At 41.7% G+C, this 54836-nt stretch overlaps 5 protein-coding genes and 1 pseudogene across 8 annotated transcripts; 1 reads left to right on the top strand and 5 right to left on the bottom strand.

Annotated features, from left to right (window-relative positions):
* The first annotated feature begins 3298 nt into the window (after positions 1-3298).
* Positions 3299-5994, top strand: ccdc97 (coiled-coil domain containing 97). Its single transcript, XM_070847629.1, has 7 exons — positions 3299-3700; positions 3787-3951; positions 4255-4414; positions 4669-4757; positions 4879-5062; positions 5236-5359; positions 5731-5994. Exons 1-7 carry the CDS (start codon positions 3545-3547, stop codon positions 5852-5854), a joined length of 1002 nt encoding a protein of 333 aa, XP_070703730.1. The 5' UTR covers positions 3299-3544; the 3' UTR covers positions 5855-5994.
* Positions 5995-6615: 621 nt separating this feature from the next.
* Positions 6616-13317, bottom strand: LOC139216495 (ABC transporter F family member 4-like). Of its 3 annotated transcripts, none has more exons than XM_070847626.1 (13): positions 13289-13317; positions 11541-11761; positions 11278-11361; positions 11030-11163; positions 10880-10933; positions 10766-10802; positions 10340-10588; positions 10135-10220; positions 8625-8670; positions 8169-8477; positions 7815-8075; positions 7610-7715; positions 6616-7524 (listed from the first exon to the last, which is right to left on the bottom strand). In XM_070847626.1, the coding sequence occupies exons 2-13, from the start codon at positions 11749-11751 to the stop codon at positions 7332-7334; spliced, it is 1770 nt and encodes a 589-aa protein (XP_070703727.1). In that variant the 5' UTR covers positions 11752-11761; positions 13289-13317; the 3' UTR covers positions 6616-7331. The 3 variants fall into 3 exon arrangements, with proteins under 3 accessions (XP_070703727.1, XP_070703728.1, XP_070703729.1); XM_070847627.1 differs by having other exon boundaries at positions 11278-11340; XM_070847628.1 differs by lacking the exon at positions 10340-10588.
* Positions 13318-13622: 305 nt separating this feature from the next.
* Positions 13623-15592, bottom strand: LOC139216333 (GTPase IMAP family member 7-like; annotated as a pseudogene).
* A 631-nt stretch (positions 15593-16223) lies between these two features.
* Positions 16224-20563, bottom strand: LOC139217150 (uncharacterized). Its single transcript, XM_070848440.1, has 4 exons — positions 20062-20563; positions 19818-19886; positions 18811-19103; positions 16224-17225 (listed from the first exon to the last, which is right to left on the bottom strand). The coding sequence occupies exons 1-4, from the start codon at positions 20285-20287 to the stop codon at positions 16359-16361; spliced, it is 1455 nt and encodes a 484-aa protein (XP_070704541.1). The 5' UTR covers positions 20288-20563; the 3' UTR covers positions 16224-16358.
* Positions 20564-21027: 464 nt separating this feature from the next.
* LOC139216804 (nuclear body protein SP140-like protein) lies at positions 21028-29449 on the bottom strand. Of its 2 annotated transcripts, none has more exons than XM_070848040.1 (16): positions 29306-29449; positions 27852-28026; positions 26975-27214; positions 26283-26402; positions 25972-26105; positions 25833-25874; positions 25674-25713; positions 25159-25293; positions 24922-25041; positions 24661-24800; positions 23920-23988; positions 23294-23433; positions 22311-22425; positions 22130-22204; positions 21842-21985; positions 21028-21714 (listed from the first exon to the last, which is right to left on the bottom strand). In XM_070848040.1, the coding sequence occupies exons 1-16, from the start codon at positions 29447-29449 to the stop codon at positions 21628-21630; spliced, it is 1920 nt and encodes a 639-aa protein (XP_070704141.1). In that variant the 3' UTR covers positions 21028-21627. The 2 variants fall into 2 exon arrangements, with proteins under 2 accessions (XP_070704141.1, XP_070704142.1); XM_070848041.1 differs by having other exon boundaries at positions 25222-25293.
* A 2316-nt stretch (positions 29450-31765) lies between these two features.
* LOC139216332 (extracellular serine/threonine protein kinase FAM20C-like) lies at positions 31766-38107 on the bottom strand. The gene is made up of 10 exons (XM_070847427.1): positions 37596-38107; positions 36781-36959; positions 34233-34311; positions 33970-34062; positions 33641-33756; positions 33298-33478; positions 32618-32727; positions 32380-32461; positions 32192-32251; positions 31766-32012 (listed from the first exon to the last, which is right to left on the bottom strand). Exons 1-10 carry the CDS (start codon positions 38105-38107, stop codon positions 31766-31768), a joined length of 1659 nt encoding a protein of 552 aa, XP_070703528.1.
* Between the last annotated feature and the right edge of the window lie 16729 nt (positions 38108-54836).

Raw genomic sequence — 54836 nt, 5'->3', positions numbered from 1 at the left:
AGAGCCGTGGCTCAGTGGCCACGTCTCTCTTCCGTCCTGAACACAGCCCCTGACTGACAGACTCTCTTATCTATTTCAGATTTAAACAATAGTGCATAGTTAACATGGCTCTTGTGCACAACTACACACGCACAGAAGCAGGAATGCTTGTGAATTGAGTTAATTTTTTTGAGTCGTTCAAAAATAACAATATTGCAAATCTCCAGTCTAAACCTCCCAAAACCAAAGAATGAGTGGGTCATAGCCGCTGTTATTACGTATCCTGAATGTAACCTATAATCTATACAATAATATAGTTAATAGTTAATAATATAGCTTATATTGTGTATGGGACTCATCCCTGTGTTACAATTACTTTTCCTATTCTCTGACCTCAAGTTACGGTTAGGATTTAAAGTGGGAGAACCACTTTACTGTCTCCTGGTTTAAGAGACAGTGTCATTAAAAAAGCAGGTCTGTGACCTAACTCATAGTCATATAAAGAGGTCCATGTATCTGATGTCACAGCAGGCGTCTTATCACAAAGACTGATGTGTGAAACACGTATGAAGAGGAGGAGCGACATTGGCTTAATTTATCCCGCTGGCCACCGTGTTGGAAAGTGAACTATGTGTTGAGTGCAAACTCTTCAAGCAGTCAGCAGGGTGTCAACTCAAAGAGGAAAACACTGAGTCCACTTACAGTAAAAACAAAGTGAGAGGAAGTAAATTACTTCAACAAAGAATCCTGGACACAGAGAAGCAGGCCAGGAAGGGTGAGCAACTGTGGGCCAGAACACGAGCCTCTGGGTACTCGGGAAGAGGAGACAGAGACCAATGAGAGCAAATATCAGTGGAAACCAATGGAGCATTTAACAGACCAGCTCCAGAAAGAGAAAGCTGACAAAAGAGAGAGAGATGCTCATCAGAAACAACTCCAGACGGAGGTGAAGTCTCATGCTGAGAGGCTGAGTGAGGCTGATCAATAAACTGAGGACTGATGGAGGCTTTCTATAACACGATTACCAGAGGGTCTCTGAGGAGAGACAGAGAAAAAAAATAGAGCAGCTCAGTGTGCAAAGGAAACTGTGACTGCCTCGAATTGAGGAGGAAAAAGAAAATTTCAAAATAAAAGTTCTGTCTGTATAGTTTTGTAAAATTTTGTAAAAAGTTGTTAAAGTTGAGTTGTGTGCTTGGTGTTTGAGGACAGCTGCACTGCTGAAGAGAAAAACAGTCCAGCTGTGTTTGGTCTATAAACTGTTTGAAATGTTTTTTTTTAAAAGACAGCAAGACAGATAATACCAAATTAACTAAAATCAGAACAAGAGTTTTACAGCTATAGCCTATACACAAAAAACAGTGAGCACATTGTTGTTCAAATTAGGCTGACTAAAGACAAAATATGATGAAAAATCAAGTATAACAAATCTGGTAGGTTACTGCAGTAACTGCTACTAAAGAGACACTTGTGCAGTGGGCTACATGACACTGAAATGTTCCTCCATGTGAGACACACTCTTGTTAAATAGTGTCTGATGCAGGTGTTTGTGAATCCCTGGGATTGAAGTGAGTCCAGAAGCAGACATGAGGAGCTACTGTGCTCCCTACAGCCATGCAGTGCACTCAACTTGTAAAGACATACCTTGGGACTACATTTGTTCCTCCATAATCTCAGACGGATACAAGCAAAAAAGGCAAAAGCTAAAAAAAAAAATAAACAGCAGAAGTTTTGTCTGATCCGGTGAGACTGACAGCAAGTTTGCGCAAAACATATTGTGAAGTTAACCTGGATGAGAAAAACAGACTTTCCTTCCTGCTGGAACTTTCAAAATACAACTCACATTGTTGACTGTATCAGGAGGAAGGTTTTAGAGTGAGGAGAAGCAGAACATCCGGTATTATTGTGTCTGATTATCAACCAAATGTTTCTAAAAACCCAGATGAAGCTCATAGGGTGGCTCCTGAGGATGTCATGTCACCGGACACACACTTGTTTTCCTTTTTTCCCCCCTAGTGGCCACTCGTGGTATAGCAAAGAGAAAACATTTTCTCCATAGACTTCCATTATAAAAAAGACATCTGTAGAACTGCTGTCAAGACGCCTCCAGCTACAAACGTGGTCGATTATTATACTTTATATTGAATATTTTTAAGCCATGAGAGTTTAATCTGTATAAAACTTCATATATAAGTTGTTTTTTCCGGAATGACAAGCAGATACTGTAATAATTTTATTACACTTAATATTTATCAGCACAGGACTAAAATAAAAGACATACAATTGCCATTTTGTACAGTTTTAAATTACACTTCTTGACTTCCTGTTCTAAAGCAAGTATCACAAATTGTTTCACAATAAAAGACACAATAAGATATGTGACAAAAGTTTTTTTTTTTTTTTAATCTTCTAAGTAGGAGCCAGAGGAGAAAGGGGTGAGGTATAATAATTAAAAGGAGAGGTGAAGAAAGTCCCACCTAAGCAACTTGTGGATGTTTAATTTAATTTAAGATTGTGTAACAAAGTAGTAAACATAAAACTGACACAACAGAAGCTCTTCTTAAAACTCCACTTTGACAACGGGACTCTCTTCGAGACAAAGCCTCAAGGTCGGGTAATTAAGTAATTAATATATACTGTGCTTTATGCATTTGCTTAAACACATTTCAAATTAAATTAGCATAAAGTACTACAAAGTTGGCCTGGATTTCTGTTGTCCCATGACACGTTCCCACTTTGCCTGGTTGGTTATTTAGCCTTGCATATAAATATATTGGCAGCTCAAATAATAAATTTATAATTTACAGTGTAATGAGCTTCATATACAAACTGCCTCCTTTGGCTGTCTCATGATTTGGAGCCTTTAATCAGTCCTAAATTGGATTTACAGGTCCATCATATCAGTGACTAACACTAGATTACAAAATTCTTTAAGTAACTGATTATTGTTGTCTAGTCTGTTATTATCTTCACTCATCTGTCATATAATTGTTTTCACCAGTAAAAGTCTTTATCTGCATAAGTAGCTAATATACAGTACAGCCTTTTTTATTATAAACCCCAAAATGCTTTTTTTGTGCTCTGAAACTCCAAAAATGATAATCGGGGTCAATAAAAGTTGAATGAATACAAATATTTGTAGCAGCACTGCCTGAATTATTGTATCCTGCAACTATTGCAATCATTGCAAACATGTACATGAAATTTCAAGTTCTTACAAATGTGAAAAGTGTTACCTCCACCAGAGGACGACAGAGAACAAAATAAACAGCACCAGGACGGAACCAATGTGTCGGTCACAGATCAGGGGGCAGATAATAATGACGGACCAACATGGCAGCAAAACATACAGGGGTAAACGTATGTGTGAAATTAACTTCTAATTAATTATATTCTTCACGTGAGACTCAAATAAATACATTAAAAAAATAAACCAGCTTGTTTCGCCGCCTATGATAACATATCACACACGGTGACGTTAAAATAATCTGACAACGGACACAAACGTTAAGCTAGCTAATGGTTAGCTAACCGGAGCTTTCTATTGAGAGCCGGCTAACAGTCCATTATGTGGGGAGAAATCGAGCCTCCTGTCAAAACACAACCGAGTTTGTGTAGGAGTGAAGACAACAGTGAAGACAACAGTGAATTACCAGAGGAATTGTCGCGGACAGGTTACATTAGCAGCCCGACAGACACCCAGCAGCCACGGGAAGACACCCAGGTGAGACCAGCAGCACCGGCTCTCTTTTTATACACGTGTAGCGCAAACATACTTTACTTATCATGCCTCCGCGTGTGTGCTGCTAGGCTGAGTCCGCCTGTGTGAGTGACATGGTGGAGGCCGTAGCCAGGAGCGGGAGCCCTGTGAAGAGCCAGCAGATAGGAGAGGCTGAGCTGACCCTGAAGGAGCGCACACAGGAGCTCCTGCATCAGTACCGGAGCAGGCCGCTGGTGTTCCTGGAGAGGTACCATGTATGTGTTCATCTGAAAGGGGCTGGTAGCTTCCTCAAAACATACTTTCAGAGTACGGTGATTAAATGAAAAGTATGAATGATCCACCTTAAGATTCTAGTGTCAGTAGATTTAAACATGTCAGAGGTGATTAAGTTTAATTGTTGTGCGTTTTTTGCTTCTCCATGAGACACAGGCAGTTCCCAGACTAAGTTGAAGACTATTATTAGGATATTATCATATTCCAAGTCTCTATATTTGTTTTTTGTTTTAATTGTCTGCTAACCTATTTTCTGTGTGTTGTGCACTCCCCCCTGTTTCTAGGCCCACCTCAAGCCGAAGCATCTCTCGGAGTTTGCCCACGTCAGCTCAGATCCACGTTTTCAACACTACAGCAAGGTGATACAGAGGCGAGCTGCAGCGTGCACCAACAGGACCAGAGTTCGAAACCAGCGCTACGCTGCCCTCAGGGTCCTGCAGAAGGGTAGGGGCCTTTTTTTTTTAAAGAGTCTATCGATTCACACCAGTTAAGACTTCTTCTATCTTACCATAGTAATGCTAAAATGACTGTAAAGCACATTCTTTAAAGGTTGCTGCCAAACATGATTCCTGTAAAAGTGTGTGCTTTCTCTTTTACGTTTACATAAATCATATTATAGTACAAAATATTTTTCACTTGCCACTAGTGGTGTCATGCAAATAGTTTCATCCCCCTGTTCTGCCCTCCTCCTCCTCCAGAGGGTCAGTATTTCAGTGAGGAACAGATGCGGATGAGGGAGCCGCTGCTGTATGAACAATATATTGGCCAGTACCTGACTGATGAGGAGGTGAGAGCATGACGCAGCGTCAGTGCTGTCAGGTTTAAAACACGCACTAGTTTTATTTCATAATTAATAGTTCAGTTTTAGCAGTTTTTAAGTTTTTCTTTTCTGAATGTTTGACGTTTAGATGCTGGAGCGCTCTCTGGAGGCCCAGCTGGATGATACAGGGGGGGCGCCGGCGGGAGCCACAGGAGGGCTCGCCCACCTGCTTCTCGACTCCTACCAGGAGCGTCTCATCCAGAATCGTCTGCAGGAGCAGCAGGAGAGAGAGGAGGGAGCACGGGAGGAGGACGAGGATGAAGAGGATGATGGTAAGAGAGGCTGAGGGATGGAGCTGAAGTCTTGCGAGCTTAAGCGGAGAGACTTAGACGTCTCTGCTCTCCTTCACCCCCCCCCACCACCACCACCACCACGATCTTACTCTGACTGCTCCCCTCTCTGTTCTGTCAGTCGACACGCGTCTCCCTCTTTGTTCCCGCTGTAGATGATACTGTCCAGCAGCAGGAGGGGGGGCCCACCCCAGAGGAGAAGGCTCTGCTCAAGGAGGAGTTCATCAGTCAGATGCACCAACGCTTCCTTGACGGCAAAGACAAGGATTTCAACTACAGGTCAGCCACAACACCACTTAATGTCACTACATCACTATTGTTAAAATTGCATTTGTGGCACACAGACATTTAACAGTCAGCTAAGTGGGAGCTCTGATGCACGAATCAGTTGTCAGTCAAGTCCCCCTGATGTATGTGTATATAAATATCTACTTAAAATATTCTACTATGGTTAAATATGTCCTAATATACAAAATAATAAAGGGACAACATGGCACTTATAGTGAATTAATGATAATACATTGAAAAGTTACTTCCAGAAAAAATTACAAGAAAGTCTGTCATTCAAACATATCACCAAAGTTTGTATGTTGCTGTCTAAAGTGTGTATTCTAAGTGTTTGTGTGTGTGTGTGTGTGTGTTCGTTACAGGGAAGTGGATGAGAACCCAGACTACGACAACTTGGACATAGTCAGCAGAGATGCGGAGGATAAATACTTTGATGAAGATGACGAAGAGGAGGAAGATGAGGAGGAAGAAGATATGACAGAGTAGAGGCTGTCGCAGTAACGACTGTTTAACGCTCACTGCTTCGACTGAACTGTAAATACAAGTGTACAAAATAATGGTATGTAAGTCTGTTTTTTGTTTTTTTTAAGGTTACACATAAATGCAAAAGAAGCTGGTAATAAATGTTCTGGGCTCTTTGTTGTGTCCATCTGTACTCGATTACATCACTTAGCTCAACACTTGAGAGACTCAGAGACAGAACACAGGATAGATCTTACTGTCCACCGTAAACTGCAGTTTTAGCTGCAACTTTTAGTCACCAGACACTGATCATTAAATCGATTTTGACTTGGCTTTGCTCACAGATGTATTCAGAATATAACTCTCCCACACTCCTCCTAGTTTGAATCTCAGCCTGGAGACAGAGCAGGACGTGTGGCGTCTTGCTCAGGGAATCGGGCACTGCCTGATTGTAAACACAAGGAACTTACATAGAACAAACACACGGATTCACGCAGAAGAGTGTAAAAATGGCAGCTTATCAGATTAATAGTCCGATAAATCACCTCCTGAGCCATCGAGGGCTCAGGCTTGTCTCATGAATGCACTTAGTGGAGGCATTATTCTGCTCAGTGTTTCAAATTCAGTGTATTTTTTTTTTTTTTTCTTTCACTTTAGCATGTTATTTTCATCAGAATAAGAAACTATTCTCACATTTTACAGACCATATTAATTACTGAACAGTGCTTATAATTAATTATCACAACATTTTTCTGCCACAGCCACCAAAGGCCATGAGAACAATATTAAAGCACTTTATTCGCTTTTTTATTGGTTCCGGATTCTGCAGGGTCAAAAGTGAGTCACAAACGTAGTCAGGCCTGTAAGTCAAGTTCAACAGCAAACAGCAGAGCGACTCAAATGAAGTTTAAAGTTTGCAGCTCTGAAAAATACATCTTTGATTATGTTCGTACCATCTTCAATATACAGTCTGTGACTGGTGCGCAGTGTGATCATTTTCTTTCACACTGAGTGACGGAAGAGCAAAAGGATTAAGATCTATTACAATGTCGGCCATATTGGAGGAGCTGCCCTAAGCTGTTTATTTTACCTAACCTTTGTTTGAGATCAGCAGTCTGTTCTGCGTGACAGACGAGTCCTGGCGGTTCCAATTAGTTGCAAGGAGATGGTGTTCGGGCAAAGACATGCACAGACCTATCAGGGGAGGGCGTGTTGGGTTTGCACCACAGCAACAGATGGGAAAACACAGGGTTAAACACGAATTCGCAGTGAGAGGGTTTGTTGTGATTCAGCTCTCGAGCCGCTGATTTCATTGTTTGAAGTTCAAAGAAATCCCTCCATGTTCCACTGAGAGAGAGAGAGAGCCCAGCACAGATGGAAATGGTGAAGATGGTGACGTCGACAGTGGCGGACATGGACTAGGATGCGGTTTTTGACACCAACTATCATTTCAGACATCCCTGAGAGATGGCACTGCCCTATTTTCCACCTCCAATGAGTATCACTTTTTACGTCCCTTCATTTTCTGGGTGTAGTACTCCTCTTGTAACTTGAGGACCTTTAGTTGCATTTTAAGTTTCTCTCTCCTCAGTTGATCAAGGTCCATTGCATCCAGATCACAGGGCCCAGAGGGCAGACCCTCCTCCATGTCGGGGGACTGAGGGCCGCCTGAGGTTTGGACTGTTTGTGGGCGGCTGTGGAAGGAAAAAATCTTTTGTGCCTTGCATACAAATGAATTAATCTTTATTTACCCCAAATAATGAGATTGTTAGACCTTACCTTTTATGTAGGCTCGCCACATGTAACTGTGCTGCATCGTGGCCAGAGGTGGAGCCATCTGTGTTCTCGTCTTTACCCTCGACCTGCTCAGTGGGAGGGCCCCCACCTGCACAGTTAGTAGAAAATTCGATTTCAAATGATATGTTCTGTTTTAATGCACGAACAAAACACACAATTACTCTTTTCTGGTTTCCGAACAACTTACTCATTGCTTCTACGAATTCTTTCTTAACATCTCTCAGAACGGGTGATGCATTTGCGCTGCTATCTTGGGCATTTCCAGCTGCAAAGGCTTGACCACCTGCTTCAGATCTTGACATATCAAAATGCTCATTAGTGGCATTTTCAGAGCATTCAAATCTGTTGAGCCATCGCCTCTGCATTCCAGGCACAATCTCAGCTCTGTTTCTTGCTTCCTCCTCTTCTCCGCAATGCCCCGTTTCTTCATTTGTCGCTTCCAAGCCGTCTAGGCAAGAAGAGACAAAATACAAATATCAAAACAAATCCTTGAAATCTCAAATCATCTTGCCAACTGAAGAGCTTAAAATTAGATGCTAACCTATCCTGTTGCCACCAAAAAATACCAAAGTGACTGCCGGCGGAGGGGAGCTCGATTCAATGAGTGCAGTTTCATTTAGTATTTCAGGTTTGATGTTTGGGCTTGAGGTAACTGGTGCAGATGCGAGTGTTGGGGAATTTCCTGTTTCAGTTTTGATTTTTCTCCGTCCGTGCTCTTTGCTTTCATTACTTTGTGCGAACTCTCCTCCATTTTCTTCCTCAACGCCTCCACCGACGGGTGAGAGTGACGTCTGCGAGGGCTCGAAGTGTGTCGCTGCTGTGATGGAGTCCAGTGGATTACACCAACTGTCTGTTCACAAGTAACACTTAATCATTGCCATAGAATCAACCAGCGGTGCCCTGGTTGCCCTCACAAATTAATCAAATAAAACACATTGCTCATACACTAATAACTTCTATTTGCTTAATTAGGACAATTATGACAATTATTGCAAACCTTGTTCTGGATGGTCCGTGCAGTTGGACTGACAGTCAGTCTTGGCCTGAAACAAGAGCACATACACAATCATCAGAGCACTATTCTGTGGTACAAAGTGATATCATCACCAACAGAGTTAACAAAAAGCCTCCGTGAGATGAGTTGATGACGTGCACTACATGCTACAGTATGTTTACAGAGGGACTCATTATTGTATCTTATTTTTATTTTTAAAAACACCAAGAATTTGCCAGTAATTATTATGAATAATGGATGAAATTGGAAAAATATATGAAAAAAAAACAACAATCCCAAAATCCCAGGTTGAAAATAAAAGGTTGGTGTGCAACTGACATACAATATGATCATTATTTTTTATTATTATTATTTATTATTATTAGTTAAGAGTCTGACTTTTTGGCATTGCATCTTACCACAGAAATTTATGATATCATCATATCATTTTTTGAGGGAAAAAAAACACATGGAAAATGTAAGTAGAACTATATGTGAGGGAAAATTTCCCCTTTCACCCTAAATTATGCTCTAGGTTAGAGTAGGTCACTTTAACCTCCACAGGTCTGAGTCCTGTCTCCACGTTAAGGCCTTATCTTGCCCTAAGATGGCTTTCCGACAGACAGACACTGCAAGATATGCTAGAGCTCTCTGTGCTAGTCAAGGTTGAGTTCTGTCTATTGAGACTAGCTGTCTCCGTATTGGTCTGTAATCTGGACAATATACGTATACCTAATGGGAATTAGGAATTGATGTTGGCACTGCTTGCATGAACTGCTGCTCTGCTGGTGTCACTTCTCCTGATCATCAGTAAACATTACTACAACGTGAGCCATCTGGGTCTCCCGTGTGTCTCTGTGTCGGCCTCCATGATCCTTCAACAACCTCTCATCTTTCCACAACACTATAAAACAGAGTTGAAAAACCAAACTGTATTCCGGCTAGCTGAGGCTTGCTGATGAGATAGGTGTTTTCCCCGTGCTTGCCGGCTACTCCGGACATTTAGGGTTAACTGGTGACTCTAAATTGCCTGTATGTTTGAATGTGAGCATGAATGGTTGTCTGTCTCTATTTGTTGGCCCTGTGATTGACTAGTGACCACTCCAGGGTGTACCCCTGCCTCTCATCATACAAATGAGCCGACAATTAAATCTTAAATTGTAAGGCAGAGAAAAAGGAGCACTACATAAACTAGTCCTGCTAACAGCCGTCTCTGCACGCTCACATATTTGAAATGTTTTTGGTTCGAGACTGAGTTAATGAACTTTACAGAATACAAAGCATATTTCAAATGGGTGGCGTGAATTGTCAACCACGTGAATTCATTTTTCACAACAGACATTGTGACTTGTCATGGTATGAAAAGCACAGGAGGAATTAATAAATAACATTAGAGATAGCTCAGTGCCTTTAAAAAGTCTCCCTCAGTAGAAAGCAGCTATAATAATAAATACACCTGTGCTTTAAATGCTATGACGTGTAAAAATGTTTCCACAGTTTCTCTCCATCTTACCTGTGGAAGCCTTTTGATGAGGACTTTCACTTCGTTCTGCAATACTCTTTTCTTGAGCGCTGAAACTGTCAACTTTGGCTCCCTTTCTGAAAGAGGAAGACTGACATTCATCCTCCCATGAAGAGATGCCTAGTAGCTCACGTGCTAACAATCGTTCCAGCGATAGTATTTCTATACAGATGATGGTTCCTGCAGGAAACGTCACCTTCAAAGACACCGCGGTCTTTGTCGTTATCGGCAACAGCAGGAATATCCTCATCCTCCGTTTCCCACTTTTCTATTTCATCTTCCTCTTCTTTACTCCCAGAGTCCACAACCTCTCCTCTACTTCCAGCCCCCGCCCTTTCTTCCTCTCCCTCCTCTTTCCCCAGTACCAATTTTTCACTGCCTGGAAGCCAGTCTTCATCTTTAACATCATCTTCCTCAGTTTCTTCTGCCAACTGTATGTCTGACTCTAATGAATAAAATAGCACATATACTTTAGTAGAGTAGAGTAGTCGTTAATTACTATTTTCTAGGTCTAGACATTGAATAAACATTAAATAAATGACATGGTTTCGGCATGCACTCTGCTTATTGTTGCTGTTTTAATTCGGGCTTCAGTTACATCAATAAGAAAATGCAGACAAACCTTCTGATGTGCAATTTGATGACGGGACTTTCTTTTTCTGGGAGAATAAAGAAAACAATTGCATGAATTTGCTCGACAAAACCAATATCACATCGTATTCTGATGTTCAGTTACCTTTGTGGACTCGTTTCCTCTCCTTTTATACCCCGTAGTGGTTAAGGAACCTTGCTGTGAGAAGTTAGCCAGTTTATTTAGTTTTAGTTCTTGCTCATTGTGTTTCTTGGGTAAAGACAAGTGCACTGTGCAGAATTATTAAAATCTTACCTCAAACCAAAACTGCAGAGGCTTATTTTCATAGAAAATACTTGTTTTCCATTTTTTGCTGCAACCCTTTCCGCCCAAGTCCTCAAAGGTAGGGGGGGTGAACCAGTGGTCCTCACACATGATGCACTCCTCCCCTAAACAGAGCGGCCCCATGCAGCAGCAAAGAAACAAAAAAGAGAAGATTAAGGGAATAATATACTTCTTTATGAATGATGAAGTCAACTGAATAAGAATCAGTTTCTGCTTACCCCTGTCCAGCTTCTCTACATCCAGAATGCCCGTTTTGCTTCCACATGTTACAGGTAGGAGTCCTAGATTTTGCATATTAATGACTGCACACATCAGTACCAGTTACCAGTACTTCACAAGAGAATACTGTGATTGTGATCGTAAGACAATGATCTGTAGAGAATTCAGTGCAGTACTTCGTTGGGGAACATGCTGTCAAAAACACACATTTTAAAAAAAGAGAAACAGATGCTCAATGCATGACCCGCCTCTAAAAACTCACTGTTGCCTTGCGTTCTCTGGTCGTGGCCGGTCTGCATCGACAGGCCCGGCTGATCGTCGTCTTCCTCTTCGTCATCTTCCTCGTTGCTCTCATCTTCTTCTTCGTCTTCCATATATCTGACTCTCTTTCTGCTCCTGCTGCTTATTCTCCTGTCCTCATCTTCTTCTCCTTCACTGGAAATGCGCCTTAACCGGATTCTTTTCCTCTCCATTCACGGTCTTCTATCCAAATGAAACAATAAAAAAACAGAAATCTTAAGACAGGATTCGCATCCTAAGATTCTTTTCACGTCCAACTACATATTATTTCTATTAAAAAAACATACTTATATATATATATATATATATATATATATATACACTACTCACAAAAAGTTAGGGATATTCGACTTTCAGGTGAAATTTATGGAAAATGTAAAAAGTTAATGCTACAGTGATATTATATCATGAAAGTAGGGCATTTAAGTAGAAGCATGCAATGGTAATTTCTTCATCTCAAACAATTTATTGAAAGAAAAGCTAACAACAGTGGTGGGTATACCACAACAAAAAATTTTCAGTGTCTCAATAAATTGGGATGTGGCCAAAGGACGTCCACTCCTCTCCTTTCTGTGACTCTTCCAGTCACTCTGTATCACTGTTACAACCTCCTGATGACACTCTGTGACCCTCTAAGCTCAGTGAACACCTCCGTCTGAGGACTTCCTGTTTGAAGCCTCACAATGCCGTTACATTCTTTAACAACTGTTTATCTGTAATCTTATGAGCTGCAACTTGGATGCTTGTGTGTTAAGTTCAAAGTACGCTGATACAAGAAAGTCAGTCTGTATAGATATAACAGTAAACAGATGGCAATAAACTTCCCACAGTGTTTTCAACAGACTGACCACCTTAAGTCCATGTTCCAGACCCACTGGGACACAGTATGCTGTTATTAATAAATTGGAAGTGTGAATAAATATTAGTGCACCTTGTTTTTAATTAACTGTACTGGATCAGTCTTGCATCCAACAGTCACTGTTGATGAAAATCAGTTTCATTCATCTGTAAAAATTCAAATGTATCTTGCAAATAACGTGCATGATGGAGGATACTGAGCACTTAAGTGTTAAGGAAGGCATCAAATATCACTCCATTTCCTGTGCACAAAAAGGCGCGGCAGGAAACGAGAAAGTGGGTTTTCACTGAAGAGTCACAGTCAGCGATGAAGTGATTGGGTAAACTCATCAATCTGAGCTCATGTCACTCATCTGTTAAAGCTGCAAATCTGTGTGACAAATGCAAGCTGGACTGACGAGGTTTTGAAGATCTGGACCCCATAAAATCTGATCATACAGCTGCTGAATTAATTATATGAAAAGTTGAGTGTATGAGGATGGGTGGACAGGGCTGAAACAGTCAGATGATCAGTTAGGGGGGGGGGACATACAGTAATTCCACATCTATGATCACAACATAAGCAGCACACTTTGCACAAGAAAGTAATCCCTGATGATAAATCTAATAATCCATCTCAAATGTCTTCTGTAGCCTTTACTGTACACTGCACCAGAGCACTGCTTTCACAATGTATACAGAACACTTTTAACTCGTCTGACACAGTTATCTAAAAGCGCACTGCATTGTACAATCATGTCTGTTCAGTATGACCTGGTGCACTTGCTGCAAAGACAACCTGAAACCAGCGTCTGTTCTCAAGAGCATAACGAGACAAAACAACATAGATCGAAGCCCGTCGCTTTGTTTTACCTGTGCGGACCTTCAACAGAGGAAATGAAACAGAAAGTGAGTGTGAGGGAGAGACACACCTACAAAGTTAATGAGTCACCGCCAGTGAGGCTCGGCTCACTTTGGAGGGCCCGCCCAGCGGCAGGCACGCTCTTCCTCCACCAGAGGGCGCTGTGATAGGAAAGTCACAGGAGATCACAGCCGCGTTACACCCATCACAGAGATCAGTGAGAGATCATCAGGTGCAAAAACGACTGCAGGTTTTCTTTCTCTCTTTCTTTCTTATTACACAAACTGTCCCTGCACACTGAAAAATAATCCTAAATTAGAAAGAAATCTTGCTCAACTAAATCATTTAATCTTCCTGTGTTTTCCTGATCTTCCTCTCCTCCTTGGGATCCAGGTCACCGTGGTAATGGCCCCCTCCGTTCAAGGCCACCAGAGTCTGAATCTTTGCTTATGAAGCGGTCACCTGTTCCCGGTCCTGTGTGTTCATGTTGCCGAAGACGTGGAAGCCACCGCCACACCTGTGTTGGGAGTTGTGGAGGTTGGCATCACTCTCGGTGATGACATCGTTTATCGTTTTTCCCTCCAAGCGATCCCCATGGATGAACAGCATCGTCCCCCCCCCACACCTTCAGGCCAAACTTTGCTGCAGTCTGCATGTTGGTGTCTTCCTGGGTCATCCTTCCCACAGGGATCACGAGCTCAAAGGTGTGAGGTCCTGGTTCTTGGAGTTTCACGCGCCTCCGGATCTTTCGCACTATTTCCTCCTTTTCGCAGTCTGTTTCAAAGAGGCCAGATGTGTCAATCACAGCGACAGGCACATCCTTAATTGTCCCAACCTCCTTTTCACAATGTTTAGTGGCTCTCGTCCGATTCAAACACGTCCCCTTCCTCTGCAGGTTAATACACTAAATGTGATGTACGGGTTATGATGGTGTATGAGCCATAATAAGGTGTTTGTTATGACAGTCTTACCCTTAAACCCTTAAATGCACCAGAATGTCAAAATTGTTAGATGTATCTATTGTCTAGCCCTGCGATTGGCTGGCAACCAATTCAGGGTTCGCCTCTCGGGATAGGCTCCAGCTCCCCCGCGACCCTGACGGATAAGCGGTATAGAAAATGGATGGATGGATGGATGGATCTATTGTCTATATATTTCATTGTTAGTCTACTTCATAACAAGTAACATCTAACTACTACTGTAGTTGTGCTGACATGACTAAGTAGATTGGTACTAGTAGGTAGGAGGATAGGGTAAACTCATTATGAAGGAAAACCACAGATTCTAATAAAGGACGATGCTGAATGCTGACACACTTACAGAGAGAAGTTTAGGTTCCTGTGACCCACATGTAAATCTACGGGTTAAAATGCAATGAATGGAAAAGAAGGGATAACACATCAGAGAGAACCTGTTATGGTCATGATGTTCCTCCACCCTGGTCAGGAAAAACACTCTTAAGGAAGCTCTAAGAAAGCAAAATTTCCATGCCAAGTTCTTGTCAACTTGTGTCAACTCCTGTAGTGCTTAAAAAAACGTCTTAAAAAGTGAAACATGTGACTAAAATAAGTGATAAGTAACAAAGTGGTGTTTTGTCACGTACAACAAAAGTGAAATCCTTTCAATACGTACAAGATTTCAGTTTCATACTCACGTTCCCTCAGCACCAGGCATGTTATCAGGGATCATGGCAGAAGCAGATCCAGCTACTATGCTATCACCCAAGCTAAGCCAACTAAAATGTGGGTGTTTTAAAGCAGTTTCTGAACAACAGGGGAAGGCTGACTGGCCCTGGTGAAGTTTCTTTGTTCAGATCTGTCCTCTCCACAACTTCATTCATACCACTTCTGTTAAGTGAAAGTGAAAATGTATGCAGATTTAGCAAGAGGCAGGCAGGAAGAACTTCCACAACTTTAGAGTTTCAAGGGCCTGAAACAATAATTTAAAGTAAAAGCACAGTGCCTTAATGGTGGAAATGAACCATTTTTTGGTACATTATAAGCCTTTGTGGGATCCACAGTCGTACAGTCAGTGTCCAAGGAAGGACAGGACCATAGCTTTAGCCTTGAAGAATAGCTTCTGTCAGGCGATTTCTGAACACCACATGACTGTAGATACATTAATCCGTATAAACAGATATCTGCACATAAATGCAGAACCTGTAGGGAAGGGACAAGATTTTGGTATCAGGAGCGTTCTGGTTTCTGTTTGAAATACATTTGTAGTCCAAGTAGTATTGACCAATCATGTTTGAGCAACAGTCCATGTGGAGAGCAGAAGAAGTGGAACACATTAGCTGCTACCTCAGAACCCATCGGCTAGTGTCTGACGAGTATTAGCTCTTTTAAATTTAGAAATTCAGAGTCACACGGATGATAGAGCAGGTCTTGGCTCCAATATACAACATCTGCTCTCAACACCGGAGTCAAAACGTTGGCCCTTGTCCCCAGAGGCTAAATCATCATCGCACAATAATCAATGGGTTTCAAGATTGTAAATCGGTTGCTGTATTTGTTCCTCCTGTCCCTTCCTGCTGCCATTTTAATGGATGTGATAATGAACAGAATCCACAGTCATTGTTTTGTGTAAAAATTCACTACGGAGCTCAGCTGAAGCTAATATGAGGCTCAGAAGTTGTCTGTCTTCCAAGGTTTTGGTGTTTTTAGTACTAAATTAGTACAAAATGTTTAGTGAACATAATGATTCCTTAAAGTTTTGTCACCCTGAGAAAACGGTGAAATAATTTTAACATATTTTGATCATTAGGAGAAATCAGGAATTATCATTCATTTTACTCTGAACCACTCAGACAAAATCTAATTAACTGAGGGTTCAAAGAGAATGATTTCATTGGATGTTAGAGCAGCAAACTGTAATGCACTAAAATATAAAGCATGTCGCATTACCACCCCATTTCACTTAGTTTAGAAAAGTAAGCAGATCATATGATTTTAGTAATGTTTATTTACATTAAGTTCAGAAAGTAAAACCATCTTCTACTGCCACTACATGGCAGGAGTATGAAGGTCTCAAAAGCATGAAAAAGGTTATAGCGCCCCCGCTTTCCCTGCTCATCCTCCATCACTTCCGATCAGCCAGTCTCTGCAAGAGGGCAATGACTGTGTCCTGTTTGGAGGACAGCAGCTCCAGCGCTGTGGCTATCCTGCCAAGGGACTCTGCCATCCGCACCTCCCTCCTCTCGCGCCTCTTCTCTCTTGCTTCCACCCTGCGGCGAGCCACCCGGTCCAGGTAGGCCTGCTCCTCCTGACGCTTCACGATCTCCTGGAACAAAGTGGCGCTGGTTGGCTCCTCGTTTCCTTTCTGGTTCTGTCCTTCTGCTCCTGACGTAGTTGTGGCAGATAATGAGGTGGAAAGAGAAGACGCGAGACAGGAGGAGGTAGGGGGGAAAGAGGTGGAGAGGCCAAGGAGATTCTGATTGTTGCCAAGTGACGCGCTGCTCAGGCGAAAGGGTACGACCCCCGATGAGAATGATGGAGCTTTGTGGCCGGCGTAGCGTGATGTGTTGAGGTCTGTGTTACTATTTGAGCCAAGGGACGGGGAAGAGAAGGCCGTCTCTGTGAAACAAGGTGAGGAGATGAAAGATGGAGATGGCACAATGGTAGCTGGGTGAATACTGGTTGTAACGATGTCACTGTTGAGGACGATCAGGGGCTTGAGCTCTGGAGTATCTGTTGGGCTAACGTTAGCTGTAGTCACTGAGGTAACGGCAGCAGTGCTGTTGATTTGACTGCTGACGGCTCCCTGACCCCCTGACTCCGAAGCAAAGTCCCCATTAGGGCGGATGATGGTGGTGGGCTGTGGAAGCTGTGGCTTTGCAGTGATCTTTGCCAAAGAACCCGGCAGCGCAGAAACAGTGTTTCCACCTTTGCCTCTTTTGTTGTTGAGTATCTGAGTGCCAACAGTGTCACACAGTGTGGCATCCATCAGCTGGAGCGAGCAAAGACAGATGCAAAGATAAAGAAAAAAGGAAATAAACAAGTTATTTGTGGCACCCAGATCAGGTGATCATCAGTTGACCTGTCAGCACTAAGAACACACCCATTCACATGATACAACAGTCCATTCAAACAATAAGCTCCATACGCTTCTGTTGCTTACTGCTATTGACTGGCTGGGCTTTCTGTATTGAGCCATATTGCACAACAGTCAGTTCTATCTGCTGTAGCAGTGCTTCAGATGCAAATGCAAACAAAAAACAACTATACTCATTTGAAATTACAATACATTTTTCTTCCACAGAAGCACGCGCCGTACACCCTAGTTCTATAAATCTTTGAATAGCACTGTAACCCATGACATGAAGAAAAATCCCAGGTTCTTTCTTCCTCCTCCACTTATAAAAATTTTGTAGGATCATAGTTAGGTGTATGATTAACAAGTTGTACCAATGATCATTGATTTCATGTGAAGGTTGTCACTAACTGAACCAGAAACAGCTGTAGGAGGCTTAAAACTGCGTGAGGAACAGCCAAACTCTGCTACCAAGGTGAGGTTGTGGAAGACAGTTTCATGTCACAGATCATCATGACAAGACTGAGCACAGCAATAAAAGGTAGTTATATTACATCAGCAAGGTCTCTCCCAGGCAAAGACTTCAAAGCAGACTGGGGTTTCAAGATGTGCTGTTCGAGGTCGGCCAAAATGCAGCAGATGAAAGACGCTTTATGTTTACTTCCCTTCGAAATTGGAAAATGTCCAGCAGTGCCATCAGCTCAGAACTGGCAGAAACCAGTGGGACCCAAGTACACCCATCTACTGTCAGGAGAAGTCTGGCCAGATTAATGGAAGAACTACAGCCAAAAATCCAAACCTCTGACGTGGAAACGCGGCCAAGTGACTCAAATATGCATGAAAACACAGGAAGTGGGGTGACATTTCTCCACACCTGCCTAAAACTTTTGCACAGTAGTGGATGTAGTTGGGACTATGTAAAGGCTGAAAATATACACTACCCTCCAAACTCCTTGGATGCCAAATATCACTCTTACTACAGCACTGCGCACAGTGCTCCAACATAGGGAGAAATCCACAGCTCGACAGGCCTCCTCTTATCTTGGTTTCTCAGCTATGATTGGACGATTGCTGTTCGAGGGCATGATTTAGAAAACTTTTTGTCATTTGTCATTTCATACTTGTCTTTCAGGTGAAATATGCCTGGCAAAGCTCAGAGACATATTCACACGTTTCAAGAACTGTAAATACAGTCTGCATATATTTATTTATGCTCATTAATGTCTATGATACTTGGGTGACTTGAACAGGGAGCAGCAACAGTCGTGCAGTGGGAGGTAAATTCTGACTCATGACCTTCCTTACAAATCTAATGAAAAAGCAAGTGCTTGCACAGCAATCATAATAGGTCAGCATGGTTCAGTGTTGGAGTTCCAAATTATCCCCAAAGATTCTTTATAAAACATACGAGTTGTGTGATGTTTAAAGATGTTTTTGTACTTCATCCAAACCCTGAGAGAAACGGAGTGCAAGGAAGAAACACTTCTACTATCAGACTTACATCGAAGAACTCCCAGGACGTCTTGGCGTGTCCCGTCTCCCGGCTGCGGTCTTTGACCCTCTTGTATGTGACGATGAGGTTGTTCCATTTGCGGCGGATCTTTTCGACAGGAAGCACGTGCCCCTTGGAGGCCATCTCCTCCTGGACGCTCTGGAAGAGCTGCGAACGTTCCCGGGTCTCATACAGGCCCCAGCGGCGCCCGACGGCCTCGATTAGACACAGAACAGCTTTGGAGGAGAAATCTGAACCAGAGGGAAGCGTCTTCTCTGAAGGAGCAGGTGGCATCGCTGAGGCTGGGGGAGGACATGGGGCGATTTAAAGACCCTGATAGAGCATTTTGCCAACAAACGTTTCTTACGTTAAGCGATGGGGTCCTACAGGGACACCTTTTTCTGCTCATGGTTGTTTCAGGAGATTTCAGGTTTTCTCTGTGCATTTTTTGCTGGTTTGCGGTTCTCGAGCATCAATCAGGATTTAGCAACGACTGGATCAGAGTCATCAACAGATGGTTGTTGGGTTGTTTGATGAGTGTCAGTCAAATCTGGTCAGACAACCCAACCCAACCCATGCGATCCTGATGAGTTTTTGAACATCAAAATATCAGATGGATCATTTTTAACTTTGATGTCGCATATTGACCCCAAGTTTACTTTAAGGGACTTTAATATGACTTAAATATGAAATAGACAGGAAGCATCATTTGAATGTAAAATCTATTCATGAACTACATAACATTTTGGATACTAAAGTACGGAATCATGAGTCAGAAAAGGTTGAGAAACTCTCCTCTAAGAGCCTGAGATTTAATTAGTTAAATAAAGTTTTCACTGCCACAGAACTTTATTTGTATGCATTGTATCCATTTGTATTCATAGTATTGCACTAAAAACTGTGGGAGGTTAAGCAAGTTCTTAATTTCTTACACAAAAGACTTCAATCTCCGTGCACGGTGCAGGGAGTGTGCGTTTTATTTCATTCTGCTGATGGGAGTGTTTGCGAGTGCTCACCTGGAGCTATCTTCAGGTAAGTTTTTCCATCCCCTGATGTGGTGAAGAAGCGTTCTGTGCTCACAGGATCTAATGGCGAGAAAGATAAAAAGACACATTTATGTCATCGTGAATGAGCAACAGATTTATAGCCGTAATTTAAAGGTGGAAATGACCCAAATGTGACATTCTTCTTTTAGTTTTGCAGTATAGAGGGGGGGAAAAAAAGTCACTTGACATGTTAATAGGAATCTTTTCAACGCACACAGCAGAACAGGAGTAGTTGTGGTGGCTGCTTGCAGCTCTGTGTCAGCCAGCTCCTCTGCAGTGTGATCCACTCCTCCTCCTCCCCTGCATGCGGTATCTCCGCAGGGCGCAGGCGACTCCTGGCTGCCCAAAACCAGCGCAGATGAATTCTCATCCACCGCTTCGGTCTTCACGTGCATCGCTACGACGTCGCCGCCGCTGCCCTCTCGCTGATCTCCCTCCATGGCTGACACAGAAACACACACACATGAGCCAAATGGAGGGAGAGATTGAGGAGGAGGAGGAGGAGGAGGAGGGGGGGTGTTCTGTCTGCGCAGGCGTTGAATTGGGAGAAAGTTTTGGAGATCGCGGATGTCAGTCGCAGATGGGGAGTTCAGCCTCGATACGCGCTGATGAAGTCATGACTCCCGCGCGTCGGCTTAGTTGTGCGCGTAATGGACAGTCGCCGCCACCCCCAACTACCCCCCCCTGCGTGTTTTTCACGAGGGGCAGAGAAATGGCTGCGCTGTCCACCTCAGCCGACGGATGCGCAGAGCGGCTGCGCAGCTCTCAGCACAGATCTGCTGCTGGCGGACTGTGGCCGTGACGTCAGCTGACCGCACGGACGGCTTACTGAACAATAAAGGATCAAAATAAAGGAGGCTGCTATCAGGATTTAACTCCCATCATGGAGCTCACACAACAGGAACCACTCTGTACATGCAATCTGTATATGTACATGACACCATAAGTGTAAGTAGTAGTAGTAGTAGTAGTAGTGGGTTTGTCTTCCTGCTGTGTGAATAACAAACATTATTTTATTAGAAATAAAAATGAAAGTGTAGAGTATCAATCTTCTCCTTTTCTACGGATTATAGACAAATCAAAATAAACCAATCACGTCATTGAACATTTTGTATTTTAAAAACAAAGATCCACAAGGAACACATCATCAGAGACAGTAAGATAAAACTAAAGAGTCACACTTTAAATGCAGTATATTCATGCTTGTCGCAAATACATTGTTATCATTCATGTTATCTACCTTATAAAATTTGCAACATCAGAAAAACATTAAGCAAAATCCTTTTTTAAAAAAAAAATCATATCATTAATATAAAATGCTTTGTGTCTATTGTAAAAAGTCTTATTCAAGAAAAACCACTTGGATTATCTCAGCCGCAAACAAAGTTAAAAAGTGGCTTGTAATTCATTACATTTAGTAATTCTATGAGTAAACAAAATCGACTGGAGAGAATTATCGTTTCCTTTATTCCACACATTCTTCTCAAAATGTGGTGTCTACACTACCCACAGTGCAACTCGTCTGCCAGCAGTCCGATCTGAAATCTGGACGTGTTATGCTGGTATCTCCTAATGTGGCCTCAAGCAGAGAAGAGGATGAGGAGATTTTTATTTTTTTTTTTTCCATTTTCTAACTTGCAACAGAGAAATTATCTATTTGGGATATAGCTGTATTTCATATGCAAATATATCACAAGGCTGTAATCCTCAGCATTCATGTTCTTATAACCTTTATATATAACCTTTACCCGTTAGCTAATCGACATTGTTCACAGTCTGTTTATTCACAGATGTTGAACACATTCTTAAACTCCTCATCAAACAGCTCCTTCAGTCTGTTGCCCAGGGTGAGGAATTCAGCATTGCCCTGTAAAAGAACAAGAACAATCTTCGTCAGGATAGTATGTATAGTAATAAAACAAAAAAAATCGTTTGAAATCCTTTAGTTAAACCACCCTGCGTGACATCTGGAGGTTAATGACGCCATTTCTTACCCGGTTGTACGAAGCACAGTTGGTGAAAATGAGCTGGATGTCGGACTCAAACTCCCCGACAGTCTTGTAGAGTTGCTCCTGGAGTTTGTCTATTACCTTTCCCAGCCACATGGGAGTCTTGATCACAGAGGAGTAGTCTTTCAACTGTGGGTGCAAAGCAGACTACCATTAGCAAATAGCCAGATGATAAAGTGCCCTTTGATTGATATAAAACACATAATTGGTAGTATTTCTCAGGAACAGGAGGACAGTAAACATGTCTGCTGGAATAGCAAAGAAACCACTTACATAAAGGCAAGGGTTCATCGTAAAAGTTTGTTGCTCATCGGCACTCCACAGAGACAGGAGGAGATACTGGCATTGCTGTTGAAGTAAGAAAAGAGGGATGAACGATGGCAATGTGACAGAAAGACGTCACGGGCATTAACATGTTCAGACCTGAAGGCAGAGAGACAGTCGGTGAGCTCACCAGCATGCGTTGTGATATTTGATGGGACGTGGCTGCTTCCCTTTCCACCTGGTCCCGGTAAAACTCTTGATTGGTTGTGAATACACAGAACGTACACATCCATGGCCTATGGTCCCTGCTCACACACACACACACACACACACACACACACACACACACACACACACACACAAGAATATATATCATATATATGTATATAGTCAAACTATTATCTTGAATATGGGTTTAATGCAAATGCAGATACACACAGGACTATTGTAACATGATGATTTAGGTGGAGATTTTATTAACTCGAAGTGTCTTCAAAAAGCAAAGAAACTACTCAGTTTGAATAGTTTGTAATTTATTCAGTTAGTTATACAAACGTTGAATTGAAAAAGATGCTTCTTTCTGAGTTCAGCGTTGCTACTGCTGCCTCCATTATTAATAGGCAAAGAGAGAGAAAAATCAGGCAGCTAGAATAAATATCTGAGGTTGAGCCTTGATTAACGGCATTTGCATCAGCATTCATTTGGGGTCATGTTTCTGTAAATATTTGTGTAAAATGTAACGCTCTCTGAGCTCTTTTTTGGTCTCCACCACTGACTTACTAGCAAGTTGTTGACTGTGTCTGTCTTTAGTTTGGTGCTTGGCAGGTTTATCAGTGAACAATCGATTTATCAGAGCTTTTCTCTGAGAACAGCTAATAATGACATTCATGAGACTGAACCAAAACAGGAAAGTTACTGAAGAAATGAGCTAAAAGATTGTTCATTAGAGCCGAGGGGCACTGCAGAGTTGGATGATAATTTACTGTTTCTTCACTAGAAACAACAAATCTCACATGGCACGATCCACTGTTCATATGAAACATTGATTAGTGCAGTTTTCTCTCTCAGCCTCAACAAGATGCTAATAGCTAAAAACACAAGACGACCATATAATATCACATAAAAGAGAAATCAACAAAATCATTTTTTTGTGTCTTGGTTGTCAAAGCTCACGTTAAAATGATGTCCTCTATATGAGGCAGGTGACATTTCTGGTGGAAGGAACGAGGACATTGATCGCACTCCACCAAGTCTCCCTCCTCTTCTTCTTCACTTTTACAGATGCAGCACTCATCGTCATTTCTCTGATTGTCCTGCCAAGACAGACATGACAGCAACTTGTTTGCACACGATACACGATACAATTACACGCTGCATCTGAGAGAAAAAAGGTTTTCACTCAGACTTGTGTTGTAGCTCTTTGTGAGACACAGGTTTTGTACTAAGACTTTGGAACTTTTGATTTGCTTTGGCAACGACGGCCTCTATTGGCTCAAGTGGGTAATTACAGGTGATTGCCACATTTAATTCTGTTCATTTCTGAGCTACGAAGGATACTGAACTATTCTAACAAGAGCAAAAATAGTTCAAGTGGAACAGACTTTGAATCAACACCAGGCAGGACAGCAACCCACAGCAGCATATTTTAAGGCGAAATAGTTGCATATTGTTGCTAGAAGATCCACAGTCAGTGTTTTTCATGTAAAATGCTGTAACCACGACCATCACAGCGTCAATGCAGAACAATGATTAATGTAGAATAAGGAGATGCTTCTAAACCGGCCAATCAACAAACTTACCAGTTCTGTAATATTTGGTTTGCACAGTCTGCAAGCACACAGCAGTGAGTGGAAATTCAAGATGTTTGCCTGAAATAGACAAATTGACAAATGAATAATTGTTAATTTTAGGCTCTCATATCCTCCCGGGCTACGGTTACTGTCATTTTTACTGCATCGTTAGTCACATGTTTCTGAATCCGATGCTGAATTAAATAACCTCACATTTTGGTTTTTTAAGCGTCAGTTTAGGCTGATTTAAGTCCAAGATGTGGTAGATTTCCTTTTGCAGTCCGCTGTCATGAACCAAATTGAAGATTCGTCTTCTTCTGTCTTTTAACTTCATCTTGCCACTTTTGGGAATTATGCTTTCTGCACGTATTTGGTACATTTGGTGAAAGTGTCAATGAAAGTCTAACTTTTGAACATTTAACTCTCTGACTTGACTTTGACTTGATGAGTTCTCGCAGGACTGAACGACAAAAATCTATCTGTCTGTATAGTAGCTGTCACTAGTAATGGTGGAGTTCACCATCCCCACACTAGATTTAGTGCACATGTAATCGAGAGAGCAAGTTCGTTTCATTGATAACAACCATATCAGAGCTGCATTAAGTAGCTGCTAATGCAAATCAAGTGTTGCCAAAGCAACCAGGAATCAAATCATAACTTTAAAGTGTAATTTCTCTCTCTCTCTCTCTCTCTCTGTGCATAGTTAATAATTCAAAATGCTATCAGCACTCACGCACACTTTACGGTTACCTCTGTTAGAACACTGAGTGGTTTCCCATCCCACTTGATGTCTCTCCTCCAGTTGGCATCAGCGGGACATGACGCGGCCTGCAGGAACTCCACTGGGGTCATCCAGCTGGTCTCAGTACGAACGCACTTCCCAGAAGTCCCTGGCAGTGAATACAGGTTTAGAGGAGATACACTCTGCTGGGTTTCAGCCGGTACACACCGTTAACCAGAGCGACAAATCAGACATCCATCTTTATATACAGTCCAGAGAGATATAGTTACCCGATGCAAATCGTTTTTCATGTAAGGTCCCAGCGATGTCTCCACATGTAACTTTGAACACCTTCTTGCTGCCGCCATGGCTGGCTTCTGTCTGCTGCTCCTCCGTCTCTCCTTCATCACCTGTAATGGACACATACTGACGGTATAACTGATACGGGGATCTATGAAAATTTTTATTGTTGTTAGAATTTATTTAATTCATTTTAACCCTGATTATGACTTTGCAGAGAGCAGCACCTGTGCCCTCTGTGGAACTGTCTTTGCTACTTGACGAAAGCTGGTCGAAGCCCTCATCTTCACCTTCATCTACTTCTTCTTGCTCTTCTTCTTCTTCTTCTTCTTCTTCTTCTTCTTCTTCTCCTCCCTCAGACACTAAAAAAAGCAGGTGAAGAGCCATTTTCCATTGCTTGTTTATATCAATCCTTTCTCCAACATTAGATAATGTAACAAGATAATTATGTTAATACACTGTTGCCCATAAAGTGGGAATAAAATGTTTTTTACCTCTTCTCATGAAATGATTGTGACAATGTGATTTATTCTTGATAAATAAAGTGTATATCTTCTCAACTTTATTGATCAAACTCTTCCAAACATATCACAGTGAAACTTAAACCACAATTAACCTTTGCAAATTGTGTATTCAGGCTTTAACAAAATTGGGGGTATTGAACAATTATTCCAACTATATGGGCATCAGTGTATATAATTGAGAGGCTGCATCATAGATAGATAGATAGAATACAACATACCTGTGCTTGTGTGATTAGATGTGAACAGAGTTTTCTTGGCCTAGAAGAAAAGAAAGGGAGGAGATGGCTCAAAATCACTAAAAAGAAGAGGGTACACTACAAAAGTCTGAACTTATTTATTTATATTTATTATGCATTTTCACCAGTTTCTGGCCTCACCTTTTTGCGCCCTTTGTAACGCACTGCTTTCAGGTGACCTTCCTGCAGTGATATTCAAAACGCAGAAAAAGAAATGGTTTTCATGAGTCACAGTCTTGTCCCGTGTGTGTGGCAAAATAAAAAAGCTTTTTCAACCAACCTGTATGAGTTTTCCCAGGGAGGTGCCCATACATCGAATGCTTAGCTTCCAGTTCCTAGAGTTCTTCTTCCCAGAAAACCTCTCAAATTCAGCGGGAGTAAACCACGTTTTCCCGACCACAATGCATTTCAGCCCTGAGGATTGGGAAGGTGTTAATGTCAATCATCAAATATATTTGTCAAATATCAATAAACCGGATTAGAGATCTCTAAGCCTGGTACTAATTCACCATTTCCAGTGGGCTTATTTTTCCTTTTTAGATCAGACAATGATAATAGTAATTCTTAAACAGACACTTCAGCCACCCCAACCTTTGGCCAGTCTGTCTCTGTTCAGTGTCCCCTCCTGTTGTGCACAGGTCACAGGCAGCTGGATCTTGTAGATGGGCCAGGTCCAAATGTTGCTCTTCTGTCCTTTCTTCAGAGGAGAATCTGAGAAATAAAAAATGTTTTAAAAAATGTAGACTTGTTCAGTCATGTTAACAAAGGTGTTGGCAACCGTAGATTCTATATGAGGAGTGGACGTAGCCACCGTGACGTCATCCAGTGGTTTGTGGACTGCTGCTTTTGAAGCCTAAAGTTTGGCTTTAAGAGCCATCTTGGTTTCATGGTCGTCGCCATCTTGGTTTTTTTGGAGCCAGAAATCATTCCACGAAGACCGCCTCTGATTGGTTAGTCACAGGGTAGTCCCGCCCTAAAGCATACCCTGCTTTACGGTCTACTTTCCTCTAAATGGGACCATCACTTACAAAAATGAACATCATGCTGTATTGAAGAAGACTTAGAAGGAGCTATTGAGACCAGAAACTCATTGGGAAAGTGTTTACTGAGGGAATAAATCAAATGAGAAGTAGGGTCTTTTTCTCATAGACTTTCATGCAATTGGACTCCTTTTTGGAGCCAATGGAGTGCAGGTTTCAAGCACTTCTGCACTGGCTTCACATCACAAGCTGCATGTGCTTCTTTTATACAGCCGATGGTGGCGACTAAAGGAGGTGACTTACACAGGGGTATTTTCTTTGACCTTTTCCTTTGAGCTGGAGTCAACTGAGACGATGGACCGGCCTGCTCCTCCTCATCATCATCGCACGAGCTCCTACTTTTCCGTTTTCTCTTCTTTTTCACAGAGTTTGCTTGCTTCTCCTCTCCCTCCTCCTCCTCCTCCTCCACTGAAAGCTCCTTCCTTTTCCCCTCATCCGTCTCTTCCAACCTCTCAGGCAGTTGCACGTCAACAAGGTAAGACCCTGCAATTAAATGATGGGTATTGTAAATAGGGGAGAACGGGGTTGGTCGTCCCACAAGTTGGTGCTGTTTCATCATATTGATATTATACATTTTGTGTGATGTCATGCTTACGTCTATCTGGCCACTTTGTGTAAAAAAAAAAAAGTTGTATTTTGCATGTGCCTTTTCTTGTAACAAAAGTTTGTTGGCTATTAGGCATTTCAAAATCAAACATTTACTAAAAAGAGGAAGGTAATAGCTTTAATTTTTTTCTGTGTTCAGTTGCTAGCTAAAGATATGTGGAAGGTAGTATAAAATCACTGTCAAGAGGTCAAGTGGGACTGGTCCATTAGATCCATTATATCTTAGATCTTTAGTTAGTCCAGTTTTAGCTGCCCTGCACTGGCTCCCTGTAACATTTTGAATTGATCATTTATCCATCTTTTGGCAGTTTTACTTTTTGTCAGTAGCAAAGTATTTCAACCGTTTATCCAATAAACACCTTGCAAATGGAGTTTTTGGAATCTGAGACACTGTGAAAAGTGAAGACTGTATATATGCATGTTTCAGTTTGTGTTGTGCTGTTCTTTTCTTTTTTTTTCTATTAATTTGTCGGGGTAAAAACATGAATCACAGGCAAAGAGAACACTGACTAACCGTCCATGAGACGGTTGCGCAGCAGTCGCAGGGTGGGGTAATGGCTCATGATGGTCTCATTGAAGGCACATCTCCAGAACACTTCGATGTACTTCGATCGCGCCGTCTCCAACCAGTCCAAAATGTCATAAACACCTTGCTGCTTGTTGTCTTTACTCTTCATGCGACTCACCCTCTGCACACACACACACACACACACACACACACACACAACAGTAGGGTTGGATGACATCTATCTATCACGTGCCATCAGCTCAATAATGATATCTGTAAAAGGACGGTTGTCTTTTTTTTTTAAAAATACATCACGCTGGCTCACTTCTGGCTTAATCACTTACACTTGATTGATACAGGATAACCACTTACAGATTCATACCTGCGATTTTGAAAAACCTTGGCGTGTTTCCACCGTTATTACCCGGGGAAAAAATTTTCCCTCAACCCCGAACTTTCCCTGAAAAAAGTACCTAGTGGGGGGGTGGTACTTTTCTGATAACCCGGAATATTTGTGGGGCGGGGCTGTGTGCGGAAGAACGCTGATTGGTGGAAACACACTTGCAGCGTTCCGCACTTCCGTTCACACTCCATGTTTAAACCAGAGTGGCTGCAAACTTGTTTATGTCATTTCTACGAGCTTCACTTCGTTTGTGTTTTGATCATTTGGAAAATGGAGCAAAGGAAGAGAAGCTACGAGACGTGGACGGACGACGAGGTCCAGGCAGACTTTGTGAAAAGTTGAAGAAACTTAAATAAAGATTATGAGAAGCTGAAGGACCACAACAGTCGCTCCCCTCAAACATCATCAGCCTGATTTGAATATATGTTCTGGAACTTGGAGGTGCGGTGGAAACGCAAACCACACAGATTACCAGGTATTATTTTAACCCAGGTAAATAAATTCCTGGTAATAAAAGTTCCTGGGAATGTTGGTGGAAAAGGGGCTACTGAAATATTCTAAAATAAAGCCCAGACTTGATGTTTTTCTGCTGATCCTGTGGACAACAGAGCAGCGCCTGTGTCCTGCCATCCTGCAAACCCGTGGTGTGCCGATGGCAGTCTGGTGCCCCACAAAACCCCACTAGAAAAAATCTGAACTATCCCTTTAATTATAAAAATGAAGGAGCTCTGAGTTAAAATCTACTTTTAAGTGGACTTTTATGTAACTTTAACTTCAATACTGTAGTGCTTATGGTGCAGTTCATAAACAACTGTGTCCCAGGGCTGTTAAATAGTTTCCCTGTTCATTGTTTCTCATTTATGGTTAAACTATTCTACAGCAGCTTAGAGGATACATGTAAAACTTTGCAGACACTGAACATTTGGCCTATTATGAAATCTCTAGGGAGGATGACTCGTCATGCAGTTCCCGCGCGCAATTTTAATCCAAACAGGGCGCCATGTGAGGAGGTGCCCGTGCGCCACAAACGCAAAACGTTTCCACGTCAGCGCCTCACCTTGTATCTGTTCTCCGGGATCAGGTTGTGATCCCTGAGCTGCCTGAGGAAGGTGAGCGGGTTCTCCATGCAGGACATTTCTGTTTTATGACAGTGGAAAAACTGCAGCAGCACCTCAGGCTCCAGGAAATCCACCGGGTCCATCGCTGCACAGCTGAGCTCACCCCGCTTCTCTGCAGACCACACCGAGTGAAAATGCTCCAAGAGCGCACTAAAAGTTTAGGAAATGAAAGTGGGTCAGAAATCACAATAGAGCAGATTTAAGAATAGGCGGGACTCATTGCATTGCAAATTCTTCCTTTCCTGTTTTCTGGTGACGTTTGGAAAATGAAACCGATCCATGTACTTTCACTTCCGGTCAGTGGCAACAGGGGGCAGCATCCACTGCAGGGTGACTGAATCCTGAATCTTTTTTTTTTGTGTGTGCATCTTTTCTCTTTGACTGAATAGCTATCAGTGCATCCTGTGGAATAAAATGTTATGTATATATATGCAACATTTCTATGCAAAAGTGTATTTTATGTGAAAATGTTGAAGCAATTTCATCAGCATGTTTTGGTATTTCTAACACCGACAAACTGGCAGCTGCAAAGCAGTTATTGTGCTCTGGATGCCAGAGTATTAAGTGACAAGACACCCTGTTCTTATACTCGTTCAGTCCTATGCTCGCTTTCATTCTCTATCTGCACCGGCGGTGTGTAACTAAGTACTGATAGAAGGAAATGTATAACCTAAGTTTCTTATTTTATCCTAATGTTGTCTTTTTCACGGTTTTCTGACTAAGTCCCTGCTTTGCTGAATACTGAATGACATTAAGCTCTGTGCTGAGACAAATTGTCCCTGTGAGTGAAAAGAATAGAGGTCAGATAAGTACTGACGCAACCTGTATGTGCACACTGCATGAAAAAAAAAATGCTCATCATAACCGTCTGCTGTCTTCTGAAGCTCATGTAAAAGTTGTTTCCTTCAATCTGGAACTGAGTGAAGTTTTCTTCAGCAAAAGACTTCCTCAAACAGGATGTTCATTCGTGTCAATTTGAGCTACTTGTACTTTAGTGTTTTCTTTTCATGCCACTTTATACTTCTACCACTTCTACAGAGTGTACTTTTTACTCACAGCTTTATTAAATAATATGCAAAACATATGTAGAGGTCCTAAAATATGATGCTTTGTATTAGATTAAACTAACCAACAACATATACAAGTACAGCTGAAATGAAAAAAACACACAACTGCACTGATATTCTGGCCAACGCAGAGTCTTTGAATGCAGCTGGGCAAATCAAAGATGGTAGCCACTGTGGGGCTGTTTTCTGTTCTGGGTGCTCTGATGAACAGTCGTACTCACACTGGCCATAGAAACACGTGTTCCCCACTAGGGAAACCTGAACTCATGTTGTTCTTGTTCTGTCTGAAGAGTTCACTTGGTGTTTGCTGAGCAGCAGGTTTTGAAGATGAGTGCAGGCCTGGACACATACTGACACACAGTACCAGTCAACAGTCTGGACACATTCAATGGTTAAAATTCAATGGTTAAAATTATATTCTACATTGTAGATTAATATTAAACACACAAAACTATGAAGGAACACATATGGAACTATTTTTCAAACAACTTATCCCAAAACATCTCAGTTTGGTTTAGGTCAGACGGTTATGGAGGCCAGATTAAGTTCAATAATTAATTTAAACTTATTTTTAATAACTTTAAGGTTTGGACTGTTGGTTGCTTTGTGATGGTGTCACTTTGGGTAATTGTGGCAGCATTTCTCACTATTTTCTGAACTTTTAACAAACCTTAAAATCAACAGTTTACTCTTTTTAAACTTTCAGTTTTTTTCACTTTCATTACTTTTACTTTGAATACTTTATTTTATATGATTTTATCTATGTACTTATACTATTGTAATATTTTTTGTGGAGGGTTTCGCTTGTGTGCATTACTACTATTAGTACTTTTACTGAAGTAAAGGATCTGAATACTTCCTCTAACACAGTGTTTATGCATCCTGTATCAGTGGCTCCCTTAAATATATATATAATATATTTTTTTACAGTTTTGTCCAATTTTTCACTTTTTTCCTTGTGAAACTGAGCATGAAATAGCTCCTCATCATTCTCACCTCTCACACATCTGTCTGTTATGATTGAAGTTAATGGCTTAGATCGGCCTTCTCAGTCTTTTTCAGGGTAAAAGCAGGTGTTTCAGACGTTTTATGGACTGAACCATTTTTTTCAGTTTTACTGGTGAGCAACTTGATATTGGAAAATATTTAGCATGTGTCATATTAGATCTAAAGTTTGAATGTTGCAGAAAAAAGTACAAAGTTTTCAAGCTTTGGCTCTTTTCACCAGCTGTGTCCTTACTAATGACTTCATAAGTAGAATGTAACAAAATACTTTTAAATATACGACACAAATATATAATTCATTGTTTGTTTTCTCCCTTAGTCAGCCTGTTAATCGTGGTCTTGATCATATCCTTCCAAGTCGTTGTAAATGACATCTTTGTGGCGGTCCTGACAGGTCTGCACCACCTGCAGGACGGTTGCAAGGCGCCGGTCCAAAGCTGAGAGGTGTGGTTCAGACAGCAGGGGAGCCACACCCACCAGAGGGTCCTGGACCAGCGACTCCCGCATGACATCACTCAGACGGAAGCCTGGGAGGGACAAGAGATGCAGGCGGAGGAGGGTGGAGCGACGGATCCTACAAACGTGAGTGGAGACCAAGATTAAGAAGGAGATATTAACAAAGGATTCCTCATCCTCTCTGGGTCCTCTCACTCGCTGCGCTCTAGCTCGAATGACATGAACGGGTTTCTTACAATTGATTCCACCCATCCTTCACTGTTGTGTGTGTAGGTCACTCAGTGTGTGTTGTTTTACCTGCAACACTGCTGTAAAGGAACTAGAATAGACGGCTCATCCCGAGAGTGACGCCCGAACCTGGAAAACATCATCAACATTTCAGTCTTGACAAATTAAAATTAATCAAATGAAATATATGCCTGATAAAACCCCTTCTGTTGTTGCTTCCACTATAACATTATGACAACATTATCCATGGTACTCACGCCCGGCCGTTATCCAGATGCAACAGAAAAGTCTCGTTGCCAAATTTCTCAAATGTCTCATAGTGATGTCTGTCCATGTTGCCTTTGGATGAACAACATTAAGGTAATAACAGCATGTACTGATGGAAACTCTGAGCACACTGTCATGGGAGATAATGCTCTTATTTGCTTTATTTTGAAGCATGCTGAAATTCTGCTGTGTGTGTGTGTTGCAAGTGTTTAAAATACAAAGACTGACTCATGAGGAAGTCCAGCACAGCCATGTCTATGAGATCCACCAGTCTGGTGCCGTGGTTGTAAGGAGGCGTCTGTTTCACTGTGTCACAGTAGGCCGGCTCCTTCTCCCACCTGGGAACGACAGTGGACTCAAGAAGGGGAAAATGGATACAGATGGGACACAGTGATAACATTCACATTCACTCCCCCCCTCACTCCCTCCCTCCACCGACTCTCTCGCCCCCTCTTTCCGGCCTTGCCCCATTTCCCCCTTCAGCCCTCCTCCACCCTCATCTAACCCTCATCCTTTTTTTTTTTAACTGTTTAACATTAACTGTTGTGTGTTAGCCGCACATTTAATGTCGTGTTGCAACTCTTCATTCACACACTGGAGGACAGCAGCGACTCACGATTCTACATCTCACCCTGACTGTAAACTCCACCAGCAACAATGTAGAAACGTTACAACATGAACACTTTCGGGTTAAAAGGTTAAAAATAGAACAAACAGAGGTGTTTCTGATATTCTGTCTGACTCTATGAATGCTGCTGGACAAAACAAAGATGGTAGCCACTGTAGGGCTGTTTTCTGTTCAAACTTATCAATACACATGCTGTAAACATTAGTGATGCCATCGCTTCTAAAGACAATAATGATGCCTTTAAACAGAAAAATGAATCAGAGGCAGACGGTGCACCCACTGTGCTAGCTTGGTACGGCTGTAGGAGCGTCTCCATGGTGACCTCCAGGATCTGCGAGGAGCTAGGGAGAGGTCAGGCAGCATGGCAGACAGGGAGACCTCCAGTGCATGTGGCTGACCGCATACTGGGTGCTCTGATGAACAGTAGTACTCACACTGGCCATAGAAACATGTGTTCCCCACTAGAGGGATTCAGACAGAAAAAGAACAGCATGAGTTCACTTGGTGTTTGCTGAGCACCAGGTTTTGAAGATGAGTGCAGGCCTGGATACATACTGACATACATGCACTCACACACTCACACACACACACACACACACACACACACAAACACACCTACCTACCAGGGGAAGTGAAGAAGGTCCTCGACAGCCTGCGGTCAGTGGTGATCTCTCTGATCTCTGTGGTGACATTGATGAGTCGACCGACCACGGGCGGGATCCTGTTAAAACCCAGCAATCTGACACAGGAAGAGACGGTGAGAGAGACAAAAGATACACAAAAAACTAGCATAAAGACAGGCAAAATGTGCAAGTCTAAAAATAAAATATTTTTTAAAAATTCTTTTCTTGTATTCACTTGTATCCCTTGTGATACAAGCTGACAGTCCAGTGACCTGGTGGTTACAGAACGCTCTGTGTCCCCACAGCAGGACACCTGTTGCTTGCTGTACCTGTCAAGGTGGAAGGCAGCGATCTCTGCGTTGTGCCTCTCAAAGTCTGAGAAGTAGAAGAGGTTTACGTCCGTCTCTGCGTCTCTGGACTGTCTGTGCGCCAAAAACACACATAAACACGAATGCGTGACGCCATGTGCTGATTATCGAAAGTGCGACACTAGAATTCCACTCTGCTGTGCTGCTGTTGTTTTAAGAGAAATGTCACCTTTAGTTGCATAAACAGCGTTCAGTCAGTGAATATGACTACAGTAGTTTCTTACTTCATGGGTTTCAGCAGAGCTTGTCCGTAGTCTGGGAACGATGTGAGCAGTTTGAGCTGAGTACCTCCTGTCTTCTGAACTGAAAGATACTCATAAAATGAATATGGAGCGCGCATTAATGATGCAAATAGAAGGGTAAGATTCTTGCTTAGACACTCACTTCAGATACAGTCAGCATAAGCATAAACCTGTCACACACTTCCGTATTTGATTAAAAAAAAGGATCTTACACGAGTATTATATTGTGTAGTTATGTGTTAAACCACCAGTATTCCCTCCATTTGGTACAGAACTGCACTAAGACCTGGATAAAATACCTAATGTTGTAATACATACATTTATTTAGTTAGTTTTGTGGCAGCATTTTTAGCAGTTGTGTGCCCCTTAATGATTTATTAATGTAGAAGCATATGTCATCTTGAAGGTCTCTGCAACACATAAACAACTCAGTGCATCACCAGCGAGTTTGCGAGTTTAACTTAATTTAGCACTACTGGCTGTAAATCGGACACCACTGAGCCCCCCCCCCCTCACCCTAACTTCTGAAAACAGTGCAGTGTGAATGCGTTCAATCAAAGCGTGCATCCGTACAAGTGAAGAAATTCGACGTTAAGGTCGAAGAGGGTGCTTTGGTTGATTGCGTGCCACGCTTGTAGGAGAGAGTCCGGTAAATAATTCAACAGATCTAAATCCTGAGATATAAATCAAATCCTCTCATGTTTATTTATAATACCTGTTTATAACTCTGATTAAAGGAGAATTGATCTGAATTCAAATGTTTCAAGATTTTTACACTGCTGTGAGTGTGTAACATAAAAGAAAAGGGATGACACGGTCACAAAAAAAAAATCAGCCTGTAGCTGAGATTAGTTCTTAATCTGAGCCGTGTAACTCAAATCTCAATGCATTATTCATTCTGCGGCGTGTTGAAGACGGGGACAGGGTGTCTGAGATGAGCAGACACAAAATGAACGAGTGCTGATGCAAGTGAAGCTGCGCGTTTATGTTTGTGTACATCCAGTATGTGTGTGTGTGTGTGTGTGTGTGTGTGTGTGTGTGTGTCACGTGTGCACTTGGGTCAGCGTCTTTATATGTGTGTGTGTGTGTCTGTAGCGTGAGTGGGTGTTATTTCTATGACTTTACAACAACAACAAAAAATCATGTGAGCTGCAGATTTAAGATTTAGTTGTTTTTTCTTGTCATTTTCTCTCTATGCATTTGACTTTCATTTATAGTTTGTGTGTCTTTGTTGGTGCTCCGTGTTGTCTGAAAATTACAGCTCAGTCCAGCACAGTGTAATACGGTCCGCCACACCAACAGCACAAGCTACAGCTGCATTTGCACAACTTTACAAGCTTGATAAAACTAGTTTTTACTGCAAGGTTTTTAGCTAATACACACTACAGTATGAGTGTTCGTGCCACTGTGTTCACCATGCAATAAATATAATACACATACAGTCACATTGCACAGGCAAAATCAGTTATAGTCATGCCCCCTATATGTTTGCTTTTCCACCTCCGATGATTCTGTAAGCAGATCTGGAGTGTTAAGATTGGATCTGTACAGTCCTAAAATTACCAGATATTCTGGGCCTAACAAAGTACAAGAGCAGATTTTTCCTGTGACTGTTGGGGGGGCTGAATCACAGATAAATTGGCCCAAAACTCCTGCAGTGTGAGCTGGGCATAAAAGGATTTGTTCACCTGAGGATCTATCCACCCACATGCACCACTTTGTGTATGTGTCTCCTAAAATGTAATCTTCACTGTTCCAAGCATGAACTTTGGCACAGTTTACTGTATTCACTGGGTATAAACTTTAGTGAATGCTCTCTTTTTGCCTTTGGCTCTGTCACAGACTAGCTTGTTTCTATAAAGGGATTAGACTTAAAACAAAAGCAGCACACTTGTGACTTTGTAATTGTGTCAAGAGGAATCTGAATCATACTTAAATTAAACCCCAGCGCTACTAGGACAATACAAGGCAAAGACTGGGTCAGGTTCTGAATTTATTTTCGGCGTATTGAGCAATCTGAAGTGCAGTCCTGTGTTTTGTCTATGTGGCCTTGAACCCGACTAGAGAGCGTAATGTGTAAAAGTCTGACAAACTTGGGGATAGTGGCACTGGGAATGAAAAAAAAGCAAAAGTTAATGTAATTTAACTGTTATGTAGACTCAAATCTGGTAAACTCGATGGCACTTATAACACATTCCCTGATAAGTGGCCCCTCAGGCTGCCTTATTTCAATAAAAGCTTTCATCACGACATCATAAATATGGTGCAGGATACAATTCCAGATCTTTAATATCTTAATGATTAAATGAAGGATTTTTTTACATAAGTGGGTTGTGCAGGTTTTGGCAGAACATCACTAATATTTAAAGAATCTTTAAAGAATTTGGCGCAGGATGATTAAAGGGAGGGTAATATCATTCACTGGTAATCCTTCACCTTCCTCTAATGTCTCTCCTTTGTCTCTGGTGGCTTTCCCTGGCCCCGTCCTTTTTTCTCTCAGCTGTTAGCCCGGCCCCCCTAATTTGCTCACCAGCACCGAGGATACGCTGCGTTGCCAAATAGTGAGTCAGCTGGGCCACGTTGGGATCCTTCCTGTTGTACAGCTCCCAGCGAGAGATGCCCAGGTGGAACCGTAGCCAGAGAGGGTGGGTCTCCACGTCGCTCGTCCAAGAGACTTTGTCGTAACCTTCCTCCTGACTGGCGCTCTGCCTTCAGGGGAGGAAGTGTAGGTGATAACTGGGCAGAAATGGCCAAATAAGACAGAAATAATGAAAATAAATATCCCTAAATGAGGGATAATATACAGCGAGCTGGTCATTATTGCAAAACAAACTCTGGCTGGGTGATGCAGGACTTGAAACATCCTGAAGGTACATTGTCCCACTTAAAAATGATCTATTGATTTAAAAATGATTTTATTGCTTCCACTCTTGGAACTGTGCCCATAGCAGTGATGTGTTATACATGGCAACAGTCTGCTATACAGAAATAACACAATGCTGTAATTGACAAATCAGAATCGAGTATTCAACAAAACAGTTTAATAACTTAGTTTAGTGTGTTAACTAGCTGCTGTAATAATTTCTACTTAGCACATAACATTGCTCACTATCTTAGTTTAATGTGTCAGCAGGCTCAGGGAATCATTTTGTCATTTTGTAGGTATAAGCCAAAGGTTTGGACAATCAACCGTTTTGACCTGATGGCACTAGATTTAATGTAACAGGTTGGCATGGCCAAAAAGAGACTTATGATCTTTAACATTTAACAAAGACACAGAACAGGGGACATGTGTTGTTTGTACTTGATGCATTAATTGATCTTCATTTCTCCTGTTTCACTTACCACTGGCTGTCACTATAAACAGTGTCTTCCCCCTCCTCTTCCTCACTTCCTGCATGTTCATTTGTCTTCACTCTCAGCAGCCAATCATCATCTTGGAGCTCAGGGCGTGGCAGGTTGTACAGCGGGTGCCTGAACAGCACCTCCAGCTTAGAGCGACCCTTCACCTTTTGAGTCACTTTTCCAGCTCCCGTCAATTTCTTTTCCCTCTCAGCGGCATCTCTGACGGAGTCTTCGTCTTGGGGGTGTAAAGTTTTGCGATGATCGTCATTGTGTGGGATCGTCGGCAGTTTGTGTGAGGAGGAGTCAGCTGAAGAAGAGGAGGAGTGGGAGACAGACGGATGGTCCTGGGCGTCTGTTCTTGGAATGGAGGAAGAGGGGGAGGTGGGAAGGACACAAGCTGTCTGGAGGACAGAGAGGCAAAAAAATGCCAGAAGGAGGTGGAGAGCTAGGGACAGACACGCCAGACCCAGATAGATGGAGCGAGTGGACAGACGCAGATTCGGTCTCATCATGCTGGAGGAGAGAGAGGGGCGATAACAGAAAGGGACATTTTATATTTATATTCAAGAAGACTGTGGAAAAAAAAGACTGCCCTGCCAACCCTTCAAACCTGATTATGATGAAACATTTCCTGGTCATTGCATTCCTCTTTGCATCCCAGGAGTGGATAGCACCACATGAACAAGAGCTTTTACTTGAAAGTAATTGAATTGCTCTCAAAGGCAGCTGCATTGAGCATTGCACACACCTGATGCAACCAACTTGAATGCAAAATGATTTAACGTAGCAAAGATAACAGTCAGAAATGTGACCAAATGCTGAATATATAGAAAAAAAACTCTAAATAGTTATAATTAAGGTCTCTGATGTAGATAGTTTGAGACACGATATTTGGTAAAAGGACTAATGGGGTGGATGGAACCTTAAAGACACCCTTTTTTAGTATAAATTATCACAGTGTAGCCTGTCTATTAAACAGATTTAGATTTAAAACACTGGGAAAGACTTTGTAATAAGGGTACAAATAATATAGATGAGTAATGCTTAAGTGATGCATGATCCATGATGATTGAATGCACACATTAATGGAGGATGCATTATAAATTCCTGTTGCCTACCAGTAAATGATCAAGTCACTATTACATTATATAGTTTAGTTCACACTTAATAGATCATCAGTTATTTAAGGAATGCTAGTTTGCAGTTACTGCATTAATTAATGTCATTATAATTAATTAATGCCACATTAGCTGGATTTCAGTTACATAAAATTTTCTGTCAGACTCATGTATGTGCTCAGCCTCTCTGACAGCAGAAAAAAGAAGAAGAAAAAACACTGGGTTGTCAGATGCAACTGCAACTATGTAACTGAAATCCCGCAAACTTGATCAGTTGATTTATGCAGAAAACTGTGAACTAACACTCCTACATCCGAAATCAATTCATGCATTCATGAATTATGAATTAGTCATGAATTAGTTTGGCATTACCCAGGTATGTGATGTATACCCTCATCATTAAGTATTCCAAACAATCAACATTATTATCATCATATCTGCCCCTAGGGTTGGCTGGCGGACAAGGAACTCTGAGAGTGCACCCCCTTCCTGTGTGCATGTTGTTGGTAGAAATTTCTACAGTGGCCCTGAGAGCTCAAGCCACCGCAACAACGGGCGAGACGAAAGCAAAAATCCACAACACAATGGAAATGAGCAACAACAAATGTTGAAAATGAAATGAAAAAAATGAATAAATAGAAAAACTTCAGTCCCCAGGAGCTATTAGCGTTAGTGATGCAGCTAACCTTCTACCAGTTTCATTCATCTAACTGCGACATAATGCTAACCCTACTGCAGAGCTAGCTTCATAATAGCCTAATGCAAGATGACAGAGTTTACATACATATGAACATATAAAAGCATTGAATAACTTTGCTCATTTGTGATTATTACATAGCGATAGTATTCATAGTTAGTTGGCAAGCTAATTGGAATCTGTGATAATAGGCGGCCAATTTATTGTCAACATCCGCTGTTGCTCACTTCCGTTGTGTTCTGGCTTTTTCGCATTTGTGTTGTTGCAGTGTGTCGACCTCTCAGGGCCACCATCAAGTATCATTGTCTGTAGTCATCGATCTTTTCTTTGTTTGGCCGCGGTAACCATTTAAGTCGAGAAAAAACCTGAGAAAAAAGCTTGTGTGTACCCTCTGTTGTGGACCAACCAAACGCAGCTTGTGATTTTTCCCAAGAATGTTGACTCAACATCCAGAAATACCAAAGAATTCTTTCAAAGAATTTCTGTGGCTGTGTCAAGGTGCAGGCACTTCTCTCACTTACCACATCATTTAGATTCCCATTAGACTCCTAAAATGTGATAATATCAGTTTGTATAGAATGTATTTTGGTATTTTTAAAATTACAAATTACTTGTATTTCAATTAAATACTTTTTCTCATACCAGTATTTTGTATTAACAAGATACCTTTTGGAGTATTGGTACCCATCTCTAAGCAAACACCGTGGGGCGGATGCTGCTCCCATACCAGCACAATAACATTGCACTTTTTAAAGAGATTCAGCAGCGGTTTCATGACCATCAGGATGCAGTTAAACACCTGCTTTGCTTTGTTTAAACAAATCCGAGACTTTATGGGATATTTCTGCATTGCTTTTTCCTCAGTAAACTGAAGTTACATTAATAAGCAAACATTTTGAAGAAGGAACAGTGATATATTTGCACTGTCAGACAGGTAGACGCCGTTACGTGCATTCACACCGCACTAGTCAAGCACAAAACTGTCACACAATCATTTGAATCAAATCCTCAAAGGAAGAAAAGCTCACTAAAAAAATCAATACATTATTGAACAACATGCTGCTCCTAAATTCCCTGTGTGGACCAGCAGGCTGGAGGAATTACTTACATCTCTTTTCCTTCAAGACCTTTTTTTCCCTTCAGTCCCTCTGATTCACACCCCTTCCTCTGTTCATGAGATAGATATTGAGAGTGTAGCGGCCTTTCTACCTTTTTTTTTGCTCTTCCCTTTTGTTTGTTTGTTATCACACAATCACTGTAGTCCAAACAGAAGTCAGAGGACTGGCATGTTGCAGTGACCTGGGTCTGCATGACCCAGGTCAATCATAATGTACTGCCAAATGCTCTTTTAGTCTGCCTGGATCAGTGGGCGCATTTTGTTATCTCCAGACAGAGCCAGGCTAACTGTTTCCCCTGGTTTCCAATCATTATGCTAAGCTAAGCTAACCGGTTGCTCATAGTAGCTTCATGTTTACCATACAGCCATGAGGGATGGTGCCGATCCTCATATAACTCCAAGCCAATACTTCCTGTCTGATTTTGACTTTTGAGAGGACACTCAATGGTTTGTGTTCATTTTATGAATTCATGAGGGCCCCTTTTCCATCAACGCTTTGCTTTAACATTTAATGAAAATGCAGGAGATGTCAAGAGCAGTGAGCTGGATCTTCTATTACAAACTGTTTGATACAGGCAGCAAATTAAGGTGCACAGACACGCGCACTCAGAGGAACATGCATAATTATGAATTCATATTCTAAAGGAGCCCAGATTAAATCAAATATTCATCTCTTTAACACAGCCTCTTTTTATGTCTTTCTTTGAATCTGTCCCCTCTCCATATTTCCCCCTGTTTATCATAAACCATCCATTATATTTCCTGCTACGACTTAAAGTCCCTCTGTCTGACTTTCAGCATTTTCAGTCCTCTGAGGGATGAAAAAAATCATTCTTTCGCATACTGCTAATTAGCCAACTATATGTTTCTGTTAATTAGCTAACTTTGCTCTGAGAGCAAATGCATTATGTATGTTGCAGCAGGTCCCATCAGAGTAGACTGATGTTTTTCAAACCTTGGGCAGTATGCTGTGTTATTATAAGCAGCTTCTGAGTGCTTCTTTAGATGTGAACTACTGTTAAATGTCACAAATGGGATTTCAATATAAACACAAAAACACACACACACATACAGAGAATAGATCCATTGTTAGATAAATATTTCATGATGGAAAAATCTAAATAATGAACTGAAATAATGTAACTGGACCATTGGTTTAGGGATGTTGATTCATTATTGTCATGGTCTGAAACGCATAGACCTTCAGTTCACCACATCGTTGAATGGTGAGCTATGCAATGAAAAGCACGATACAATATAACATATTGCACTGAGAAAAGAATATTCAGTAAGATTAACCCAGGAACTTTTGAAGGACAAGGCGATATTTTCTACAGCAGAACCAACTATGTGTTCTCAACCTCAAGCCCACTGGTTCCTACTGCGACGGAAATCTTTACAGACATGTCACACACATATATAGTTTAATTTTTAAATAACTATAAATAATTTCCCATAACAGCAAGGCACTGTAGTTTTAAGCCATGTTACACAATCTGGAGTAATTAGGGAATTTGTTGGGGACTATTTTTAGCTGTGGATTGATATGCATTAGCAGGATTTACGGCAGCAAGGTTGTGAAAAGATTGATCCAAATAGTGGTAGTGAAGGAAAATGGCAACACTGTGGCTCACTGGTGTGTTTTTAATAACTTTTGGACAACAATTCAAAGGCAACACTTGTTTGCTGGATAAATCGTTGGGTACGGTCATTTCAAGGATTTTGTTGGCTGTCTAATATCTGTCTCTGAACATACTAAAATAATGCATAGCAAACAAACAAACAGAATGACACTGTTAAAAAGCACAGTCCTTATCAAAGAGGACAGAAACCAAAGGGTATTTCTTAAGGTGTGAACCCTGAAGGTAAAATACTGTAATTACATCCTGTCACACTGGCCACAGGCGTAATGAGAGCTCTCTCACACACACAAAACATGCTGTATAATTAAATATAATGTAGAGTTATGTAATGTGATACCTTGTGAATCGCCATATTTTTACATATTTCTTCCTCCAGAGGGAGAGCCAAGGTCACTTCAGGGTCAGCGGCCTCACAACAGCAACTAAAACGAAGACTATGTTTTGTTCAGAGCTGCTCTTACGAATGAAGGCACAATGTTACATCTAGTGAATCAGTGTCACGGACTTATTACAGGATGTCAGAAAGTGAAATACAGTAAGATATATTCAATTTGTGATGCTTTCATTTCCTTTATATCCTCTCTCCCCCATCTTTATTGCCTTTCTCCCATTCACACACACATAAAACACACTCAAGCACTCACATTCAAACAGCAAAAACATCTTTCAAAGCTTTGAAGCCCCGTTTCCCTCACAGCAGTTGCAGCTTAATGTAGGTTGCTTGGAAACAACCCAGAATTTGGCACCTAATTGGAGCGTGCATGTGCTTTATCCAGCAGGCAAGCGGACAGCGACTCTGTTGTGCAAACTCAGGATAATAAGACAAAGTGAATTTAAGATCACATCTGGCACATTAGATGGAGAACGGGCAGCAGGGGGCCAATCGGATCATGGGGGAGGGCCGATGGCTGATGAAAGCCTTAAAGCCCTAATGTGTGTGTTGCTTATGCTTGCATGTATGCTTGTTTACACAGAGTGTGAGTGTAGTGTCCTGTATGGGTATAAAATTTGTCTCCACAAGTACTAGCTGTGTGTGTGTGTGTGTGTGTGCCCCACTGTAAAAACTGCCTAAGTGGCCTTATGAGCACCCGAGGGTGCGAGAGGTTTTTTTCTTTTTAGGTGTGTGCGAGTGTGGAATACAAAGAGAGCAAAGTGTTTAATCATGTGTCGGCCGATGTTTGAAGTGCTGGAGGCGCTGAGTCTCTCTGGTGTTCTTTCTCTTTGTGTTTAACCTACAGTATCTGTTTGCAGGTGTGTGTGAGTGTGTGAGTGTGTGTGTGTGTGTGTGAAATGCAAGAAAAGCGTTTCATCATGTGTTGCCTGTTGTTTGATGTGATTGAGGGGCTCCTTGGTCTTTCACTCATCCTCCTACTCCCTCTTTCCCTTCCTCACTCCCGTCACAGCTTATTTCTGTGTTCCTCTCTCTCACCTGCTCTCTTCTGTCTTCACCTCTTTTTTTGTCTTCCGCCCACTCCCTCTCTTCCTCACCCACCACCTCTCTCTCTCTCTCTCTTTCTCTCTGTAAGCTCAGAGGCCCAAAGTCTTTGAAAGCATTGACTCCTGTGGCTCCGGCTGCTGCTGCTACGCTCCCAGTATGGATGGGCATGAATATTTCATCCGGGGAGAGAGAGAGAGAGAGCGAGAAGGAGAGATGGGGGGGGGGGGGGCGAAAGAGAGAGAATGAGCGGCAGAGACAGATGTGATGGGGCAAAACAGGTGAGAGCAATAGGTACAAATAAAGACCAAGAGGAACAAATGAAAATGGAGAGGGGGAGGAAATGAGGAAAAACAGGAGGAGAGGGAGAAATGGAGGGGAGGAGAGGTAAGATAGATGTTGGAGGAGGGTTAGACCATGAGGAGAGGACTCGCCTGGAATACCAACTACAGTTAGAGCGACAATGTGTTTGATACGTGCATTTTATTCGGAGAGACACATTTTGTCCTCCGTTAACACACACGCACTGTAACTCACAAAAACAACACATATACAAGACCATATGAAACCTCTGCAATCCAGCCTTCTTATATTCCCAGTGGAGTAATACTTATCTTTTTCATTGCCTACATTTTTTCCCTCCATCCATCTTTCATAAGCTCATGTGTCCCTCCTCTCTCTCTCTCTCTCTCTCTCTCTCTCTCCCTCTCTCTCTCTCTCTCATTCCCATCCATTTCAAGGTGACAGCTTGTGGGATAATCTAATCCTGCATCTCTCCACATGGACCAATCTGTCATCAGCTGTAGATAAGTGTGTGGGTCTGTGTTGTATATGTATGCGTGTGTCGCTGTCAGAGTAAGTGTGGGACAATTAGGAAAGAAAGAAGAAATGAGGGAAGGAAAATTAAGATGGAAAGGAGGGATGAAACAGAGAACAACTCCAGCCTGCATTTAGGGCAAGACATATAACAAACATATGAGCAAAGGAAAGAAAAGGTCCCATATTATATAATTAATTCATGTTTTCAACATAAATGTGTGTCCCTGGTCGCCAAACTATGAGAAAAGACCTCTCCCTTTTTCTCCAACTCTGTCATCTGTCAGTAAGAGTTTTGTGAAAACGCCCTGTTTAGCTTTGGCTCCCCTTGTGATGTCATGAGGGGATCTGTTGGTCACGTGACCTCGTCCAGCCCTTCAGCAGGCCAACTGTCCCCGCCCACTGAGACACCACCATTGTTTTTTCCTTGCTAACGCCCGTTCCTGCCAACACAAAGATGTCGAAGCTGAGATAGTTCTGTTCTTCTAAAACAGAGCATTCACACAAAGGCTGAAAACAGCTGCTGCAGTCTGTATGAGAAAAACATTTTATGTTTAATGTTGAACATTAAACCACGTGGACCTGCTATAGTAGGACCTACAAACACAAGTATGAACTTTCAAATGGCACATAGTATCAAACTGGACACATAGCCAGGCTCTGGCCATTGGATCTGGCTTGTTAACTGTAGAGCCCCATAGGTGGGGGTCTATGGTCTATGGGAGAGGTCAGAGGTCGTTGCAGGTGGTCTGCATTGAAGCAATATGCAGGCTTTTGCTGTAGATATCTTACAGCAGCATGACACAGTTAGTATGAGGATAGTGACACTGGGACTGGCAGCACCCCACACTAGTAATGACAGCTGCCCAGCCTCCTTACACCTCACAGCATCCCAGAAATTTGACACACTGTACAGTTAGAGTGTTAAAAGACTGCAGCACACGTAACAGGCCATAAGGCTTATGACTCAGACAGCTGCACCAGTGTCGTGCTGCTGGTACATGCTTCTTAATTGATGAGTCTTATTTAGAGAGACTGCGTGGTGGATTCGGGGGATCCATTACTCATGAAGTCAGACTGATGACGGTGGTTGTGTGTTTGTTTTTTGTTTATTTCTTGACTGTAATCGTCAAATACTGAGAGGAGAGCTGAGGGAACACATGGAGAGAGAGTCATTTTTAATTTCCTCAAGATAAAGTTGTCAGCAAAAAGCTAAGATTGCAAAGTGTGCATGTGCGTGTTTGTGCGCGTCAGTATATACCTATTTGTATGTATCTTTGTGCCCAGCAGAAAATTGATTTCCAGATGGCACGAAAAGCCCTCAGAGGACAGAGGAGTGTCTGCTCGCTCAGAAAATATTTGGAAGATGAAACACAGAGACGGATGCATTTTTAAGCAGGTCTATTCAGTCACAAGAACACGCATCTTGAAATGCAGCAGGAGGATTGAAGGGGGACTGAGTGCAGAACACATTTGGGTTTTAGTTGAGGTAATTCTATACTGACACATACAGTCAACAGGTTGATAGCAGTCTTTGAGGCTTATCGCAACAGACTAATGACAAACAGATTAGATTTGGTCAACTGTCACCAGTTTAAATGTACTTTTGTTCCTCTTGATTCTTTGAATGTATGAAATTAGACAATTTAACAGTCAGCCTTGTCACTCTGCATTTATCACCATCACCCCACTCATCCTCACACTCCTCCACTCATCTTCTGACACTCATTTGTCTTTACACTGCACTTTAATCATCCAATTGTTTGCTTTTTTGTTGATTATGCAGAATCCAGGGGCAGGGAAATTAATGTTTTTAATGCTGATTAATGAAAAGAGTGTGGATGCTGAATCTTAATGTCAATGTTGGATGGATAAGCAAACTGTATGAGCTCTCAAAACTGCAAGACGATCTGTTATCATAAATGATCACAGTGAAAACAAAATACTTGACAGTACCTTGCCTGGAGATGCACACCTTGGCTGTTTAATTTTAAAATGCAGAGAGAAGGTCACAGACGAGAATAAAACAAAGTAAGTTCATGCACGAAGGACACAAGTGCAGGGAACATTTAAAAAGTACAGCGAGTGAATCGCTGGGGATGTGTTTTATGAATAAATGAAGGCACAAAGTGAATTGTCACAGACAGGCACGACCAAGAGCAGAGGAAGCTGCATTTGCACACACGCACACACACGCACACGCACACACGCACACACACTTGAAGCCAAAGCCCTCTCTGAACCAAGTCACATGCTTCAAAAATTATCATGCATCTGCTCATCCCCTCGCAGTGAAATTACATGAGATGAGACACGAACGGTTGAGAAACAGATGTAATTAGATAGAGAGAGAAAGTGAATGTGTGAGAGAGGAAGAGGGAGATCTGGAGGGAAATGTCAGGAAGAGATTATTGTGAAAATAAATAATCAAGAACGCCCATGTTGACTATAAAACACATTCCCACTAATGTGAGGAATCATTTTGAGGAGTGGTCAAGTAGAGCTTCGACCTGTGTGAGCCTTCAGGTAGTGTTGTGGGTGTCTCTACATTTTGGATGATTGTCAATAAGGAACTTTAAATAAAACGAAATAAATACATTTTAATTTCCCCCTCACAGGCAGACACTAAAGGAACTAATATGAAAACAATTTTAAAAAATCTTTCTAACTTAATCCTTGACCCTTCAAAGTGCTTCTACTGCTTCCTCAATGGGTTGTTGTTTGTGTTATTGTGTGATTTTGGTGTGTTAAAGAGTTGGTGTGGATCCGAACCAGCGTCATAAAACTACACGAGTAACAATCTCGGTGGAAAAAACAAGCACTTTTAAAAAGACATACGCTGAAAGATGAATTTGCCCCAAAGGGTCGCATTACAGCCACTGTAGCCCGTTCGTTGCTGCCGGTTCAGGCAATCGACTTGACAGGTGGTCACATTTTTACACCTACCAGTCATTTTGAAACCCGAAATATGTGAAAATAGTTCCCAGGTTTAACATTACCACAGTTATCCTTTGAAATGTATGGTAGTGTGAAGAGTGCTGTACAGTGTATAGCTCTGATAGAAACACACACCTACGCATTGATTAATGATTATTAAATTGTTCACAGATTATACAAATAAGTCTCGCTGTTATTTGTTGCAGTCAACTGTGTCATAAAATGAATTCTCAACGTGTGTGCAGTGCCAAGAAGTTACTTTTATTAATTCATTTCCCTGCAAGTAATGCTGCGTATGTTCACAGTCATGTAAAATTGAACTGTTGCCATAGACCACGGGTGTCCAAACTTTTTTCCCTGAGGGCCACATACAGAAAAACATACAAGGGGCTGGGCCACTCACTAGAAGTGAGCTATATTGCTAACTTTAATCCACTAGAGGTGATGTATATCGCCACACTCTAGTGGATTAAAGTTGGCAAAATCAATCAAATGTAGGTAAATTCTGCTTGATAACTGAATATGATTCAAGAAGAAAAAACAGCCTTTCCATTAGTGGGCTTTCATTTATTAGTTGTGGTACAAGCTGGTCTTTGCCTTGTAGGCTCTTGTTCAGTGTGTTAAGGGTGATCAGTGAGATCCACTAAAAATGCCAATCATCAACATCATCAACAGTCTTACCTCCACTTTCTTGCCCCTCGGCGGACACCATAGAGGCCATTCCTTTGTGCTCGCCTGTCCCAGCTGAAGCCCCATCCGTCGTACCTCCACACAGCTCGTCCCATTTATGTCCCATCATGCCAACTGCATCTGGCACAGCTTCAGAAACATCCTGTCGTGGTGCTCTTTAGACTGCTAACATCAAGCAGCTCCTCCGTAATGCAAAAGTGATCGTCATTAGTTATTAGCTGTGCTCTCATCGCACACCGCGTCTGAAACTTTCTACACTCACTTGCTCTCTTACACTTCCTTAATTCTGCCATCTTGGGTCACCTGTAGCAAATTTCTTCTTCGATTACTCATTTTATAGAGAAGCTGCCTCGTTCAAGACAGTTACTCCACCTAGCGGTGAGACTAAGAAGTACAATACAGTCCAACGCAAGTTCCATGTGTGGGCCGTAGTCCAGTACATTTTTAGAATTTCCTGCGGGCCAATGAAAATTGGACCACGGGCCATAGTTTGGACAACCCTGCCATAGACCATCAGGTTTTCTATGCACAACCTAAGATAGTTTTATTGACAAAATAACATTAGCACTGCAAGGAAAGTGTTATTGTCACCAAAAACTCATAGACACACTTTACGATTTATGGTTGTCAGCAGAGGAAAATGTAGTTTATTAAGGTTATACTGCTCAAAGGCGTATGGCCTGTCAGATTATATCACATCACAACAAACCAGCGCATCTCCTGAACAGAATATAAATTTCTCCCTTCTGGGTGCTTAATCATGGTTTTACCCAGCGGCTCTCTCGCTTCACCACCACCAGCACGTAGAATCCAATGAAGGATCGTGTCCCGTCTCCTGTCTTCATAAGGTTAGATCTCAAAAAAAGATTCAGAGTCTACGTCCTTCTTCTCTGCTAAATATTGTTATCGTAGTTGTTATTCATCTCCAGTTGAACGGGGATATTGATTTGAATGGGACACCCCTTGACCAAATAACCAATAAAACAATCAGCAACTGAAATGCATATGAGAAATGAAGCTTTTTCTAAGAGAAGTCAGACAAAACGCTGACTGACTGGCTGAGACAACATTTCTTACACAACTGCAAGTGAGTCAAGACTGCTGAATTATTTTTATCAACAAATGGCAGGAAACCAACTCTAAGCAACTGAATAATAGCGATTTTCTGTTTTAACTAAAGGGAGAAAAAAGAAACTAATGCCGTTTTTATTTATCACTTAATACACCATCTGGTGTATCATGTTACAGCACCATGGAGTATACATTTTTAACATAAGTGGCCTCAGAGGAAACAAAACCATTGACTTTGGCAGTATTACAACCTTGCTTTGCCCATGGAGTTATACAAGGCCACCTACCTGTACTTGAAAGAATATTGCATTTAAGCAGGGAGGATGAGCGAAGGAGGGAGGGAGGAATATGAGATGCAAAGTGGGTGACAAAGACGGAGGAAGAACAAAGCGTGTTCCTGTCCAGATGGAGCCTCTGTGGGGATTTTGGACTGTGTGTGCGTGCGTGTGTGTGTGTGTGTGTGTGTGTGTGTGTGTGTGTGTGTGTGTGGATAAAGAGTAACGATCCTGGTACACAGCCATGTGGAGGCTGAGTGGGTGGATTACCTACTCTGGTTCAAAAGGGAAAGTGATGAGTAGGTGGATTTGAGGATTTTGATAGAAAGCAGTTGTCATGATGATCGCAAAATGCCAAAATGCTTCAAATTTATAATCCTTAAAATTTTCATGAAATCAAACTTAGTTTTTGATATTACTGCTACTACTACTTACAAAATACAATTAAAAAAGACAATAAGCAAGCAATTAACAAAGTATTAGTGAAACTGCAACAACAGCAAATATAACAAATAGTAAAATCAATTTAAAGCCAGTCTTAAAATAATGAGTTTTTACACATGACTTGCCAGATCTCTGCCACAGGTCATTCCACAATCGAGAGGCCCAAACAAAAAAGGTCATTGTTAGGTTTAAGGTCAGACTGAGGAATGGTTAGCTATCTATTCTGGGGCTAATCCTCTACAAGCCTTGAATGAATGATGAATGAAATTTGAAAATCTGTTTTAAGATGGACTTGGAGCTAATGAAGGGATTTTAAAACCGGTGAGTTGTTTTCTCCTCTGTTGAACCTGGTTACGATTGTGGCTGTGGCATCTTAAATCAGCTGAAATTTGTTGGTTGCACTTTTCCAGCAATATGCATTCAAAAGCATTTATGTTCTGTGGCGGAGTCCGCCATTCCCGTACAGGATTCAAATTACTTCCTTGAGGTATTCAGGGAAAACCGCAGCTTGTATTTTCACTCTTGTGGTGAACACTGGTAACCATGGGTGTCAGCAAATCAACAAGGACTGAAATCTTGATGAGTACAGCTTTAAAAAATGACCCAACAACCCCTGAAAATCTGAAAATCGTTTTGCTCCAGGATGCAGTGACATCACAGTGATGCTGGGGTTATACAGAATTGACTGGTGTTAACTTACTCTTTAACTTGATTCCCACCTTTAGTTCCAGCTTTTAGTGAAATGTATTTGATTACTTTTTATTGTATGTGTCATGTAATGCCATGAAAAGAAAAGGAAGTTTTGTTTGTTCTGTTTTGAAATGCACCCTGAAATATAATCATCTTACTTACTTACAAACGGGACAGTTCACTGCATATTTATCAGCGCTGTAAATGAAAAAAAAAAAAAAGAGTCTTCCTCCGAAAGTCAAATCCCAGCAGAGCAACACTTCATTTTGTGATCAACAGACACTTCCTGGAGCAGCTCATTTGAGATGGAGGGAAAAAAGCAGCTTCAAAGCTGAATATCTGCCTGAGCTTTTAAAACCCACTGAGTTTCATTTATATAACTTCAAATCAGAAAAAGTCACCCCATATCCAAAGAATTTTAATTTACTGTGAAGGAAGCTGGAACACACTCAAAGACAACTAGAAAAGCACATGCAGGGACATAATAAACTATGGACTAATGGACTGAATATAGTTACTGTATGATGGCCTTAGAGGTCAATTAGTCAGTCCATGGATTATATCGGTGATATAGGATTGCAGTCTGTTCATTGCTAGCTGGAACATTATGGATTTGATAGTGACTGGTAATCCAACAGGAATATCATTTTCTGGCTGAGGGTGATATATGCTGAAAGCTAAAGGAGGTCAGCCTGGCGCTCATAGAGGTTTTACAGGAACTGAAAGGTCACAGATTAAATCCCTGCTGCAGTCTATATATCTGTTCCTGTCAGAGCATCCTGTGCTATACTTCATTTCACACGCAGTGCTGTAGGCTGCCACTGCACTTTGTTTTTTTCTGTTTCAGTGCAAAAAGCAAAGACACCAAATCCTAAGTGTGATGCCTTTGTCTGAGGTGCTAAAACAAACAAAAAAAAAAACGAGCAGAAGAGATCTGGATTGATGTTTAAGAATCACACATTTGAATTTGTGTCTCCTCCTCCTCCTCCTCATCCGTTTGCTGCCTCTGAGAAATGTTGAGACCCAACAGGCTGCCAAAAGCAGTTAGAAACTAGCTGTGACAGGCAGTTTTATTAAAGCTACAGTGACATAGCAGGTGTGAGACACGTAGCAAACCCAAAAAAGCCTGTCGGATAAGGCGTAACGTGGTTCGGCCTACACAGCCTCACTGGCTGATCCATCGCTACATGTATGTCTGAGAATCCTTCAAATGTATAAAATGACTCTGCAGAAAAAGTTTGCAAATATATCCAGATAGAATTTGCAATGAAACAAAACATCTTGATAGTTCAGTTTTCTTTTAGTGTAATATTTCACCCAATAAAAACATGCGTAAGATGCGTAACATCAGTGTTGAGGGGGTTCATATTCGGATCTTCTCACACATCAGTCAGAGGAAGCAGTTTCTCACACACAGCAGACTACACTCCACACAGTAACAAGGTTAACAGGACTTTGACACGGTTTTGATCTAAGTTGTGCGACACCAGCCAGCTGACTGTGACTGTCCGGCACGAACAGGAGAGCCGGTGATTGACTTAAGTTGTAAGTCCATTACTAAGAGAGAGGATTGCGTGAACAAATGATGCTAAGTCTCGTCTTATCCACTGGAGCGGTTGAACAGATTGACTCACGCTGGTCGGGGATTCCAGATATTGCTGTTTTGTTCATCACCACTTGGTGCTGTATAGTATGTGTTGGTTGCTGTAACTACTGGAGGGTTATTCATGATCCACGTGATGACTTGTCAGATCATCACCGTAGTGTGTTGGTACACAGGCTCCAGAGAAAATCAAGCCTCAGAAAAAATGATGCTGCATGACTTATGTCCTGAGGCGGGTGAAGCACAGATAAATGAACTCCTTTTTAAAATCCATCATATTCCATTCCATAGATGTTTGTTTTTATAAATCTCTTGTTTCCCTAAAATATCAGTAATGAAAAACCAATTTTGTGACAACATCCTTGAAAATTCAGAGCCTCATTTTTTTTTTCAGTAGCTGAGTTGAGGGTGTTATGGCTAAAGAAATTGATGAAAATTGGTACATGAGGAATGCCGGTATTAAGAAAAGAGCAGGTGACAGTCGACAGTGAGCGGAGGAGGAGGAGGAGGTCTCAAGTGTGCACGTCTCCGAGAGGGGGAGTGAGAAGATGAGAAGAGGGTGAGAATGGAGGATGACAGCGAGGAGGAGAGAATGAATACAGAGTGAAAACTGAGTGTGTCTTTCTTAATGTACAGTATATACTAAATTGAGACATGGACACACCTACGCAATTTGATACTATCGAATAAAATATGTTTGGAAGCTTACACCCATGAAGGCAGCTGTTTTTAGCCCCTGTATGCATGTTCTGTTTTACAAGAAGAGAACGATTTGCTTTGCTCTCGCCTTCGACATCTTCGTGTAGCTGGGAGCTGGTGTTTATGAGGAAAAAAACAATAGCGAGGTGTTTTTTTAGTAGGCTGGGACAGTCGGCCTGCTGAAGCTCTGGAGAAGGTCACATGATCAACAGACGCCCCTCGTGACATCATAAAGGGAGCCAAATCTAAACGGAGTGTTTTCATGCACATTCACTGATAGATGAAACAGGAGAAAAGGAGACAGGGTTTTCTTTTCTCTCTTGGCACACAGGGGGGACACATTTTTATGTGGAGAAGACATTAAAAAGCCCTTTTTACCTTTAAATGTAAGAATGATTGATATATAATATACAGATACAGCTATGGTCAAAATATGCCCACTGGAGTTTTTTGGTCCATGATGCAATCTTTGACACCAGATCATCAAACTGAACTGAGTATGATGAGTCACCATTGTCAGTGAGTGAATCAGTAGCCTTTATGAGTGGAGCTTGTCACTGGTGACTGAGAGCATGTAAAAAAACTGTAAAAGCCAAGAAACAGACGTGACATGACAACGCTGACGTAAATGACAAGCTGCTGAGCCATTAACATATGTGCAGTGCTTGTAAAAGACCCGCATTTTATATTGAAACAATAGAAAAAATATTACAGCTTGAACCAGCAAAAGACTAAATGTACCACTGACCTACAAACAGATCAGCGTTCACTGACAAGGTGGAATCCGCAGTGATGGGATTCACTTACTGACGTACGGACTGAGATACAGCTGAACAATGATCAGGCAAAGAAATGACACAGTCAGTGACTGAAGTGAACAAAATGATTCAAATCAGCACAGTGATTCAAGTCACTGCTATCAGCCAAGAAGTAGTCCCACACATATGCTCATTTAAAGCTGCAACTTGACTGCTAACTGTAACCCTTTATTTGGCGGACAGATATTTATATTATTGTATATGAGATTATGACCTGTCATATAAAATGTATATGTCTTTACAGGCCGAAGCATGAATACACATAAAGTCCATAATGGACAGTCTATGAATATTGTCTGCTCTATCCAGTGTGTGCGACGCATCCTTCATGGTACGACATATAGAGTGCTGTCCATTAAAGACTTTCAGTGAGGCCCCAAACCCATTATGCCTCTAAATATGTGCTATAGAAATAGAACCAGTATTTTCACGACGATGAGTATCTAACAAAAGAAGGCTCTAAATTCACATCTACACCTGCTGCACCCGGGGGAGAAGGCTCCAGGCTTTTCTCCTTGAAATCTCATCTTTAATTTGCTTGGAAGGAGAATAAAGAAAGGTACAAGTGAACAAAGAAATATATTTTCTTTTATGCCATTACAAAAAAAATTGTTTTCATGGGAAGTACTGTTACTGTAGGAGGATTTGTTTCCACACCAGGTTTTGCTCCTGCTGCACTTACTTTACAAGTGTGTGTATGTGTGTAAAAGAGCAGCTGAGAGAATCTCTTATAGACTTAACTCACTGCACTTTCTTTTTTCCTGATATAGTGTTAGATACTACGAACAGAATCACATTCTTTACATCTGAAAATTAGGACTTTAATAAAGATTTGAGGTTTGTACACGGCACATATGCAGAACAATACAACACAATACAGGACACGGACATACAGTATTTATACAAACAACAACGTGAAAACGGACAAGATACCAATGCATACAGTGAAAAAAACAACAGTCATGTAAGAAAAGACAAACATTGCCAGTAGAATTAAAAAGCTTTCAATTCCAATAACTGTAAACAGAATAATGCCACATCACTATCAAAAAGCCCAAAAAAGCCCTGACATGAGCTGAACAGACACCAGGCATAATATTAATAATAACGTTGCAGACTGAGAGGCATCATCAAAGACACTATTAGGCACGGCAAGATGATTTTGACCTGATTTAGCATCCGTTTGGT

Source organism: Pempheris klunzingeri, chromosome 17 (genome assembly GCF_042242105.1).
Source record: "Pempheris klunzingeri isolate RE-2024b chromosome 17, fPemKlu1.hap1, whole genome shotgun sequence".
Taxonomy (NCBI): Eukaryota; Metazoa; Chordata; class Actinopteri; order Acropomatiformes; family Pempheridae; genus Pempheris; species Pempheris klunzingeri.
Note: the sequence above shows the minus strand (reverse complement) of the source record. Positions and strands in the feature narration are given on the sequence as shown.

Excerpts from the sequence above, each read along its gene's own strand:
- LOC139216495 (XM_070847626.1), bottom strand. The coding sequence starts at position 11,751 with ATGGAGAGGAAAAGAATCCGGTTAAGGCGCATTTCCAGTGAAGGAGAA. Across the intron at positions 11,164-11,277 it reads TGTAGAGAAGCTGGACAGGG|GGGAGGAGTGCATCATGTGT; the intron begins GTAAGCAGAAAC and ends CGCTCTGTTTAG. Across the intron at positions 8,076-8,168 it reads TTTTGGTGGCAACAGGATAG|ACGGCTTGGAAGCGACAAAT; the intron begins GTTAGCATCTAA and ends CTTCTTGCCTAG.
- LOC139216804 (XM_070848040.1), bottom strand. The coding sequence starts at position 29,449 with ATGGACCCGGTGGATTTCCTGGAGCCTGAGGTGCTGCTGCAGTTTTTC. Across the intron at positions 26,403-26,974 it reads GTCAAAGAAAATACCCCTGT|ATTCTCCTCTGAAGAAAGGA; the intron begins GTAAGTCACCTC and ends TTTATTTCTCAG. Across the intron at positions 25,294-25,673 it reads ATCTAATCACACAAGCACAG|TGTCTGAGGGAGGAGAAGAA; the intron begins GTATGTTGTATT and ends TGCTTTTTTTAG.
- LOC139217150 (XM_070848440.1), bottom strand. The coding sequence starts at position 20,287 with ATGGAGGGAGATCAGCGAGAGGGCAGCGGCGGCGACGTCGTAGCGATG. Across the intron at positions 19,887-20,061 it reads AACTACTCCTGTTCTGCTGT|ATCCTGTGAGCACAGAACGC; the intron begins GTGCGTTGAAAA and ends TCTCGCCATTAG. Across the intron at positions 17,226-18,810 it reads CGTCCTGGGAGTTCTTCGAT|CTGATGGATGCCACACTGTG; the intron begins GTAAGTCTGATA and ends TGCTCGCTCCAG.
- LOC139216332 (XM_070847427.1), bottom strand. The coding sequence starts at position 38,107 with ATGATGAGACCGAATCTGCGTCTGTCCACTCGCTCCATCTATCTGGGT. Across the intron at positions 34,312-36,780 it reads GCAGCGTATCCTCGGTGCTG|TTCAGAAGACAGGAGGTACT; the intron begins GTGAGCAAATTA and ends AGTATCTTTCAG. Across the intron at positions 32,013-32,191 it reads CCTTTACAGCAGTGTTGCAG|GATCCGTCGCTCCACCCTCC; the intron begins GTAAAACAACAC and ends TCACGTTTGTAG.
- ccdc97 (XM_070847629.1), top strand. The coding sequence starts at position 3,545 with ATGTGGGGAGAAATCGAGCCTCCTGTCAAAACACAACCGAGTTTGTGT. Across the intron at positions 4,758-4,878 it reads AGTACCTGACTGATGAGGAG|ATGCTGGAGCGCTCTCTGGA; the intron begins GTGAGAGCATGA and ends TTTGACGTTTAG. Across the intron at positions 5,360-5,730 it reads GACAAGGATTTCAACTACAG|GGAAGTGGATGAGAACCCAG; the intron begins GTCAGCCACAAC and ends TGTTCGTTACAG.